Raw genomic sequence first — 72,089 nt, 5'->3', positions numbered from 1 at the left:
ACAGGGGTGGGGGTACGACTGGAACGTACTGGGGTGTACATAGACGGTGGTACGACACATACAGGGGTGGGGGTACGACTGGAACGTACTGGGGTGTAGGTACACGGTGGTACGACACGTACAGGGGTGGGGGTACGACTCGAACGTACTGGGGTGTACATAGATGGTGGTACGACACGTACAGGGGTGGGGGTACGACTGGAACGTACTGGGGTGTAGGTACACGGGGGTATGACACGTACAGGGGTGGGGGTAGGACTCGAACGTACTGGGGTGTACATAGACGGTGGTACGACACGTACAGGGGTGGGGGTATGACTGGAACGTACAGGGGTGTGGGTACACGGGGGTACGACACGTACAGGGGTGGGGGTACCACTGGAACGTACAGGGGTGTAGGTACACGGGGGTACGACACGTACAGGGGTGGGGGTAGGACTGGAACGTACTGGGGTGTAGGTACACGGGGGTACGACACGTACAGGGGTGGGGGTAGGACTGGAACGTACTGGGGTGTAGGTACACGGTGGTATGACACGTACAGGGATGGGGGTAGGACTCGAACGTACAGGGGTGTGGGTACACGGGGGTATGACACGTACAGGGGTGGGGGTAGGACTCGAACGTACAGGGGTGTAGGTACACAGGGGTACGACACGTACAGGGGTGGGGGTACAACTGGAACGTACAGGGGTGTAGGTACACGGGGGTACGACACGTACAGGGGTGGGGGTAGGACTCGAACGTACTGGGGTGTACATAGACGGTGGTACGACACGTACAGGGGTGGGGGTAGGACTCGAACGTACAGGGGTGTACATACACGGGTGGGGGTGTACATACACGGGGGGTACGTGTCGGACGTACGGGGCGGGGGGGAGTGTTGGGTGCGTATGCGGGCACATGTCTCCATGGTTGCTATGGGAGTTCGGTGCGGACGGTGTTTTTTCCATACGGTTGTGAGATCGGACGCACGGGATGGATCGTGATTCCTTGGTTGGACTTCACCTTTCACATTTGTACAGTACATCGTCCGAGGACGTGTCGGACACATTTTCCGACCCGAGGACGTGTGGGAAATCATTCCCGATGAGGTTCGTATGGACTTTTTACCATGCGAATTGTGATTGCCAGTTCGTACGGCACTTGTACGATTCGTACGGTAAAAAGACCGGATACGAGTCGCACGGGGAATTTTTTTACAGGATCGTAATTGGCACCATAGTGTCTCACCTATACAGTCATTCACACATCAACTCACTCGCTCATTCAGGTACTCACATACGCATTCACTCATTCATACAGTCATTCACACAGCATGCCACTCACTCATACAGGTGCTAATATGCCCACTCTTTTACTCTTACAGTGGGTCACACCCTCCTTGTTGACTAAAACATCAACTGATACAGACAGTCACTCAGTCATGCACATATGCAGACATTTAGTCAACGAGCTACTCACCCACCTAATCACTCACTCATGCAAGTACTGAGATACATGTTCACTCTCCTATACAGCCACTTAAACACCAACTTTCTCGCCATACAACCACAGACACAGTCACTCACTTACTCACACACCAAAGAGGCACTCAAACATACTCCCATGTACCCTCCTTCACACTCATATAAACACTCACACATTCATACTGTGACTTAAATAACTACTAATTCACTCATACACCCAGTTTTTCACTCATATACCCACTCACACACTAACTCACTCACTCATACACTCACTCTCATACTAATACAGGCACTCACCTTCCAGTCACTCACTGACACAGTCATTCACATACCCAGTCACTCACTTATACAGACACTCACCCACCCAGCCAGTCATTCATTCAGGCACTAACACATACACAGTTACTTACATATACAGCCACTCACACAGTCAGCCACTCAGACAATACACACTCAACTACACAGCCTTTGGGACAGCCAGTCACCCACCCATATAAACATTCACACATAGTCACTTAGCCATGCAGGCATTACCATACCCAGTCACTTACACACTCACCATCTCGCTCATACACCTGCTCATTCACTCATAAACCCACTCACATTCTCACTCACTAATACAGTCACTGACTCAATAATACAGGCACTCATCCATCCTGTCACTCACTCATACAGCCATTCACTCACCCATATAGACCCTTCAACACCCAGTCAGTCACCCATACAGCCACTAACATACTCAGGCATACACTGATACAATCACTCCTCTTTATATGCACACAGACATACATTTTTTTTTTAACCATGAAAGACAGTTCTGACAAGAACCTTTTTTCCTTTTTTTTCTGGAACTGTGTTTTTTTTATTATTGTTTTCTCATATAAAATGGCAACGAGAGCAAAAAATAATTCTATCTACAAACATAAAAACAGTGGAAAAATTCAAGTAAATTACGAAAACATTATTAAAAGGTGGGTTCATTTGATGTCTCAAAAATCACATCGACAGACTGGCTGTGAGGGTGGTGTTTCAGTCAAGACAATATGTCCCAATGCCCCTTAACTAAGGAGATATTTGTGTCCGCTGCCTCTCCACTTCTGCTGGTACTCTCTCTCCAGGAACAGGTGGTGTAGTCCTGGAGGTTGATGGCCCCTCTCAAGCACTCACTTTCTGTGCCCCTTTAAGATACTTTTTATGGTGGTGCCGACTACTTGTTGTACCACATGAATATTTTTTTCTTGTGCCCCTTGATAGGTTTTCATCACACAAGGTGCACTTGACAAACTTCACCACCATTTTAGATTTGCCAGATGGAATGGTGACACAATCTCAAGATAAGCTTTGCTACTTTGCCCGTGGTTCTTCATTAGGAGAGACTTCTGTTTATGCTGGTACCTTCTCCTCCTTGATGAAGTTCCTCCTCCTCCCCACCTCTTCCTGCTGCCATTTTATTTAGGAAAAAATTACCAACAAATACAGGAACCACAGTTCTGCACTCCAAGTACAGCACAGCTCCATGAATTAACCAAATAGCAACTCGAATCTTCAAGAAGGCAGAAATAGCTGGGCTCTTCCCTTGAAGGTTAATGAAATGTGTCCCATTCAATAATTTCTCTTTGTCTCCAAGTCACATGATCTACGCAAATGCCGATGTCTTCACGAAAACTGTTGCCATTGAAACAACTTGAAATACAATTAAAAAGCGCAATACATTAATATTATTTAAAGAAATACACGTTTAAACACTATTAGTAAACAGCTGTTGTAAAACATTAATTAATCCGTGTATATATGTGTTTTACACTTTTTTCAAAAACAAGCTATCTTCGCGACTTTTACACAAAACTGGAACATGCGTGCCATGATATTTTGAGACCAATTCGCATTTAATTAACAATGAATTCGGGACGAATTCATGATGAACAAAAAATTTAGAAAAAAATACACAGTTATTAACCCACTGAATCAAATGGCACGGTGAGACACCGAGAAGTACATAAATAGTTGGTGCATTATGCAGCTGTAGTGCACTAGGCATTCACACAATGGGAAACCATTTATTAATTTCCCAGCAGAAAGTACTGCAGTAGTGTAGACATCTTTGTAGGGAAAACTGTAGAATCTTATTTAAAAAAATGAGGCTCCTCTATTATGGCCCTGATTCTCTTTTCAGATTTATTAAACCTCAACAGGAAGCACTTACAAATGCAAACATAGCATATGCCCCAGGTGAAGTTCCACTTGAGTAAAGTGGTAATAGTCGTAACTTCTTGGGTTTCGTGAATGCAAAGCAAATAGTATTACTTTACATTGAAAAATTATCTGAAATCCCTAATAGACGTGAATGCACCATTAGTCTATTGGAGTGTAGTCTGAACTTGGATGTCTGTGATGAGTATTCTTTTGACACGTCCTTATAAGAGCAGAGTGAATGGTTCTCCTTTTTAAATACCCTAAGTATGCAAATTCCTAAAATCCATTCTACTGCTCAAACACATACTCACAGACCTATACAGCCACTCACACACCCCAACAGACCCATCGCAGCACTCACACAACCACTTGCAGACATACACAATAACTAACACAAGCACTCATAGACCCACACAGCCATTCACACACCCACTCACATATCTTTAGTGCAACTCACACTCCCAGTCACAGACCCACACAGCCACTCACACACCTACTCACAAACCTCTAGCGCCACTCACAGACCCACACACAGACCCATTCAGCCAGTCTCACACCCACTCACAGACCCATACAGCTACTCACACACCCACTCACCAACCTATACAGCCACTCACATACCATTCTCAAACTTACAGGTTACAATTAGGAAAACAAAAATATAAATTCACTGGGAAAAAAAGGTTACAGGGACATTATAGTTAGGAAATATTATATTTTTAAAAACCTTAGAAATTCACTGATAAAACAAGAAGGTTACAAGGTTGTTATAGTTGGAAATAGAATTAAAAAAACAAATTTACTAACAAAAACAAAGTTTACATGAATGTTATAGTTAGGCTCCTGAGCTAACTATAACTTATGCCCCTGCAATGCACTGCTTATGACCTCACATAATACATCCCTTATAATATGGTCAGTGACATCTCTGATGACATCACTGATGTTGCCCACAGTGCCTGGTCTTTGGCCAGGTCTCGCAACCGACCCTTTGTGGCCAGCTAATTCCACTGTGTACACAGCCTTCATTTACATTACTTCAGTCCAGGCTCAAACCCATTTACTGTTGCTGAAGGTCAGCTTTCAAGTCTCAGCTTTCTTGGACGACATATATGATATCTTAACAAAGCCATTTCAGCTTCTCTCCTCTTTCTATGGAAAACTGGATACATAGTTCTTATCAAAATTCTTCTCAAGCTCAGCAAGTGAAAGAGCCTTCTCCTTAATGAGACAATCCTGTGTGTGGTAAACCCCACATTTTTGGTTTATCCGGTTTTGCTGGCTGTGGAACTCTATGCTCGTTAACCATGCTAACCAGATATAAAGTGCCTGTACATGATGAAATTGGCATAGCCAATTGGTATATTTAACATACCCATAAGTCCCTTGTATGTGGTACAAAGTGTGCTCCCGGCCTGTAAGTTAAATGTCACTAGTGGACTGCAGCACCCATTGAGCCATCCACTACGGTAACAGTGCAACCAGGAGTGGAGGCCTACCATTTGTAGCCTGGATCATGTACTTCTAAAAAGCAAATTCAAAATGTCAAAATAACAGTTGACAGTTCAAAACCTTCCTTTTAACTATTTAAAAGTTGCGCCTAAGTAGGGCTTATTGCCCATAAGGCAGGGTGCATGCTATGTAAAATTAGGACATGTAAACATTAATGGTAAGCATGACCTTAAAGTGACCAAAATAAAATTCCATGATAGCAAGGCAGGCCATTCCCTAGGAACACTAGGCTAAATAATTACAGAAAATTATGATAATTCCGGTTAGAAAACAGCTAGAAATATGTTTTATTTAGAAGTTACCTATATCCTGACTGAAGCCTCTGGAGGTTCAATTGCATGTGGTCCAACTGTTATATGGCAGCTGAATAGCCCCCTTGATGAGGTATGAAAACTGCTTCCAAAGCAGGACAAAGGCCTTAGGTGTGAGGAGGAGGTGTTGTTCCATTCACAGGAGAGCCTTTGGGCTGAGCTCAGTAATTTGAATAAAATGAGAGGAGCTTTCCCAGTAAAAGACAAATGTTAGCTGACAGCTGGATACACCCTTCCTTTGTTTATCCAGTCAGCCAGGCTCAAATCTCAGTGGGAGAGGAGTTGCCCCAGAACCTGGTTCGGGGTGACCACAAAGAAGGGGCTGCTCACTTCCATGGACACATATCTGTGGTGGACACACAAGCTCTTCACAGGGGACTACAGATTCTGCCATTTTTGTTTTAGGTAGAGAGTGGCTCTGTGGTATTGTCTGCTGAAGGGCACACAGGAAATGCTGAAAGAGTGGGTAAGGTTACTGCTGTGAACATTTATCCCATTGGTTAGTGAGGAGCCAGGAGTCACCACGCCCACAGGCTGGTTCCAGGCATAAATGGAGGAGAGGGCTCGACCTGCTGTCTAAGATGTGAAAAGGCCCTAGAAGTCTGTACCTCCCCTCCCTCTTGTGCCCAGGACATAGAAGGGCACTCCAAGTGTCAAAAGGTTGAGCTCCTGTTCAAAAGAAGCTACAAGAGGCCTTTCCTGTAACCTCCCAGCTGACCAGTTCCAGCTGGAACTGTGCTTACGTGAATTTTGAATCCCCCCACCCCCCAAGTGCTGTCCCCAAGTTCCTGAGGCCATTGGCTGTGTCAATGTACATTCCTTCCAACATCTCTTGAAACCTGGGCTTTGGAAGCTTTTTGGCTACAAAACACAAAAGAGGACTGGGACGAGCCTGCCAAGTTTGTCCAATGAAGGTCCATTGCAGCTGGTGTAAAGATCCTGGTTGCTCCCACTCTGAGCTTTTCTGTACCAGGAAATCCTATTCAGTGGACCTCCCAAAGAAAGCATCCGGGCTCATAAAGCTCTGTTCAGCTACAGTCTGCAGACTTGCTCCACTGAAAGAATGTGAGTTGCTAAAAAGTGTTTATGTCTGAATATAGAAATCGTCACTGAGCGAAGGCATCAAAAGTATCCATTCGGCGAGAGAGTTTCTCTTGTTGCAAAATTTGAATTTATCCCACTCAGAGCTTTCGTGCCAAAAGCCAATGACTTCACCAAGACCGCATTCAGCAAGAATGTGATGGGATGGAGCCCCCTTTAGCCAAAGTCCACTGTCTTGCACTAATGAGGATTTTTGACTTCCATACCAGAGAATAAGTTTGAAGGTAAAACATCAGACCAGGCCAAACCTGCTTTCTTTATTTGACCCATGCTCCATCGCTGTCTGCCTCAACTCATGCCTAGATACTAGTCAACGGCAGCTAAATGACTGCAGTTGGTGCTATTTTGAATCTTAAACTGTAAAATGTCATATCTCTTATTCCGTTATTGGATTTCTATCATTTTGTTGTAATTTTTTAAAATGTACTTTATTTTTCCAAATCGTTTTTTTGTGTGTTTTGCTTTGACATTATTACTGTTTTGGTACTGCCTAAATACATTACACATTGCATCTAAATTAAGCCTGCCTGCTCTGTGTCATAGCTACCAGAAGGTTGAGCTCAGGTTAATTTAGTGACTTTTAGTTACTTTAGAGATTTACCTTAAACGTTATTGCTTTAGGTGGGTCGTCACCCCTCCCCCTTAACTAATACCCCAATTTCTTAGAGGTAGAAACCATTACATTGTTTTACTGTTTTCATATATAAGATAATGTATCCCTTGCATATGGTATAAGGATATTTCAAGTCACTGGGGAGTTTCACGACCATACAGATGAACGAGGCTGAAGGCCAAGTTCCTTTATAAGGTGATGGAACTCAGAGGTGACTTGCAAATATCCTTGTAATGTATGACTGGAAGTATTTCAACTCTTATAACACATAGTCACATTATCATATGAAATAGATAGGATATTTTTAACATGAAGTATACAAGTAGAATCTCTAGTGCAAAACCAAACACACCAAAAAGCAGCTAGATATTTGTTGCAAAAAGATATTAGAATCAGTATCATACAAGTCAGGAATGAAATAATACTGGATCTCAGAATGTGTGGAAGCATACAGAGAGATTCTGGCTTTCCTGTATTTACCTAAAGCTTGAAAAAATTAAACATGTTGTCATAAACATCTAATTTGTGCTTATCACTGTTAATCTAAAAAAACAAGACAATAGAAAGAAAAGTCACCTTTCATTTTATAAAGTGCACATCATATATGCTCTGTGACCTGCCTTTTCTCTTGGATGCATACTCTAATGGCAAGCATTGAGGTAAACTGTAATCATTTAATACAGTTGAGCCACTACGTCATTTCTTTCCCAGGTGACTAGAGGTGTCACAAGTCACCTGTAATAATGAAATTAGAGCCAGACCTTTATACAGGGATTGGAGGCTCCCAAGTTATATATTCTGCATAGGAATTTACACAATGATGGGATAGTAGATTTCCTTAAAATTGCACTACTTAGTGTGACTCTTTTTCTGCTGCAAAATTAGGCCACAGGATAAAAAGACTGGCAAGGTCAGACACTGCGGTATTCGAGAAAAAAATAATAATTTCAGATGTGAGTTACTGTTTGCAATAAAGTAGTGTTTTGAGACATTCAGGCTACAGAGGACTAGAGCAACATGTCCAAGCAGCATTTTATTGGAAAATGTAGCCTTAAGCAAAATTGTAGAATTGGCTCTTTTAACAATATTAAATTGTATACTTGGAGTGCAGCCTCTTATAGTCTTCTTCAAATTATTCCCCTCAGTGCTAAATACTATTTTAAGTGTAAAAGCAGTTTGTTTGAATGATTGCTTGTGTCATTGTATCCCTGCTTTTACCCCTATTTTTATTTTAAGACTTTCTCGTCCATCAACATGAAAGCACAATGAGCACTGGCTAGGAGCTATTGGGGAGTACAAGAGTATAATTTTCCGAAGACAGTAGATACAACATCAGCGTTCACATGTCAAATAAGGACACCCCATAATGAGCATTGAAGTACAGCGCTGCCGCAAGCTAAAACTCCAGCTGGACAGAATATTCTTTTGAAGAAGTATACCCCATGGAGCAATGTTTTCAAACCCACCCCTGAGTATGCATGTTTATACATGCCCTGTGGTGTAGAGCTGTCAGTAAACACCGCAACAGTACCTGCAAATTTGCTACAATCCTTTCCGAACTGTAACACAGAAATGCAAAGGAAAGGGGACGTATCAAATTCCTTAGCATTAAGGTTTTCTTATCAAAAAATTTAAATGTTTGCTTTTTGAATGAGGGATCTAGTTTTTTGTTCATCTTCAGTTTGTTCCCAGTTTTTTTTTAACGAGTGGAGTTCTTTATCCAGTCCTGCCATGCTACCGTTTTAGGCCTGCCCTTACCCAAGACCTTTCATTTTACTAGAATAATATGTACAAGGAGCTTTCAGTCAACTCTATATATTAATTAGACTGTTGTTATATATCACTCACATTTTGCTTGAACCCACTGCAGCATACAGTATGGGGCTATAGATCATCGTTCTACAGAGACGGGTTAACTTCAATTTGAGTGACTCCATTTTGCTCTTTCACAATGAGCACATCGGCACACAAGGTAGTTACCTTCCGTGCCCGTTTTTGTTGTTTTTACTTCATAATTACTTTAGTGTTGCCTTTATGTTTAGAGCCTAAGTTGAAAGCAGGACCTTCCTACCAGATGTGAGCACAGGCTACATTCCACATTTTATCAGTTCCTATCTCCTGCTTTTGCTGTAGTTAATTTTTTTTTTAAGTGCCCGTTGTTCATCTGACTGCTCTTAGATCACAGTATAATAGATTATGTCCATTTGAAACGGTTCTGTATTAAGTAATTCTTTGTTTAATATGCACCTCAGTAATTATATACAAATGCCTTGCCCTGGTACTCCCCTCACTGTTTGCTGGCCAAATCACAAATTCAATGGTGCAATCAATGGAAGAGGAAGAAAAAAAGGCTTTATTTTTTGCAGGTACAATGTACCCACGAAATGCATTTGCAGCTAAATTGTGTGCTTTTATATTGGGATATATTAATCGGAGCTGTTCCACAAACTTAATGTAGGTCTCATCGAGGTATAATTTATTTATTCTGTTATGGAACAGTGTTACAGCTTATTATATGGGGAGAGGAGGTCCCCTAAAACCTACTTTGATATTGTGACCACTATATTTGAAAAGCATCAGAAAGATGTCCTGATTGTTCACAACTGGCTTCTGATATTTTACAGGCCTGCAGTACACAAACCAAAAGCTGCAATATTATACATGTGAATTCATAAGTGGACATCTCTTCAGAACATTTTTATATTGGACTCAATTTCACCAATGGTTCTTTAATAAACTTTGCCCAGAAAAAAACCCAGTCTTTATCGTGTTTATTTTGCAACATTTGCACTTTCTTCATCCTTCTTTGTTTGTTTGTTTCTTTACTTTTTCCTTCTTTATTTGTTTCTTTACTTCTTGCGAGAATTTGTGACAAGAAGTTGTGAACGAGGAAGAGGGAGCCCCGGATACGCAGCGCTGCAGGAAAGTCTTTGGGCCCGATTCACAGAACTAACTTAAGACAAAATCCTAAACTTACTATCATTTTGGTATTCACAGAAGGCACTTACTCATTTTGGTCTTCACAGAAGGCACTTACTCTTTTCGGTATTCACAGAAGTTAGGAGTCCTAACTTTAGGACTCCTAAATGCCTTCTGTGAATACCGAAAGTCTTAAAATTAGGATTTTTCTCAGTTTAGTAGTAGTATAGTTAGGACTCCTAACTTTAGGACTCCTAAATGCCTTCTGTGAATACCGAAAATCTTAAAATAAGGATTTTTCTCAATTTAGTAGTAGTAAAGTTAGGACTCCTAAGTTTGGGACTCCTAAATGCCTTCTGTGAATACCGAAAGCCTTAAAATTAGGATTTTTCTCAGTTTAGTAGTAGTATAGTTAGGACTCCTAACTTTAGGACTCCTAAATGCCTTCTGTGAATACCGAAAATCTTAAAATAAGGATTTTTCTCAATTTAGTAGTAGTAAAGTTAGGACTCCTAAGTTTAGGACTCCTAAATGCCTTCTGTGAATACCGAAAGCCTTAAACTTAGGATTTTAACTTTAGGACTCCTAAACTGAGAAAAATCCTAATTTTAAGACTTTCGGTATTCACAGAAGGCATTTAGGAGCCCTAAAGTTAGGACTCCTAACTTCTGTGAATACCGAAGTGAGTAAGTGTCTTCTGTGAATACCAAAATGAGTACGTGCCTTCTGTGAATACGAAAATGATAGTAAGTTTAGGATTTTGTCTTAAGTTAGTTCTGTGAATCGGGCCCCAGATATTTAATTATTTTATCATGCATGACATCATTTTAAAAGGAGGGTGGGCGGGAGGTGGGCGGCGCGTAGTGGGGCTACGCGGAGCGCGCGAGTGTGCGTAGATGTGGGCACACTACGCGCTGCTCCACGTAGCCCCACTACGCCCAGGCTTATTGATTTCTTGTTTCGTTCATATTTGTTTCCCCTGTTTCTTCTCTTTTTGCTGTTTTATACATGCTATCCTTTAACTCTTCTAGTTCTATTTCTTCGAATTCTCTTTCTTGTTTCATATCCCTTCTCCTTAAGGTTTCTCTTTTTATTATTTTCTGATTATTATTCTTTCTACAACAAATACAACCTAATCTTATTATTAACCCCTTCGACGCGCATGACGGAACGGTTCCGTCATGCACGTCGGTTGGGCTGTGCGCATGACGGAACCGTTCCGTCATGGCCCCGCCCGCGCACGGAACCTTCAGCGTGGCGCGGAAATCCGCGCCGCGCTGAAGGGGTTAATACTAAGGTAATCACACATGTTAATGGAAATAATATCTTACCTATAAATGTACTACCTAATTTTACTACAAAGTCTTTAATAGCTGATATTTTCTTACCAATCTTCTCCCAGAGACCTTCAACCTCCAGTGGTACAATTTCGTCATGCAATTCTGTAATATTCTTAATATAAATTTTCAAATATCTACTTTCGTCAGGAATGTAAGTACAACAATGTTGAACTTTCAGCATTCCACAGACTCCACCCTCTTTTGCCAATAAAATATCGAGGGCAAGTCTATTTTGCATTACCGTAGCACGCATGGCAACCATTTCAGTATTTACCAATAAGAATCCTCCAGCGGTGCTTGTTGACAAGCGATCCACTACTGTTGAAAGTTTTTTAATTTTGTTTGCATTCAGAGATATTCCCACTGCAGGTATCCGTGCTCCAAAAATGTCACCCACAATCTCAGTTCAAGGTTCTCTCTTACTACGGGCTAAATAACTACCTAAGCTATGTACACCATCTTCTCCTCTATCCATATGAAAAATCTTTGGAAAAACCAGGCCAACATAACATGTGCCATACCAATGGTCTGGCAAACGATAATATGCCCTGTTCCCACAAATGAAATACAGTCCTGGAAAGACTGGATCTCTTCCACCTTTAAATCCCCATCCTCCCATGATTCGGTATGTATCATGGCACTCACTATTCCCTAAAAAATAATTGTCATACGCCGTCTGATTCCTTCTTATACACAACTTTCCTTTCTGAGGCCAATCTACAGCCATAGTTGGACTCGTTTCCACTCTCAAGTGCTTCTCTGTTTCTACATCCCAAACTGTTTTCTCCACTTTCCCTTCTGAAGCCATTCTTGGCATTTTCAATCTTCTTTCTTCAACCATATCTAAAAATGTATTTTCTTCTTTCTTTAAACTGCAAATCAAGTTATTTCTAAATATATATTCTAATGTTAGTTCTTTAGTCTCTAAGAAAAATTAACCTAATACCTTTGCAGGGTTTACCTTGTTTAGTTTGTTAATTGCTGGTACTTGTGAAAATATAGTATCTACATCTGAAAAATAATACTCTAATTTACCTGTTTGATAAAATAAACTAGCTATTACACTACATGTTATTCCATATGTTACAGGAAGGTGATGATAAGTTACTCCTTCAGATACAGATGCAGGTAATTGCATCCATACGTAGCAATCCCTTACGTCCATTGTTTTTACATATTCATACAACAACTTTGAAAACACATTGTTACAAAAATCTGTTATTGACCTGTCTTTATGTAAATAGTTTTTATCTATTCTAGTTGGAACTACCTTTTGAATTCTCCCTATATTAGTTATGTTATCACTATGTCCTTCTAATATATCTACAGTAACTTTAAATGAAATTAGTAGAGCAAGAATACTCAAAAGAAGCATTAATAATCCTGTACAACAACAATACATTTTGCACCATCTTCTAAGGAAGGTACATCTACTTTTGCTACTTTCTATGTTTGCCATCTTTTCTAAAATGAGCCGTGTCTTTTGACTTAGCCTCTTCTACTTCACAACTAGTTTCTAACCCAAGGCTTCTAAGCACCTACGTGGTTCTACCAGTTTTTGTCTTTTTCAGTATTTTCTTGTCTTTCCATCAGTAATATTCTTGTCTCATTCAGTTTGGCATCTCATCATCTTTCACCTTCCCTTCGTTTTCAACATACAGGTTGTCCTGAACATCCACTTCTTCTCCAATATCGGACAAGATAACTGTCAGGATTTCTGATTGTTCGTCTTCCTCAACCACTTTCCGTACAACCACCTCTGGATATCCTTGGCTATCCGCCTCTTCTTTCACTTCAGGCAAGGCCACATATGTCCATTCCGGTGATTTATACTTCTGGTTAGGTTTTCTTGTTGGTTTGTTTTCTTTGACTACTGTTTGTTCTTCTTCTTTCGATTTCTCCTGACTCGTTACTTCATTCACCTGTTCAGCTCTTGGCGAATTTACACGTGTCAATCGATATCTCAGTCTTTTTATTTTGTTTGGCCACACCTCGTCTTTTGTCGCTCTTTTCAATTTACTCCCTTTATCATTCTTTTCAGTTCTCCAAGCTCTCTTTCTCAGAACTTGGCCTTCTGGTATTTCATCTTTGCTTTCCTCAGACTCTGTTCCAACTTGCTTTTTACCTTCAATGAGTTCTTTTTCCACCTCTTCTTTTGTTTTCCCTACTTCTGTCCCTCCTCGAATCTCCGTCACGCAATCTTCCTGCTGACTACTTGTCCCTGCTTCTAACTGGATGTTGGAGTTCCCTACACCTCCTCGGGGATCTTCCGCAATAATCTTTCCCTCTCTCTCTGTATCTGGCACCTGTCTATCTAAAGGTGTTATTTCGGGTGGACTTTCTCTCAATCTTTCGTCTGGCACTTCCTTCTCATGGATTTCTTTTATTGTCTCTCCACTATCCTTTTCTTTGTTCTTTCCTTGTTCCTTCTTGGGAGAGCGTTCCCTTTGTTCTGTCTCTGAGTCTGAACTGGTATCAGAAATCTGTAACCTTCTCCTCAGGGAATTACTTATGGGGACCAAAGTTAACCTTGGCTCTGTCTCCCCCGTTTCAGGGTTTTCTCTTTCTTTGTCTTTTGGCTCTCCGTCATCTGACTCAGTCCTAGATTCTGACTCATCAAAGTACTCTTTTTCTTTACAGTCAACTGGATTTGGAATTCTCAAAGTATGACTTGCATGGATCCAGTTCTTCAATCCAGGACACTTCACAGCTGTTGTTGTAGTCAAGATGATTTGCCTTGGTTTTCCCCACCTGGGAACCAAACAGTTTCTTCTTATGTGTACTTTTATCCTTACCCAGTCCCCTGGGCTTAGATCATGAGCTGGCTTCTTTTCAAGAGTGGTGGCATCCGCTCCAAGCTGATGAAACACAGATTGAACTGCGTCAGCCAGGCTTTTACAGTATTCCAATACCATGTTATCAGTTATTGTCATCAGCTTGTTGACTGGTATAAATACATGTCTCAATGCGCGTCCCATGAGGATCTCATGCAGACTCAAACCAGTAGTTCTGTCTCGAATTGATCTAATAGTCATGAGTACTAGAGGCAAGACATCGGGCCATTTCATACCTGTGGCTAAACACATTTTCCCTATTCTGTTTTTGAAAGTACCATTCATTTGTTCTAATACACCAGAAGCCTCTGGTCGATAGGCACAATGCAGTTTTTGTCGTACATTCAATGCTTCACAAATCAGTTTTATAATCTCATTATGAAAATGTCCTCCTCTGTCTGATTCAATTGTTACTGGGAACCCAAACCTAGGTATAAATTCCCTCAACAATAATTTTGCCACTGTCATTTCATCATTTCTTCTTGTTGGGAACACCTCTACCCATCTAGAGAATAGGCAAACCATTACCAAAACATACCTCAACCTGTTACAAGGTGGCATCTCAATGAAGTCCACTTGCATTCTAGTAAAGGGTCCTCCCTCTCGACCTATTGTTCCTAGACTCACCACTGTCTTTCTTCCTGGATTGTATTGCTGACAAATTAGACATCTTTGACAAATACTTTCTGCCACAAGCCTGAACTTGGCTTTATACCAAGTTTGTTTAAAAGACCTAATCATGGCGTCTCTCCCTATATGTCCCTGTCCATGATACATCCGTGCCATGGCAGACATCATGCTATCAGGCATAACTGGTCTTCCATCTCGATAGACCCACACATGATCTTTTTCTCTTGGTGCACATCCTGCTTTTACCCACTGTTTTACTTCTTCCTCTCCTGCTTCTTCCTGCAATTGTCTTACCTCTTCCCATGTTCCCACGGTGTTAGTAAACATTGGGAAACAAGAAATCAACTCCTTTTCCTTTGCCCGATTGATTGAATTCTGATTTCGTGCACAATATTGCGCCATAGTATTGGCAAATTTGTTTCCAGTGGCAATATAATCACCACTGCGACTATGAGCAGCACATTTTACCACAGCCAATTGCCTAGGCAGCTGTATTGCATCAAGCAACCTTCCAACCACTTCAGCATTCTTAATGAGAGTTCCACTTGAGGTCAGGAAACCTCTTTGCAGCCAGATTTGGCCAAAATCATGGACCACTCCATAGCCATACTGGCTATCATTTATCACAGTCACTCTCACACTTTTCCCAATCTTACATGCTCTGGTCAGGGCAACAAGTTCAGCTACTTGGGCCGACCTTACTCTTTTCAAATATGATGCTTCCATCACTGCTGCAACTGTACATATTGCATATGCTGCACTCAACACTCCTTCATCTGTCCTCAAACAGGATCCATCAACAAACATGACATAATCACTTTCTGGCAAAGGTTCATCTTTTATGTCAGGTCTTGGTTTTGTACAGAAATCAAGTACATCCAAACAATCATGATCTGCTTCATCTCTTACCTCCACATGCTCTACATCAGGCAAAAATGTTGAAGGATTCACATTCACACATCTCACAAGACTCACATTTGTTGCACCCAAAATGACCTTTTCATACTTAGTTATTCGGCTGTGCGTCATATACTGAGTACGACTCCTTGTTAAAAGAATCGCCACATCATGAGGTACAAACACTTTCACAGGGTATCCCATCACAATTCCTTCACTCTGTTCCAAACTTCGACATGTAGCAGCTACTGCTTTCAAACACCCAGGAAGGGCTACAGCTACTGGGTCCAACATGGATGAAAAAATACGCAATTGGTTTCCTCAGTTTTCCATGCTTCTGTACTAGAACAGAGAGTGCACATCCATTTCTCTCACTGCAATACAACTCGAACTCCTTGTCATAGTCAGGCATACCCAATGCAGGTGCTTCACACAATCCTTCTCTCAATTTCTTGAATGCTGCTAACTCATCTTTGTTCAAATCGATTGGATCTCTCACATCACTTCTTGTCAAACGTACCAAAGGTTTTGCAATCAATGAAAAATTTCCTATCCACTGACGACAATATCCAACCATTCCCAGAAACATTCTCACTTCTCTTTGGGTCATTGGTGGACTCATTCTTTTGATAATCCTGATTCTGTCTATGGTTATTTTCCTGTGTCCTTTCTCAATGCTGTGTCCTAAATATTGGACTTCTTTCTTACAAAATTGTAATTTCGATGGCGACACCTTTAGTCCTCCATCTGCCAAATGATTCAGCAAGGCTACTATGTCTGCCTCACAAGCTTCACGAGTTTTCGATGCCACAAGTAGGTCATCGATATACTGGACTAGTACTGAATTTTCAGGCATTTCTAGACTCTCCAAAGACCTTTTCAATAGTTGATTAAATATTGAGGGGCTTTCTGTATACCCCTGTGGAATTCGGCACCACGCCAAAATACGCTCGCTGAAACGAAATGCAAATATTTGCTGACTGTCATGATGCAATGGGATAGAAAAGAAAGCATGGCACAGATCAATCACTGTGTACCATTCTGCGTCATGAGGGATCTGATATAAAATCACAGATGGATTCGGTACAATGGGACAACATGGTACAACAATTTTGTTTATCTTTCTCAGATCTTGCACTATCCTGAACTTCCCACTAGGCTTTTTCAGTTCCATTATTGGTGAATTAAATGGGCTACTCATTATTTATCTCAAAATTCCTCGTTTTATCATTTTCTCAATCACAGGAGTAACTCCTTCGATTATTTCAGGGGTCAATTTATATTGTGGGACATTTGGGTAACATACTCCTTCTTTTACAGTTATTTTTACTGGATCTACATTCCTAATCAATCCTACGTCTTCTCCTGTAAAGTCCCAAACTTCTGCTTTTACTGATTGTTTTAATTCTTTTGGTAATTCGTCAGGGTTAAATACAGCATAGGTTCCTGTAACCTCTTTCTCTCTGTTTGCCATTGTCATTTTATACAACACATCATCATCTGGTGTTTCAAAGGCTATTCCATCTGGAGTACAAAATATAGTGCAATTCATCTTGCACAATAAATCTCTACCTAACAAGTTCACAGGACTGGTATCGCACACTACGAATCTGTGCATTTCAGAGAATTTCGCTATACTAACTTTCACTGGATCTGTAAGGTAAGTTTTAATCTGTCTGTTGGACACACCAACTACTTGGATCGTTTCATCCGAGAGAGGAAGATTCTTGACATCAGCTGATCTAACAGTTGATCGAGTAGCACCAGTATCAACTAGGAAAGTGATATTTACATTATTAACCTTTCGATCTACAAATGGGCCTGTCTGGTCTACCTCTAGAGCTGCGCCAAGTACGCACTCTTCTTCCTCCCTTCGGCACCGTCAATAACCCTCTTCTGAATCGCTTTCATCGCGTTGCAGCCAATACTGCGAAGCAGCGCTAGCGCGTTGCTGCTTATTTACCTGTTCTTCGTTGTGGAATCCATTCTCCTTACTATACTTCTGGCAATTTTTGGTCTGTATTCTTCAAAATTCCCCTTATTTTTCCCAGGATTAAATTTTTGTTTTGACCCAGCTTGTTCTGCTAATTGTGCTTCCTGTCTCTCTGCTACTTTTACTTGTGCCCACATAGCCTTCTCTTCTAGTTTTCGCTGTTTCGCTTCAATTTCATCACTGAAATATTTAGCATGCCTCAATACTTTGTCTATTTTCTTATTTTGCCAATCTACCGTATGCTGTTTTATCATTTCACTAAATTCTGGACGAAGACCATATACAAATCTGTATACGAAATGACTCAAATCCTTGTCACTCAAATTTTCATCTCCACTGAATTGCTTAAAGGCTAGGATTAACCTCTCATAATAGGCATGTACTGATTATTTGCTTTCCTGATGTGTTCTGTCAAATTTCACCCAATCTGTCTCTTTAGGGGGTACCTTGTTCTTCAAAAATGCCATAACCTGTTCGTATTTCTTCATTACCTCGGGTCTGGAGCTCCTGTCTTTGGATCCCTTGGGTATTCCTGTGTCGGCCAATCTATTACTATTTTGCATTCTGTCCATAGATCTGCAGGTACTATTATGTCAAACAAGCTATTCAGGTCAATCCACAATACTTTGGATAGCTTCACAAATCTGTCCACCTGTCTATACCACTCGACGGGTTTTTCACGCAGTCGAGGGAAGTCATTCGTAAATGACAAAATATCCTGTCAGGTCCATGGGACATGTACATATTCTCCTCCCGGAATCTCTCTCATAGGACATTCTGTCACAACCTTCTCTTTCTCTCTCACTGGATAAGCTGAAAACATTTTGTCTGAAACTTCGTCTCGTTTGCGATACCATCTGCTTTTCCATTTGTCCACATCACCCCATTTTCTCAACAAAATAATTATTTCCTTAATCTGACCTATTCGTCCTGTGGTATTCATGTTTTCAATATTTTTTTCGGTGAAATCTACTCGATAGGGTTTCTGTAGGGCTTTTACCTTTTCAATATCGATACCCATCTCATTTGCCACTTCTTCTAATCTTTCATGAAGACTCTTCGCTCTCCATGTTACGCTTTTGCACAGAAATAACAACTCCTCATCTTGGTAAGTTTTTAACTTCTCTGTCCTACTATTAATCTTCCAGTACCATTCGTAATTTAGCTGCATCTATTGACTGGGATTCCTTGTCTTTCTTTTGCAAGCTTCTCAACCATTCACTCAACTCTTCTGTTGATGGTCCTACTGGCTTCTCTACATTTCCTTGTCCAAAATCTTTTTGAGTTTCTGACATTGTCTCTATCATTGTCATATGTTTTTCTGCACAGTTTTGACCTACAAATGGGTTATTTGAAAAATTTGGTTCAATCATACTCATTGTCTGTCTCCATGGATTCTCACTCTGACTCATTCTTGGTTGTTCAACCAGTTTATTATTTTTATAAGGGACTGTCAAACAATGTTTGCTGTCTTTCTGCTTGTCAAAAATAGGCATTACTGGACCTATTGTTACTGGTACAGTTACCGCTTCTAAATTCTTAGTCAATTCTCTTATTTTCTCGGTTAATTCTAGGGTTGTTTTTGCTAATTCTTGTTTCTTCCCAAATCTTGGAACTCTGGTACTGATTTTATGATTCGTACTGTTTCTTTCAGTTAATATTTCTGGCTCTGGTCGGTATGGTGGTGGATTCTTATAGAACATATCATCAATAATATCATCCTCTGACTCATTCATTCCATACCCTCTCAATTTCACATTATGCCTCTTTTCTACATACTTTTGTCCTTCATTCTCTCCTGCAGTTCTTACGGGAAACAAACCCTCAGTCATACTTGCATCCGCCACCTTCTCATTCGATCATCATGCGTCTCATATCCGTATGATCTGCCAAACAGGTACCTATATCCTCTACCATTTCTCTGTCTTTCTCGGTCGTGCATTTCGTCTTCTCACTCCGTCAAAGCCTCAAATTGAGTTGGTCTAGGTCTCGGTTCTAAATTCATAATTTTCTCTCTCAAATTTCTCAAAACAGCCAAATTAAATGAACCATGTTCTGGAAAAGCCAACACTCCGTCCTTTTCGATATATTTTACCCAGTTAGCTAACCAAATACAGGTGTGATATCCATATTTCGCAACCATAAAGGATACAGGGGTTTTCGGTGGAGGAAGTAACTGTCCTTCCCTAGTTATGATCGGTTTGTCCTTCTTAAACCACTTCTTAATTCTACCAAACCAAGACTTTTTCTCTTTTTCTGGTGGATCGTAATACATTTTCCTTTCTTTCGTGTCTCACTAGTTTCTCCTTACGACTGTACCGCTTCTCTACCCAATCGCAGCGCGACTCACACTAATGCACAAATCCGGAGCGTCTTCGTCATTGTCACAATCCTCAAATCCCAGCGCGACTCACACTAACGCACCAATAGGGAGCATCTACGTCACCCTGTATTTCTCCACTCCTAGCGCGGCGCACACTAACGCACCAATCCGGAGCGTTTTACGCTTCTGACCGTCTGTCCAATCCCAGCGCGGTACTTCTGACGTCAGCAGTCGCTGCAGCAGCTCCTGCTCCTGTCTACCCCTCCTTTACAAAACTGCTCAGTAAGTTTTTGTTTCAATTTCTACAATTCTGTTAGTAACAACATAAAAACGCCACCATTGTCTGCTTCGCTAACCAAGGAATAGCAATAGACCTTTCTCACGAGAATTCCGTCTTTCACAAGAACAGCGCTTACCTCTGCCCTGCTACGGAATCGTTACTTCTGTTGATATCCACGCACTTTCTCAGATGAAAAAGTAGTACAATCACACAGAATCCTGTCTTTCCCGAGAACAGCGAACAGTCTGTCCTACTACAGAATTATGACAAATGTTAACAAAGCAGCGCTTACCTCTTCTTTGTCCTTCTAACAAGCTCAGAGAGTACCTAGTACCTTTCCAGTGATAAGCGTTATCGGAATGCCAGTAGGATTCCTGGTACCTAAGACCAGAATTTCACAGGTAACCTTCGCTATCATACACGCTTCTCTCACACAGAAAATGTCTCTAATGGCAACACATGACGATGTCACCGAATCGAACCCAGACAATGCGTCGTGCAACTTCAATCGTCACACGTTTCTCCTGTGTACCTACAGGATAACAGCAATTCCGTTTTTCCCGAGAACAGCGCTTACCTCTGCTCTACTACGGACTGTTACAAACTTCCGACTTCCTACATCTCAGAAGCTGTGCAAACAACATAAAACTCAACACGACTCAACATAGAGTGTTAGTACATAAACCAATATCAATAACCAATAAGCTATTTACAAGAAATAATCACTAAACCAAAACAATAAAAACCATAACTCTGCGACCAGAAAAACTGTTGCAGCGTGGAACATCAAATTCCCCCTTCGTCACAGACCAAATACCTCAGCATCAAATTCACTCATATACATTCATTGGTGGGGCCCATAACACCAATACTTACACTCCGTTGATCTGTTTTCCTAGGGAAATAAGCTTCCAAACGCTGACATGAAAGGAATACCTTTACCTTACCCTAAATACATTGACTTCAACTCTAAGATATCCCTCTCATAAGGAGATGGATCATTTAGTTATTATCTATGATTTTAGTGACTAAACTCATCTATCTACTCTTTAAATCCTAAACTAAATTCTCTTCTTCAAATAATCGACACAACACATTTGTCAATTAATCAAGTATTCTTTATCTAAGAAATATTGCAAGAAACGTTAGAAATCATCATCAGAATTTCAGAGCATCATATTTACCTATTCTGGCTAAAAGTCGTCCTCTAAGTCAGTCAGGTCAGGGAAGAATTTTATTCAGCAAAGTTCGGCCGTAATTCAGTCTCTCAAAGATTCAGGATAACAGCTGTCCAGCAGTATCACCGTCCTCTCAGTCAGCATAACGTCAGGAAAATCGAGTTCGTCAAGAAGAGCGTGAACATAGTTCAATTTCCTATCTACTTTTATAATGAAAATAATGTCAAAAAGTATCAAGATAGGGGTTTAGAAAGTCCTGATTGGTCGACTTGGGGTTAGGAGGTGAAGTTCTCAGGGTGTCCAAAAGATGAACTCATCATACTTGCTTGTTCCAGTTTTAAATTGTCTATTGTGTGATTGTTGGCGAAGTTCCCGGGATAACCTTGGTGGGTACATCTTCTCCCGGGGTCAGGTCCAGGCCACTGCTGCTAGAGGTGATGCATGCGCACTTCACCCAGAACCTCGTGTTGTCAGGGCAGTCACGTTTAACGTCTCGTTCAGCCATCTTGTTTAGGCCGAAATGGTCAACTTAAGCAAAAGAAACACAAAAACGTATTAAAACATAGAAATGGCTAATAAAATGTTATCCCCTTGCTAATACCCATATGTGTGTGTATTTATCTAGCAGAAGCAACACTCAGAGCGATTTATACTCACTGAATAAAGCACAAATCACAAATACATCACCAAAGCAACATTTAGCATGCAATATTCTAATGTCCTACTATTAATATGCATACTCAAGTTAGTTTACAATTAGTATAGCCATGCAAAGTGCAATTCCCACGTGTAATTCTTTGTTAGCATGATTGGTAAATGTTTCACTGCAAACCAATTAATATGAATACTATTAGTTAATTATTCAGATTAATATAAACATGCAGAATGGGGGGGTATACAAAATTTTGTACTACCCGCTTCAGCATAGGCAGCTGCTTTTTATCCATTTGGTGACAGCTTCTATGCCTTCTTGGAAGTTGTGTTTGGCTTCGTTGGATAGGGAAAGGGTGAGTTGAGTGTCGTCTGCGTATGAAACAATGTTGAGTCCATAGGTTCTGACGATGGGGGCAAGAGGAGCCATGTAGACATTGAAGAGCGTTGGGCTGAGGGAGGAAACCTGGGGGACTCCGAAGGGGGTTGGTGTAGGGTCCGGGAGGAAAGGGGGGAGTCTGACCTGCTGCCTTCTGCCAGAGAGGAAAGAGTAGATCCAGTCGAGGGCCTTGTCCCTGATACCTGCGTCATGGAGTCTGCGGGCCCGATTCACAGAACTAACTTAAGACAAAATCCTAAACTTACTACCATTTTGGTATTCACAGAAGGCACTTACTCATTTTGGTATTCACAGAAGGCACTTACTCATTTCGGTATTCACAGAAGTTAGGAGTCCTAACTTTAGGACTCCTAAATGCCTTCTGTGAATACCGAAAGTCTTAAAATTAGGATTTTTCTCAGTTTAGTAGTAGTATAGTTAGGACTCCTAACTCTACTAAACTGAGAAAAATCCTAATTTTAAGGCTTTCGGTATTCACAGAAGGCATTTAGGAGTCCTAAAGTTAGGAGTCCTAAATTTAGGACTACTAAATTGAGAAAAATCCTAATTTTAAGACTTTCGGTATTCACAGAAGGCATTTAGGAGTCCTAAAGTTAGGAGTCCTAACTATACTACTACTAAACTGAGAACAATGCTAATTTTAAGACTTTCGGTATTCACAGAAGGCATTTAGGAGTCCTAAAGTTAGGACTCCTAACTTCTGTGAATACCGAAATGAGTAAGTGCCTTCTGTGAATACCAAAATGAGTAAGTGCCTTCTGTGAATACCAAAATGGTAGTAAGTTTAGGATTTTGTCTTAAGTTAGTTCTGTGAATCGGGCCCTGCGTATTAGGCCGCTGAGAGGTCAAGGAGGATGAGGGCTACTGTTTCTCCTTTGTCCAGTAGGGAGCGGATGTCGTCTGTTGCGGCGAGGAGGGCTATGTTTTTTTCTGAAGCCGGATTGTGACGGGTCAAGGATGCTGTGCTCTTCGATGAAGGTGGCGAGCTGGCTGTTGAAGGCTTTCTCGATTACTTTCTCTGGGAACGGGAGCAGGGAGATGTGTCTGTAGTTTTTGAGGTCGGTGGGGTCCACCAAGGGCTTTTTCAGGAGGGGGTTGATCTCGGCGTGTTTCCAGTTGTCGGGGAGGGAGGCGTTCACCAGGGAGTGCTTGATGGTGTGGCAAAGCATGGGTGCGATGGTGTCAGCAGCTCTGTTGAAGATGTGGTGGGGGCAAGGGTTCGTGGGGACCCTGGAGTGGATTGACTTCATCGTCTTTAGTGTGTCTTTGGTGGTGAGGGCTGTCCAGCTGTCAATCGTTGGCTTCAGGGTGTCAGGGGGTGGCTGTTGGGGGTTCCGTGTGTTGGTTGTCTTCGTCGAAGTTGTCATAGATGTTCTTAATTTTGTGGTGGAAGAAGGTGCTGAGTTTGTTGCAGAGGTCTTGTGAGGGGGGAATATCAGTCGACTCGCTAGTGGCTTGTGCGAACTCCTTGATGATGTTGAAGATTTCTTTGCTGTTGTCTGTGTGTGGAGATTCTGTCTTCAATTGCAGTTTTCCTCGTGTTTCTGATGAGCTGCTGGTGGGCGGTGGTGGGGGCTTTGAAGTTGTTGTGGGCTTCAGGGGATTAGGAGTTCCTCCAGGTCCTCCCGAGGCGGCGACAGGTGTGCCTGGATTCTCAGAGTTCGGGGGTAAACCGTCTGGCCTTCTTGGCGTGTGCATTGCTGTCTTTCTTGAGGTGGCTATGGTGTTGACGCTGTCAGTGATCCATCTGTGTAGAGTTGGGGCAGTGGTTTTGGGGGCATCCTCTTCCACAGTGGTCGGGGTGGAGTTGCTAAGTGAGGAGGTGAGCTGGTCGTCAATTGATTTTGGTCCAGTTTCTTCGTGTGAGCAGTTGCTGGTGTCTGTGGACAGTCGATGTTCTGAAGGTGAAGTGGATGCAACAATGGTATGTCCACGGGAGTTCGGTGGTGTGCCTGAAAGTGATGGAGTTTCCTGTTGTGAGGAGGGGGTCGAGGGTGTGTCATGCTGAGTGTGTGGGTTCGGTGAAGTCCTATGTTGTGGAGGTTGTCCAGGAGGGATGTAGTGTTGTTGTTGGTGGATGCAATGGTATGCGGGAAGATGATGTCCGTGATGGAGTTGCTGGATGGTCCGCGGGGTCCAGGGGGTCAGTAGATGAGGGTTCCCCAGAGGGTGGTGGTAGGGCTGACCAGTATCTTAAAGTGCAGGTGTTCGTTCAGTCGGGGAGTGTGCTAGGAGGAGGGTGGATTTGTGGACGATTGCGATTCCTCCTCCCAGGTGGGTGGGGCAGTCCTTCCTGGAGATCATGTATCCTTGGGGAATGGCGATGCGATGTCTGGTCCTGAGGCGGTGTTGGTCCAGGTTTCTGTGAAGAAAGCTACGTCTGGGGTGGTGCTGTCAAGGAGGTCCCAGATTTCGGTGGCGTGTTTGTGGAGTGATCTGACATTGAGGAGGATGCATTGTAGGGTCTTCGGTTCGGGTGTTTTCCTGTAGGTGGGTTGTGTTGGGTCTGTGTTCCTGGTTGTGCTGTAGGTGTGCGGCAGCGGTGAAAGCTGAAGGGTCCATGGGTGTCGGCTGGTGATGCAAGCTTGCAGTTGTTGTTGCGGCCTGGGTTGAATGCATGCAGTGCCGCTGGATCATAGGTTTGACGGTGCAGAGGTCCAGGGTTCCTGGCGCTGGTCGCGGTCGGGTCGCAGAAGGGCACAGACGAGCTTGCCTTTGGCAAGGCCGCTGCACACATCTGCCTTTAAGTAGAGGTCGGGAGGGCTGGACAGCTGGGAGGCGGGAGCGGGGAGGGGAACTGGATTGGGCCGGTCGCGCTGGTCATGCTGGATGGGCCGCGGGGGCAGCAGTAGCGTGGAAAACAGGCGGAAAAGGGAACAGAAAAGAATAAAGGTGGAATAAAGAAGAAAAGTTGAGGAAAGAGATAGAAGGAGAGTGAAAGGGAAAGGATGAAATGAGGGAAAAATTAACAAGTGAAACGGAGAGGAAAAGAGGAGCGAGAGAAAGGAGACAGAGGTCCAATGGACCACAAGGGATGAGGCGCAGGTATAACCTGCGGGTAGAGGAGGGCCTCTAACACCAACACTCGAGAGTGCAGGGGCTCCGGGGAGGCCTCACTTAATGGTGGAGCTGCGAGGATGGGAGAGCAATTTCATTGACAATGAGTCATAGTCACTTATAGGGGTTTTCAGCCACGCTTCATCCATTTGTCTGTGGTTGTGTCGGTTCCAACTTCCTCCAGCCGGCTCTAATATGCATCAAGTGGACATGTGTCAGCCCACTTCAGCCATTGACTGACTTCAGTATGAGTTATGGAATACCTCCCTTTCACAATGAGCACATCCACACACAAAGTAGTTCTCTTCAGTGGCAGAGAGTAATATGACAATGTGTGCTTTTCTTAGACCAAAAACATTTCTGCCTTCAGTCAATGTTTTTTTTTGGGTTGTAAACACCTAGCACTTCTTGAATAATAAAGTTTTGAGAAAATCATGACAAAACAAGAATTGCCGAAAGGCTTGCGAACAATGCTGGACCTATTGACTTTGCCAATGCTCGTTTTTACTTCGGTTGTGTTTCATCATTCTATTTCCATATGCACTTGTTTTGAATTATAATCTTTTTACATAATTTAGACCCTAAACAACACTTTTCCTTTGGCAGTTAGAGAGGGAAAATAAAATTTTGAATTATTAGTTACATTTACAACACTTTTAGTCCCTAAAAACTATTGATTGGCAAACAACACAATATTTTTGATTTCACTTAGAGATGCCACAGTAACTGGCTTGCCTAAATAATCCCGAAAATTCTCAATTCTGACACTACCATTTTATGATGAAAGCTTTTTAACAGGGCATGAGTAAATTCACAACTGAATTAACAATAGAAACAGAATTAAAATTGATTTGAATATAGAGTGCGTGTAGTATGTTTTTAGGAATTGAAGTTTATGAATTGTGATATTAGTAGGACAACATAGCAAAAGGAAGAGTACCTTCCTGCACAAGAACAATTCTGAAAGGCATTTTCCTCTTTCTAAGTGTGCTGCAGCACACATGTAAAGGGGAATAAACTAGTAGAAATAACGTAATTTCTCCTCGTTATGCCTCACCTTGGGAGGCGTAAGGTTTTGGCACTTCCCCAGGATTACATGGTTTTGCAAATCTGGGGAAGCATCAAAACCCATGAGTGTTGCGTGGAAGCACCCATGAAATGCCTCTCGAGTGCAGAGTGAGGCATCGCAGCAATGTGTGCTTCCTTTCTTTACTTCACATCTATGAGGCTATTCAAAGCCATGCAAATTAGCTTTGCATGACCTCATAGATATGATTTTGTAGTTTGAACTACCGGAGCATCAAAAAAAATTGTTGCTCTGGTGGTTCCAGGAGCTAAGAAATATGCCCCCATGATACTTAGCCTACTGCTCGGGACTGATGTGTCTGTTTTTCGATGACTAGGAATAACCTACATTCCAAATCGCATCACAATTTTGTGGTCTAGCAGTTCACTCGGTGGGACATTCTGAAACATAAACAATCAATGCAGAAAGCAAAACCTGGCATGAAGACGTCTGTCGGTGTCAGGGGGGTCCCCAGGAGTCATCCCAGGCGTAAGGGGTGGGTCCTAGGATGCGTACTTTGGCTTTGTTTGAGTTGAACGTTAGGCAGCTGTCTTTCATCCATACAACGACGGCCGTCATTCCACTGTGGAAGTTGGTTCTGGCAGTCGTGGGTTCATTGGTGAGAGAGAGGATCAACTGGGTGTCGTTGGTTTAGGAGATGATGTTGAGTCTGTGGCTTCTGACGATGGCAGCGAGGGGGGCCATGTAGACGTTGAAGACGGTGAGACTCAGACAGGAACCCTAGGGAACTTAATAGCTAATCTCCGTAGGTTCTGAGAGGAACGGTGGTAGTCTGACTCGCTTGGTTCAGCCGGTGAGGAAGGAGCAAAGGAGTTCTGGTCCTTGTCACGGATGCTGGTGTCGTGGAGTCTTGTGATTAGGGTGTGGTGGGAGATGATGTCGAAGGTGTCCAAGAGGTCTAGTAGGATGAGGGCTGCGGTCTCGCATCGATTGAGGAGGGAGCTGATGTTTTCTGTGGCGGTGTGAATTTCATTCTCTGTTCAGTGGTTGCTTCAGAAGCTGGATTGGGAGGTATCCAGGACGTGGTTCGCTTTGATGAACTCGGAGAACTGGGTATTGATAGCCTTCTCCATGACTTTGGCTGGGAAGGGGAGGAGAGAGATCGGCCTGATGTTCTTGAGGCCAACGGGTCTGAGAATGGCTTCTTCAGCAGGGGGTTGATCTTGGTGTGTTTCCAGTCGACGGGGAAGGTGGTGGGTTCGATGGAGCAGTTGATGGTTCGGAGAAGCTAGAGGGCTGTGGTGGCGGCTGCTCTGTGGAATATGTGGTACGGGCATGGGTCCATCGGCACTCCTGAATGGATGCTCTTCATGGTGTTGAGCATGTCCTCTGAGGTGAGCGCGGTCTAACAGAGGACGGTCTGTTTGGGGATGGCTTGGTTGTGTGCGATGGCGGCAGGCATGGTGGTCTGGTATAGGGTGTCAAAGCTTGTAGATCTTCCTGATCTCGTGGTGGAAGAAGGTGCAGATTTTGTGGCAGAGGTCTTAGGAGGGGGGCACGTCTGTGGTCTCGCTGTGGGGTCCGGCGAACTTCGTGATGATGGCGAAGAGTTCTTTGCTGCTGTGTGCATTGGTGTCAATTCTGTCTTGGAGGGCCGTTTTCTTTGTGGTTTTCAGGAGGAGTTGGCGAGCAGTTGCGCTTTACAAGCCCCTGAATGATTGATTGATTGATTGAAGTAGATTTCAGGGAAGTTAGCCAGGAGACTAGAGATGACGGACCATGGAGGATCCCAGTGAATGAGGTAGTCTGGGAAATGCACTGCAGATGAATGGAGTCCATCCTGGAAATGCTTTGGAAGTTTTGGGAGGGTTGTTATTTGCAGGGGTCAGGAGGGGACTCCTCAAATATTGTTGAGGAAAGGGGAATCAGATTAGGAAACAAACTGGACGGTGACCAAAAGGCACCAGCTCATCCTTCTTCCCCATTGCCCTAATTTTTGTTTTGTACTTCTAGTGCAGAATTAGCAGTAATTTAAAAATCATAATGTATTCTTGGGTCCTGTTAGGCTTAGCAACTTTGTACTCTCGTATATCATTGTTTAATCATGTCTTTAAGTATTGTACTCTGGTATATCTCTGGGTGGTTGCTTCGTGTTGCAGTGTCACATATATATGAGGCAGAGTCATCTTTTGGTTCTTATCTTACTTCTAGACATTTTTACTTTCATTTTTACACTGTTAATAAGAATGCCATTTTATATAACAAACACATGAACCTTAGTAAAGGGTAAACAATGGTGTTGGGAAAAAGACTTACCCAATTCCACTAGTATGGTCAAGACAGCAGCATAGCATGAAATTAGAAGAAGGCTTTTCATTTGGATGCTCTTTGGAAGATGTCTTCCTGGGAGACCTCAACTTCCAGCTAGACGACCCCACCAACACCAACTCAATCGACCTCCTTGAACAAATGGACAACATCAGACTCAAACATCTGGTCACTGATGCCACGCACAAAATAGGACACACGCTGGACCCTATCTTCTTGTCCAGCAACAGAGTTAGATACAGCCACACCACGGAAATCCCCTGGTCCAACTACTCTATTGTACACTTCACCATTGCCGGACAACCCTGTACCACTCCCAACCACCACAGGGCCACTTTCTGCAGCTGGACTCTGGTCACCCAGTAACAATGGACTGGTACCCCCAATATCACCCAGCCCAATGTCCCCACCAACCTGAACCAGGCAGTAGAGAATTTCAACGTCTGGATCACTAGCACCGCCAAACCTAGCCACGCCCTACCAAACCTGCCAAAATGCAAAAATCCACCAAACGAGCCAGTTGATACACCGCAGAACTGAGCGCATCCAAACGCAGATGCAAACAACAGAAAATAATATGACACACCAGGAGAAACAACAATGACTGATCTTCAAGTGCCCTAAACAACTACTACCGCCAGCTCAAAGCTGCAAAAAAGACCCCCTGACATACCTCATTGAGGCCAGCGCAAACCAACCTAAGGAACTGTTTGTCATTGTCAGAGAGTTCATCTGCCTGTCAGCCACTGAAAACTCGATCTCCATCTCACAAGAACTCTGAGACGCCCTTGCTGACCACTTCCACAACAAGATAGCCATCATATACAGTAACTTCAATTCCCAACCCACTGACCTTCTCAGCATGCCGTCTCCTATGAGCACTGCCACCAACTACCAGCTCACCACATGGGAAAAACTCAGCACACTGAACACAACTACTCTAATGAACTCCATCCACTTAGGAGCACCCACCAAAATATGCCCCCACTGAATTTAACCTTGGAAAAGACAAGATCAACCATCAGCTCACCACCATCCTCAATGCCTCCATCACCACAGCCACCTTTCCTGATGCCTGGAAACACACAGAGGGCAGACCCTTCCTTAAGAACCCCTTGGCACATACTGGCGAGCTCCAGAATTTCTGCCCCATCTCACTGCTCCCATTTTCTGCCAAGGTCCTGGAGAAGGCCAACAGCATCCAACTCATAGAACTCCTGAAGAGAAACAACCTGCCCTGCTAAGCCCCTCTCAATCAGGATTATGAGCCAATCACAGCACAGAGACAGCCCTGATCACAGCAACAGATGACATCTGCACCCTACTCAAAAGAGGAAAATAAGCTCCTCCGATCCTACCTGACCTCTCCGCATCCTTCAACACCGTCTCCCAACACACACTCATTGATTGAATGCGCCAGATCCAAATCAGAGATGGCACGCTTAGATGGATGGCATCTTTTCTCACAGGGTGCACCCGGAGAATCCAGCTCTCCCCCTTCACCTCTCAACCGAAGAACACCCCCTGCGGCATCCCCCAAGGCTCACCTCTTCGTCCAACCCTCTTCAACATCTTCATGACTCCACCTGCCGAAATCGTCAGAGCCTACAACATCAACATCATCTCCTACATCAATGACACCCAACTTGTCCTCTCACTCTCTGCCAGACCCACCACGCCAAAGACCAATTTTCACAACTGTATGCAAAACGTCTTGGCTTGAATGAAGAGCAACTGCCTGAAACTAAACACAGACAAAACATAAGTCCTGATATTCGGTAGACACACATCCCTCAAGAATGACTCCTGGTGGTCATCGGAACTTGTTCCCACCCCCATTCTGAAACTCCACTCCCGCAACCTCAGCATCATCCTGGACAGAGAACTCTCCATCAAACTTCAGGTGAACGCTGTCTCCTCAGCCTGTTTATACACACTCCATGGTCACCAACCAACACCAGGCTATCATCACCAGCCTCCTGGACTATGGCAACTCACTCCATGCAGGCACCACCACCGAACTCTTGAGAAGATTTCACATGATTCAGAACGGAACAGCCAGCATGGTCCTCAACCTGCCCAAGAGAACCCACATCACTTAAATCCTGAGAAACCTCCACTGGCTCTCCATCCAGGGATCAGGGCCGGATTGGATACCACAACCGGCCCTAGCAAAGTGCTTGGCCGCCGGGGGGTGCCGCCGAGCTCTTTGCCAGGGCCGGTTTGCGGCTGATTTTGTTACAGAGTCGATTTTGCAGCTATGTTGCAAAAATGGCCCTGTAACAAAAACGGCCCCCAGGGGCCCAAGACCGGCCCCCACCCATGCGGCGCACCGGGGGATTGCCCGGTACCTGCTACGGCCAGTCATAGATGCCAATGCAAACTACTGACCCACACCTACAAAGCCCTCCATGACCAAGGGCCTGCCTACATGAACCACTGCCTGAATTTCCACCTATGATCCAGAAACCTTGCTCACCTCACCCTTACACAGATACCGCGCCATGCATGAGGACGCTCCTTCTCCCGCCTTACAGCCAAGTCTGGGAGCACCCTTCCCCTGCACCTCAATACGTCACCGTCGCTGACAGAGTTCAGGATGAGACTCAAAACCTGGCTCTTCGACTAAGACCCACAGCACCATGCCTGGATAACCTCCTGGGTAATAAGCCATGCTCTAGAAATACTGTCTGATTGATATTGGATGCATCTTCCCACATTCACAGTGCCCATTTTAGCTGTCATTGCACTGTAATACCAGTCTCATCAACTGAGATTTCAACAACTCCACCAAACCTGCTAACTATGCATATTTGAAATAGTTCTACTACAATGTTGTATAAAACAACGCAACACTGGTTTGGCTTCACAAACATTGCGTTTAAATGTGCTACCATAATGTTGTGGAACTAAGTGGCTCACTTGGGCAGTTTGACTTTTTGTGTCCTGTTGCCTATTGACAATAATTGGGCAAGTTGAAGCCTGCAGTTTTTTCATCATAAGTGAGTGTACCTAGAAGGGCTGTTGACATTCTTTTCCCATTCCTTATGCAACATACAATTATTGTCATTTTGAGAAATAACAAGCAATTCTAAAAATGTTGGCTCGTTTCCTGTTCAGTTTATGCTTACCTCATTGGCCGTTGTTAAGGCTCCATCATGCAGAATTTTGACCTGCCACCACCATTCCTATATTTACCTGAAGAATCTCCTATAAGGTAAGAGTAATGTTTAGGGCATTTAATGCTATTTACAAGCAATAGATGCAGACAGACAACATTGAACACTCAGGCTTGGAAGGCAAAGAGATGTTTTTTAACATCTGCCCATTTTTCCATCAGAGGATTAAGACGAACAACTAGATGAGTACTAGAAAGCAGTTAAGAAACTTGAGAAGCATTTTTGCAAGCCACCTAAATTAGTAGTCAGGAGGCACAATTTTGTACCTAGGGCACAACAAGACTCAGAATCAGTAGATATGCCGAGCCTCTTTAAGAGTTCTGGCAACCAAATACACATTTGAAAACTTTACAGGACAGCTTATAAGTGATCAGAGATTGGGGGTTTTAATATGAGCCTAGATGAGAAGCTGCTTACCTGAAGATCCCATGTTAGACCAAGCTGTGGAAATTGCGAACAATACTTAGGGCTAAAGGGAACCTGCAAAGAAGTTGAACAAATTATCTCAAAAGAGTGTGTGTTGTTAAAAGCAGTAGGAGTTGTGGTAAAGAGCCATAGGGTAAGAGGAACACTAAAGTGACACTAACATTTATGTGTGGGTCCAAATTTCGCATTGCTCATTCAATGTCCTACAATAGGAAAAGTTTGCAAGATGTTTGATGACATAGGGCATTTTTCAAGGGTCTGCAAGGTCAATGGAAAAAATGAAAAGGTTAACACTGTTGCAGGTTACTAGTCTATTTTATGTTATTTTTATTGCTTTTTCAAACATAAAGCAAACAAAATAAACAATAGAGGCAGAGCAATACAACTAAACCATGGCCTCATTCCACACATCTTTGGAATGATCATCAGATCGATCCCTGAAGTCCAAAGTAGTCCCATCGAATACCCCGATCTTGTGGTGTCTATTGGGACAGCCTTGCACTGAGTACACAGGATCCTCCATCTTAGCCCACCATTCCATAGCCCTGTGCCAGACATTAACACCTGGGGCAAAAGCTGAGGTCCAATTCTGGGCAGTGTCTTGCCTAGCAACCAGAGTGCTCAGGCCCACGAGACACCTGTCAGATTTACTCCCACCAAAATCCTCAAACAGGCCCAGGAATTCAATACAAGGTGAGAAATCCATCGGTCTCCCCAACACACTGGACAAAATTTCCATTATTCAGGACAACTAGCAATCCAAGGCAGGGCACAGTCAGACTATGTGATAAAAGTCAGTTCCCTCTCAGCCAAACTCCGCATCACAGTGGATGGTAACACTCACTTCTGTGACTCCCCTCAAATGGCTTGGGATTGGATCGAGACCTATCGCACGGAAAAGCTGGGCCTAGCACCAACACTTCAGCGGCTAGCGAGGGACCAGAGATCTGGAAAGCACTCCCAAAGACGGTCGGAAAGGACAGGAGCGACGAAACCAAACTCATCTCAGACCGAACTGGAAAGAGCTGCGGCACTGCATGCTGTGGTAGAGATCGCCCGGGGAGTGGCCTCCCCGTCGGAACAGGGTTCCAGATGTACGAAGGGGACTGGTGATTCGGAATCAGAATCATCTGATAAGGGTAGCCTGGAGCTCCCAGTGGTGACCCACACACACAGTGGATGACATAATATAGTTGGGAGTGACCACTCTGAATTGTTATGTGACTGGGCCGGTGTTGAAGTCCATGTAGTGGTACACAAAGGACTTGATCTATTACAGGTTATGAAAGAATTAATACAGTAGCATAACAGCGACCCCCCTGAAGGCCTTCACTGCACATGGTTTGGGCCTTCACTGCTTTGTAGTCTTGATACAGGGAAGTTTGGGCAGATGGACGTTGCCAGTATGCTCTGGGGCTGGGGAGTTGTTTTAAGTTTGGGTTCATCACAGTTGTTCAGTCCTTATCCCAATGCAAGTGAGGGTGCCACACCGATGTTGTTTGCTGTCTCAAAGGGGGGGTGAGGGTGGTTGGGAGAAAGCGGTTTGTGCAGTCTAAAGGGTAAGTGATGGCACAACAAGAAGTGAAACTGCTTACATGGAACATCAGGGGCATGGGTTCCATGGCTAAACGTTATAAGATTTATAATTCTCTGAAGCAACAGGAAGTGAAATTTGCATTATTGCAGGAAACCCACTTGACCAAGGGGGAGGTTGAGAGACTGAAAAGGCAATGAAGGGGTCAGTTTTTCGCAACTGGATTCTCGGCGTTTGCCCGAGGAGTGTTGGTGTGGATTCGACCGGGAGTTCCCTTTGAAAAAACTCGCACCTCAATTGACTTAGAGGGACAGTATGTGCTAGTGGCGGGGTGACTATTAGGTCAGGAGATAACAATCTGTTGTTGCTACGCCCCCAATCATGACCAACTGACATACTTGACCTCCTTTTCTGCACACATAGCGAACATAACAACGGGGCAGATGGTGCTCGGGGGTGATTTTAACTGTGTGGCGGATGTTCAACTGGATCGCTCTCACCCAACTTTGGTGAGAGCACAAGCACATAGGACGGCTGTGGGGCTGCGAGAATGGATGGCATATTGGGACTTACATGATATCTGGTGCATACAGCATAGTGGGGTTAGGGAATACTCATACTATTCGCATCTACACCACCTCCACACGAGAATAGATGCAATCTGCTGCTCCCAGTCCTTTGGCTCTCTTACCCAATCTACTGAATATTTGGGCCACACATACTCAGATCACAGTCCCCTGATGCTGACATATTGCCCTCGGAGGCATCGGTCCCCGATACCCACATGGCGGCTCAGCCCTGTGACACTAGGGATTGAGCCGTTTGCAGCGTCCTTACACGCTATAGTGGACGCATACTTCAATAAAAATGCGGATATCGCCGCTACAGCAATTGTGGAATGGGAGGCTTTTAAAGTGATGGTAAGGGGACATTGTATGGGGCAAATTATTGGGATAAAAAGAGAGCTTCATAGAGAGCTCACAGGGCTTAAGGGTGAGCTGCAGATCCTTGATACTATGCAAGGGCTGGGGACCCGAACACGTGAGCATTTACTGAAGAGGGGAAAGCGGGGCGACTACTGGTGTGGATCGTTAGGTCCCAATCACAGGGATCTTTGATCACCCAGATCAGGACTCCGGAGGATAAGATCGAGCATGACCCGGACAAGATAAATAGCGCCTTCCAGACATACTATAAACAATTATATACAGCCCCACGTGGAGCATCGCAGGATGAGATTGCCGCCTTCGTGGCCCCCCTGGCCCTGAAGGTGGTTGAGGAGGAAGCCGTGGAGGATTTGGTTGGGCTGGTTACACTCCAGGAAGTCAGGCGCACAATGGCGCTGTTAGCGGGAGGTAAAACTCTGGGCCCTGATGGCCTTCCAACTGAGTTCTTTGAGAAATACAGGCACACATTGACCCCCGCCTGGTTACTTTGTATAATGAAGCTTTTAGATTGAGACACTTGTCGCCCTCCCCGCGCTCTGCAATGGTGATACCACTCCCTAAGACCGAAAGCTTGGAGGCAGGAGTGAGGGATTATAGACCTCTGTCTATGCTCAGTATTGATTGTAAGTTACTGAGTAAAAGAGTGATCCCTCACATAAAGAACTTGATTCACCCTGACCAAAATGGATTTGTTCCCTTTCGGAACACATCCTATAACTTGTGCCACCTGTACTCGGTATTATACCATTCTGAGGCCCAGATTCTACCGCGAGCAGCCCTGCTTTCGGTGGATCTGGAGAAAGCATTCAACACAGTCAGCTGGGATTACCTTATGGGGGTTATGCAGAAAATGGGACTGGGACCGGATTGGCTAAAATGGGTCCAACTATTATACACCTCCCCGACGGCAAGGGTCAAAACTGGCGGTACCATCTCCCTAGAATACGCAATATCCCATGGGATTCGACAGGGTCGCCCATTGTCCCCACTACTGTTTGCACTAGCGGTTGAACTGCTGGCGGAGTGCTTCTGCAGAGAGGGGGGGGGGGACTTGGGATACCACTGAATGGAAGAGCATATATAATATCCCTACACGCAGATGATCTGTTGATCTATCTGTGTGATTCCTGCTCAGGAGCGAACACCGCCTTTCAATTCCTGGAGAGTTTTGGCCAACAATCTGGCCTGCTGGTTAATCGTTACAAAACACACCTGTTCCCAGTAGCTGCCCACACCCTAGACCTGGGGACCTTCCTGATTGATATAACTGGTCTTTGACTTCCTTTAAGTACCTGGGCATTCAAATCTTTCACTCCGTGGAGGATATGAGAGACGCTAACCTGGGGATGGCAGTTCACTTCCTACACTCTAGTTTGGCCTTTTGGAGCTCGCTGAGATTGCCGCTGATAGCTACAATCTCACTAACCAAGATGGTCATGCTGCCTCGGTTGTGTTGCGGACATTGCAGTGCCCTAGGAGTGAGGGTGGACTGGGGGTTCCAGATTTCGAATTTTACCAGCTGGCTGCGCGTCTTCAGTGGTTGGCGCAATGGTTGGAGGGGGTGAATCTGGAGAGAACATACCTGGCGGAGCCTGGACAACACCCGCGATTATTATTACTAGCTAAACTGCTGAACTCAGTTACAAAAGTCCCCTACACATCAACCCTGCAATCTACGGCTTTGCAATGCTGGAGAAGATGTATAGCTCGATTACCGGTAGGCCCGAGATACATTCCGGTATTGCCACTGATAGGGTTGCCTTATGGGGAACCTCAGGCGATCTTAGGGGCAGAACAGCTGATGGCCTGGACCGGGGTGGGGATAAACACAACCGGGGACTGTTTTCAGGACCAGTGGCAACTCCCCTTCGCGGACCTAGTGGAGAGTTATGGACTCCCTGCGGGACAGTTTCTTATGTATGAAACGCTGGTGAGGACGTTCAACTGACTGTGGGGTGCGGGGAGAGAAGAACCAGCTACACACTGGGTTCTCCACTCATTGATAACGTTAGGTACAGCTGGTCACCAAATAAAATGGTTCTATACGTCGCTCCTAGAAACATCAATGGCTCCGCTGCTCATCCTCCGGTGGAAATGGGAGAGGTCACTTAGTAAAACACTTACAGATGCGGAATGGCACCGCGTTTTGAAATCGCCTAAGAAGTTATCCATCAATATAAGCCTAAAATACTTGCAGTTTAACTATGTCCATATGACATACATGACTCCACACCATATACAGGCTGCATTCAGAGGGGAACCCAGAGAGTGCTCAACATGTAAACAGTTAGATGCAGACTTTCCTCACATGACATGGAGCTGTACGGCTATACAGGGATAATGGGACGCGGTGATGACTAAAGATAATGATACTTTGGGAGATATGTTAGCCCACTCACATGAAGTCTGTCACCTGGGGTTTTACCCTAGACCGCCTAAACGCAAGGTGGGTCACCAGTTTGTCGATCTGTCCTTGGCCCTGGCCAAGAGGCGTATCGCGATAGCATGGAAATCAGCAATGGGGCCACAGTTTGGGGTTTGGAACCAGGTGGTGATTAACTGGGTGGCAACAGAGGGCAGAGCCCTGCATAAAGAAGAGCTGAAGGGCATACGCAGGCGCCCTCTTGCGCAGGTTTGGAGAGAAGTATTATTCAACTGGGAACATCCGAGCTGCTCCAATTGTGGAGAAGAGGGGGATGGAGCTACATCGATTGGCTCAGCGGGATAGGCTCATGTATACAATACCTCCCCCACCGGGGGCCCTCCCACACATGTCCCCCCCTTGCATCACCACCACTGATGCTTACCAAGACTTTGAAATATACGTAACACCATTGAGTGACAGGTGACACCCCCCTCCCACCACTGGGATTTCTACCGAGACGATATCTTCCAACGCTGGAGGAAGAAAGGATAGCAACACCCACATACACAGGCTGACACTGTTCTAATTGTTTAAGTTTAATTGTCTATTAGGTAATGACACATAGACTGTGCTAGTAAGCGAAATCAACTACAGATACTACTTAGTAACTAATCACACAAAAGGCCCCAGGAGTGAGAAACTTAGACTATAAGGCACATAAGGACAGGATAACAATGGAGATGTTATCCAAATGCAAGATACACTGGTACATGTGGTTAACTGCCCGTAGAAAGGGATTGCTTTGGGAATATTGTGTGTGTATATTGTATACTTAAGTCGTTGCCATCTATATGACCATTGCCCAGGTGAGCAAGAAATAATGAACATGTGTCCGATACGTTATACATTTTGAGCCAAGCTATGTAAATGCAAGAATATATGATAATAAATGCCAATAACCAAATTCCCCCATAAAAAAGTCAGCTCCCTCTGTCATGCAGCAATGACAAGCGGATGACTGAGACCGACCCACCTTCCAAAGCCACAACTGGGTAAAGTCTGTAGTGTGTAGCAAGTTCTCCTGGATCAAACAAAGCCTGTGGAATATAGTCAATTCCCTCAGGGTCATGAGCACCTCCCTCCATTCCCTGTCTTCTTGACTACTCACCCAGGATTCTCAGCATGCACATAAGGGGAAGATCAACTTGGGGGAGTTAATAACCAGTGGTTGATATATATCGGAGACCCCTCCCTAGCCCATGGGCCCATGAGTAATATGGCCTCCATAGTACTAAATTTGGGAGCCTCCCCAAGGGAAGCATGATGAGACAGCAGGGCATGTTTGAGCTGTATGAATTTGAAAAACTAGAGCTAGACGTCAGCCTGTAAATCCCGAAAGGACTGCATGTGCGTCCTTGCCACACGTCACCAAAATGGGGAATACCGATGAGGTCCTACCTCCCATACCCCGCCAAATAAGCCACCTGGAAGAGTCATGTGCTCCTGCAAAGGGGGGTCTGGAGAATAACCCTTACCTCCCATCAGGTCAACCTCGCGTCCAACTGCCACGTTCCAAACACCACTCTCATGAGGTCAGGGAGAGAGTGAGGGACCCGTAAGCCACACAGATGGTCTACAGATATCTCCCATGACATAAACAACAGCTCCACGTGGTATGTTGGATCCTCCCAGTGTCCGTATAGCCAATCCTTCAGGACCACAAGTTGCGATGCCTAGTAGTAGAGCTGCAAGTCCATAGCTGCCAATCCACCGTTGAAAGTTGACCACACACAATGCATGGTACCTGGTGAGTCCACAAGAGGAAACGCAGAGGGGACTAGGAAATGTTTTGCAGAACATACAAAAACTGTGGCCAAACTATCATTTAAACCAGGGCAATTCTCCCCATAATATTGAGTGGCAGTGATGACCACCTCTTCAGAACTTTCTTCATGTAAGTGACAAGGGCTATCATGTTCAGGAATCAAGTGAGATTAGGAAAGATTGAAAAATTAATTCTGAGGTGAAGATAGCTTAAACTACAGAGTGGTATGTTGTCCTGCCAGGCCCCTAATTGTGTCACCCATTAGGGGGCATCAGTAGAGACTTAGAGTGATTAACCAGCAGGCCAGAGGCCTGACCATAGCGGTCCAGCATGTGTAGTAATCTGTGGCCCACCACCACGGGTCATTCTGAAAGAGGATAACATCATCAGCATGTAGGGAGATGTGGTCCTCCTCCCGGCTCTCCACCCACTGGAAACCCTGGACCTGTGAGTCACAGCAAACCACCATTGCTAGGGACTCAATTGTGAGGGCAAAAAGAAGAGGGGATATGGGACACCTCTGTCTGGTTCCCAGCTGATTCTGAAACACCAGTGAGAGGATCCCATTCAACAGTATCCAAGCTGTGAGTCCAGTGTACAACATCTGCATGTAAGAAATAAAATGAGGACCACAACCTAGATAACCAAGGGCCAGATGTATGACCATTTGCTTTTGCTTCTCGCAAATTGGCAAAAGCAAATGTACAACAGTGTCACAGACACTGTTAGCGATTCCTAATAGGGTCTCAAAATGTGAGGCTCATGAATATTAATGAGCCACTCACAATTTGTGAACCTATTGGGAAGGGCTGGCCCTCTCAAGGATGGGACTGCTTTTAAATAAAGCAGGTTTTTTGTTTTTTAATGCAGCCCGTTTTCCTTAAAGGAAACGAAATGCATTTTTTTTTTTTTTATGAACAGTTTTCGATTCATTTTTTAAGGTCAGGCAGTGGTCCCTGGGACCACTGCCTTCCCTTAAAAAAATATTTTCCCATGCATTCCCAAAGGGGAAGGTTGGTAAATTGCGACACATACATAGGGCTCAGACGTAGGAAGGGACACCCTTGAAACGCCCCTTCCTAATAGCGAGTTACAAATCCTAGTTAGCGAGTCGCAAATAAATTGCAACTCGCTAATTAGGTTTTGTAAATGGCCCTTAGGCATTTTTGCATGCGCAAACGGTTCAAAAATCCATTTGCGCATGCGTGTTCCACAGAAACTTCCAGTCAAGGGAGTCATAAGGAGAGAAGCATTAAACCCAGTAGAAGGTGACGATAAGCCACAGCTTCCTGCACCTTTCGAATCCAATGTTGCGTTCTGCGGGGTGGCATAAACCCACATTGATTGGGGTGGACTAACTTGGATAACCTTAAGAAGCCGGTTGGCTGTCAGCTTGGCATATATCTTAAGCTAGGAATTTTTAAGTGAAATTTGTGGATATGATGCAAAGTTCACAGGGGATCACCTGCCTCATGAAGGACCACTATGATTGTTTCTTTATATAGCGGCAGAAAATGGGGTAGCCTTGTTTTCAACAACTTACAGTAGTACTCCACCAGGAAGCCATCCGGACCTGTTGTTTTCCTGGGTTCATGACTGATAGTGCTACATCAATTTCTTCAAGGGCAGTGGGTTCATCAAAGTTCCTCGCATCAGCCACTGTGCAGGCACACAGCGGCAGATCCGCTATCAGCAGGAAAGAGCATTCGCGATGAGGTCTCGGGCTTTGCTCAAATAGAGTGCAGTAATAGTTTGCAAATCTGTCGCCAATATCCCGGACCTCTGTAACCGGTCCCCGGTCGGGGTCCAGGAATCTAGGGACCACTCTATCCACAAGACTGCGTTTATCCAGCCAGTATAAAATCTTGCTCGACTTATCCCCCCAATTGCAGAGCCTACTTTGGGATGCCACCCAGAACCTGCTGACCTCATTGAGACACAGCTTTCTCAGCAACAGCCTATCCAATGCCACTTGACGCAGTTCAGTTTCGTCTGTGGTGGAACGCACTTCTGCCAAGGCTATACGAGCTTCAAGCCCCATGATCTGCAGTAGTTTCTTCCAGTTCTGGGCACTGAAATGTCTGCATGCAATCCCTCACATCCAAACCTTGCCTGCCACCCAGAGTATTCCTGGGGAGTTCAACGAGCCCACATTCAGTGCCAAAAAGGCATCCAGTTCCTGAAGGCGAAACTCAACAGCACCCATGAGAAGCCATGCATTAAGTAGCCAGACAAGGCACTCTCCCTTTGCTCCTCTGCCCAGTTGAATAGTCACAGGGGCCACAAGAGTTACAACCCTGGTAAGGCTTGCTAATACCTCCCTCACTGCATCCAGCATGAGACCTTGCTACTGGGGAGGGACATAGACACTCATCAGGTTATAAGTCTGCTCACCGATCACCCCTTCCACCTTGACATATCGACTCTGTGGATCCGCCATACTATGCAAGACCACCTTGAGAAAGCATTTGTACATCAAGATGGCCACTCCGCAGGAGGCCGAAGTGAAACCTGCATGGTAGACCTTCTCATACCCATATCAGGCAAGGAAGGGGCATTGAGTGCCCAAGAAATGCATCTCTTGCAATAGGAGCATGTCAGGAGTATGATATTTGGTGAAACCGAGTACTGTGCTTCTGACCATTAACGTTCCATGTCATTATTTTAAGAGCCATTGGGCTATGAGCAGAATATGTGAGCCATGGCAACTGCTCCGTGCGCACTTGTGGGAGAGAGGACTATTGGGATTGCAGCCTGCTTGGAATACAAAAACATAAGGCCAAATGGGCCACACCACCCCAACCAGCCACCCCAAATCCCCCTTCCCAAACGTCCACCCCAGAAACATCTGTCGCCCCATCAGTGTAAACAACAAACTGCATGAAACCAACTTTTGGAGAAAACCTAACCGCATCACCACAAGGGAATGTACTTGTTGAAAAGGATATTGTGCTGCTGGTGTGGCATGGTGAGCAAATAAATGATGGATTTAGGCCCAGATCTCTGTACTGGGGTGAATGTATGACACTGTTCTGCATTCTGTCCATCAACAGTTCTTTTTGCATTTGTCACCCCGAGTGGGACGGGTATGCTCAGACGTGAGTCCCGTGCTCTCCATGCCACTGGAATCAAGCTATCCTGGCTGAAGAGGTGTGAAACCCCGAAACCGGTCCTAGGATGTTTGTTTCCAGTCCATGGAGGATTTGGTCTGGCAGTTCGGGCTGGACTGTTCCCATAGGGCACAGGGTCAAGACTGATTTGTATATGACTGGGTCCAAACTGGAATGGTATGGTGAGCAAAAAAACGATGGATTTAGGCCCAGATCTCTGTACTGGGGTGAATGTATGACATTGTTCTGCATTCTGTCCATCAACAGTTCGTTATGCATTTGTCACCCTGAGTGGGACGGGTATGCTCAGAAGTGAGTCCCGTGCTCCCCATGCCACTGGAATCAAGTTATCCTGGCTGAAGAGGGGTGAAACCCCAAAACCGGTCCTAGGATGCTTGTTTCCAGTCCAAGGAGGACCTGGCCTGGCAGTTCGGGCTTGACTGTTCCCATAGGGCACAGGGTCAAGACTGATTTGCATATGGCTGGGTCCAAACTGGAATTGCATGGTGAGCAAAAAAACGATGGATTTAGGCCCAGATCTCTGTACTGGGGTGAATGTACGACATTGCTCTGCATTCTGTCCATCAACAGGTTTTTCTGCTGGTGTTGCACATAATTCAAGTCCAGTAGGCAAATATAATGGCACTGCAGACTCATGTTCAGCTGCACTCGTCTGCTGGAGGCAAGGCCATATCCACATGTTCCCCCTCCGGAGAGGGGCCCTCAGCGACGGGGGCCCCACTGTCATCATTACATGGAGGACTTTGGACGTCTGTGGTGGAAGAGAGAAGGGACCCACTGGCTGGCACCCACCCTAACTAGATCCCCTCCTATGGTCACAGCTTCGCCGACAAGGGCTGCCACCTATGGTCACAACAAGAGGTTGTCCCCCCATGAAGGGCGTGAGTTGCCAAGTAGGAGCTGCTGTTTCACAGCCCACTCCCATGCTACCTCAAGAGTTTCGAAGAAGAAAGATTTAGAAGTGTGACCAACCCACAGTCCGGCCAGGTAGAGAAGCATGGAATGCAAGTTCATCGTTCACAACTTCTTTTTAAGAGCCTCAAAGGATTTGCATTGTTGCTGTACCAGTCTGATATAGTCTGGAAAGATGATGATCTTGAAATATTGAAATCTTGTGGGAGCCTTCTCTTTGACAATGTGAAGGATGACGTCCCTATCCCTGTAGATAAGGATTATAGCAATCATCTGTTGAGGAGGAGCCCTGAGAGAAGGGGCAACCACCGACGATCTATGGGCATGTTTCACAATAAAACAAGCGGACGCTTGCCCCTCTAGATCCCATGACAAAATTCACTTCTCCTAGAAGTTTTTGAGGGAAGGCCCCTTGGCCCTTTTAGGAAGTCCATGAAGCATAGGTCATTCCATCGGGCCACCTACATCGTCAACACGGTTCTCCAGAGTGCGGGATGTCATGGTCAGGCAAACTGCCATCTTCTGGAGGGTAGACACACTGTTCTCAAGGTCCCATATTCGCCCCTCCATCCCTACCACGCTATTAGCAATGCTGTGGAGGACCTAGTGCAGGAGCACGACATCCACTCCGACCTCCACAATCTTGGTCTCCAGGGCTGTCCGTGAGGCCTGGATAGCAAGAAGGATGTCTCTGGCACTGGGTTGGCTAGTGTGAGCAGAGGTCACTGATTCAGATATATCCTACTTCGAATTCAGGTCCTGGGGGGCCATGTGTTTATCAATTTTGGTCTGTGCATGAGCAGAGGCTGGCCATCCTAGCCCCATGCTGGTCCCTAGTCCGCTGACCATGACAGGTAGGAAAAGGGGGGTGTCACCCACCAGTCAATGCCCCCATGGAGGTAGGTCCAGCATTCGAAGAAGTCACACCAGGATACCAGGCTTCATGCAGTACTGTGGCAGACTGAGGGGGGGAGCACACCAACCCACTTGCATGCCGGCCCTTCCATGGCCCCAGCAGTACAAGCAGTCAGCCCCCCACCTCCACCGTCCAATGTCCATAGCACAGGTAGGTAAGCTGAGAAACAGTCCCTGAAATGCCAGACACAGGAGGTCAGGTCCTTTATGCCCCACCCAGAAGTCTAGGTCACCACTGAATGGCAGGAGGTCACAATATGGGTGCTATGGCTACAGTGGAGCAGTACTTTTCCAGAAGAGGAAGCAGTAGTCTGCTGTGGGGGAGCAAGAGTGGCATGACAGGCCCATAAACCCGACTACACCCACCCTGACCTTCTCCAGATGTAGCAAGTTCACCGATGCAAAACTGTGGCCTCTGCAGGAGGAAGGTTCCCACAGCTGTCAGAGGTGAAGCAACAGCAAAGTGGGCCCTCCAAGCTACACTCACACCACAGCTGCTTGGGCTAAGTGCTCCGGCACAAGAATTGCCCAATCACCAAAGGCCACCAGTGGGCTTCCAAAGCTGTTTCACAGCTCGGCGGGACTCCCCTGACTGCCACAAATCTCCAGTGTTGAGTGCCTCTAACCCCTGCAGCACCAGGGATCATGCCACCAACATCAGAGGGCTTGTGATGGCCGCCGTTTCAGTCATCACTCACCGGCCAGTCTGAGCCTCTCCACGCCGCCCACGTGGTGTAATGGGAAAGTGGGAGACACCATTGAGACCTGGGGTTAACAGAGACCAATGTCCACCCTTCAGGAAAAAAGGTACCAGCAGCCAGGATGGCTGTGGAGTTTCGACCGGCTAGCCGTGAGCTCATTGAGGGGTGACCATAATCTTGGCTGCCTTGGCCATGCCCCCACGGGTTAATAGTCTTAAAAACCTAGTGTTGTACTTCAAAGTCATGAATGGGATGTGCCTATGCTGAAAACGTAATTGGGGATTTTCTTGTGGGAGTGGTGGCACGACTTTTAACTTCAGCTACACCTATGAGGAGCCAGGTTCAGCAGTTGACATCAGGGGGGATTGCAAAGCAACACAGAGCTGTGACTGGAGCTGGTGAGTTAGCTTGTGCATTGTACATCTCCATTCCATACCTCAGTGCTATGGTGTGAGCTGTCAAGTGTAGGTGTACCCAAACCAGATCACATGTTCATCATCGGTTGATGTAAAGTACAGTAGAATCAACCCTTGTGTTGCACCACATCATATACTGGCTCAATTACTTATCCTTTTGCCACCTCTATCTTTCACGTGATAAGGACAATGAGGAGAATGGACCTTCCACCAGTGCTGAGCTACGGGCACTCCGGGGGAGAATCCACAACTCTTGCAAGCAGCAATTTCTGCTGCAAGTACTGTGGAAGAGGACGAGGAGGAGGAAGTACTAGAGGAGGCTGCTGAAGTGGAGGATTGTTGTGGTACCCGTGCGGCGGACTTCCACCCCACCGCCCTCCCTTTCCTCCTTCCTGGGTAAGTATGTTCGAGACAACGAGATAAGGTATTCTTTCCTCCTTTTATTGCTATATCTGCATATGTTAGCTCCACATATGCAGAAGAAAACAGAATGGTTTGTGAGGGCCACAGTAAGAGGACTTGTAGCTTGCGGGTTCTTCTACTTGGGCTTCTTCGGGGTCCCAGGTTTCTTCAGTCAGGCACTCGTGAACCCAAAGAAAGAAAAAAAAACAAGCTTAGACTATCTATTTGCCCTTTTATAGAATAGGGGTGGGGTAGTGCAGACCGTCACCAGAGCCCTGTTGCCTGTGGAGAGGTGCCTAGTGTATAGAGGAGGTTTTGTGCTCACTCGTGGGTGCCCTTCATGCGTCCCCACAATCCCTTAAGAAACGAGGAATACCCGTCCGGCACTTGCCTGCTTCCACTACCCTCCAGGGCCGTGGTGTTGGGAGACCCAGTCTCCTCGCCGTTAAGGAGAGCAGTGGTCCCGGGGGCAGTGCTCCTCGAGTGGTCGTTGTCCTTCTTCTCTTCTTCCTCCGCGATGCTCGTGCTCCACTCTTCTCCCTCTGTGATGCTCGCGCTCCACTCTTCTCCCTCTGGAATCTTCGCGCTCCACTCTTCTCCCTCTGGAATCCTCGCTCTCCACTCTTCCGCCTCTGGAATTCTCGCGCTCCACTCTTCTGCCTCTGGAATCCTCGCGCTCCACTCTTCCACCTCTGGAATCCTCGCGCTCCACTCTTCTGCCTCTGGAATCCTCGCACTACACTCTTCTCCCTCCGCGATGCTCGATTCCGCCATATCACACCCTGCTTTCACCTCCCACCGGAACTTTGTAGCGGGCCCGACTGCCTGCCTCCCCGGGACAGCTAGACCGCTGACTTCACTTCCTGGAGTGTTGGGGCGGCCATATTGGATTGGTCGCTGCCGTCGCCGTGACCGTCATATGGTCGGAAACCATCACAAGGATGATGGAGACTATCTGGGCCTTCTCACAGAGGATGACGAGTCAGATACCCGGACCTGAACATTTGTCACACTGGGCAAGATGTGCAAGGCCACCCCCTCCTCTACGCAGCAGAGTGCCTCAATACCAAAAACCCATGACTGCCAGTCCCCAGCATAGCACTAACAAGCCACAGCTCTCACACACCCCAACACAGAGCTCACTCCCTCACAGCCCTCACACCCAAGACAGACCTAATGGTTACCCTAGACACTCCTCCCTATACAGTGCATCCCAGGCATTTTCTCTACCATCTGAGGGAGCTACAAGCCCTGGTGTGTGGCAGGTATTCCTTGGACACCAATTTCCTGTCCACAGACTACCACCTGCCACCTTCCCCCATGCTGGTGAACTTGAAGGTCTTAGTCATGCACGCCACATGCAGAGGGAGGTAGCAGATGGCCATGGTGTCCAGTGGGAGGAGGACTTCTTCCGACAGCAGGCTGATGTGAGGTAGGACATTCGTGCCATAAGGGCTACCTTGTCAGACATGTCCAAGGCACTGTAGGACATGCGGCAAATACCTCAATGTAGTGGACAGACTGACCCATGTCTTGGACAAGATGGATAGATCTTGGCAAGACATGTCCAAGGAGACCAATGACATTATATCCATCCATAGGGAAGAGAGTACACAATACCATGTCTTGGCCATGAAGATGATGGAGGGCATGCTGAAACTTTTCCAAAGTTTCCCTTCAAGGTCTACGCAGGGAGGGGAGCCAAAATATCTACCTGCAGCACATCGCACCCACACACCTGTACCACAAGCTAGCAGCATGAGTACACATCTACCACTAACCCCTGTCCAGGAATTCCCCCCACCGGCACATCCATCACCCCTGTGCAGGCACTCCCACCAACTGTACAACATCAACAGCCCCTGCCCAGGAACTTCCCCCTGTACAGGCAGATGCACTGCACCAACCTGAACCTCGGCCCCAACCCAAACGCATTTATTTACAGCAAACCTCACCACCAACCTTGCGAAGTCGCAAGCACAATCCCTCCTGATCACAGGAAGAAATATCATCATGGACATGTATAAATAAAAGATGAATGTCTTCACAACTCAAGAGTAAGTTGCGTATTATGTACTGATGTCCAAATGTTTACCCTTGTGGAGGCCTAGAAATGTGAAGATGAATGTGTGTGAGTGACACATGTAAAAGTGTAACCCCATCAGTGCAACAAGATATCATGTGAAATAACTGATCCCAAGGTATATGTCCATACTTTGAACACAACATTTACAATGAAGTTAACAAGATAGAGAAAGTTTGATGCAAAAAATAAGTTTATGTAAAGAAATCCTTTTGATAAAAATGAAATATTCAGTCTGTTTGGAAGGGAGGAAGAAAAGCAGATAATGTTCTTCAAACAGAAAGGACTAGGGGACTTGGAGGGCAACATAAATATAACATGTCAGGAAGCATCAGAGGAACCAGTTTATATACAAGGGCAAAGAAAAATAATGTCCAAAACAAAGTCAAAGTCCAAGTTAACAATCCTTCTGGTCATCCTCTATCTCCACAATCACCAGTTCCTCTGAATCAGAAGCAGGCTCCTGGCTGGCCGGTGCAGGACCATGCACCACACGGGGTTGGGAAACATAAGGATTATGGGGGAAACCACTCCTCCTCTTCAGTAGTGGAGAGAGGTCATGGCTACCGGTGTGCCAACGATGTCCTGCTCTTACCCGGTTCCTGGTCCTCCTGGCCAGCTGAGCCCACTGAAATGGAAGACAAATTATAATGTAGTGGTTGTACACGTCAGAACTGCACACATAACTACATGAAGCACGGGCAGACTTGTTTCTCCTCTGATCACACTATACAAATATTAGTGACCTTGGGCCTAACGTATGTGTATGTTCACTGTGATGTCCCCATTTGACTTGCACATAGATATCTAACTTGAAATTTGATTGTTTACACTTCTGTACTGACTAACCCTCACCTTCTGTATTCTTGTAATCTGTGTTTCCTGTCATTGCCACAAAGGCATCTTCCAATGCCAGTCTACAAAAGGACATCAGAGACAGTCCTGATGGTATTGGATTACTCCTGTGATATGGAGTCTCTGCACTGTTACACTTTCTAACAAATCTCACCTGCTGTGTAGCAGCATTGTATGTGACAACACTAATGCAGATTTGGGTGTACATATCTAAAAAGGTTCTGGGATATTGGCTTTGCTAAGTGGAGAGTCTAACAATTTGATATTCCCTCACAACAGCAGACAGTCTAGTGCCACATTTTGCCTTCGCAGACTGCTCATGTATTGCTGTGCCCTGGTGAACAATTGTGGCTAGTTTTAACAGCTACCTTGACTGGACAAATGACATACAAGCCACTGTTGGGAAGACGTGTGTATGTGAACCCACCTAGAGAAGTAGGTATCACTTAAGAGTGAGGCAAGGATCTCAAATTCTGTCTTAATTCAATTGCACCTGATGATCTATCTTAATCAGAAGTCAATCTCAACAAAGGCAATGCAAATCACAGCATCCAACAGCCATAGGCTTTTTATCCACACACTGGACAGTGTCTGTACCATTCCTCACCCAAAGCACACATCAGTTATAAAGCCCTTGGTTAACTGCTAATGGTGCTGGCAGTGCAACTTTATATCAAAATGCACATGTGTGTCTCTATTTCCCCGGTGGCATACAAAAACTACTACTCCCAGAATGCACTCTGCTTGGTGCATTCATGTACTACAGCTACCCTTATAATGACTGATGCATTTGTGCAGTGTGAATAAATAGAGGCATGGGACACATAATGGTATAGCTCTGTCATCCCTAACATCATACTTTCAGCCACATATTTCAGTTAATATGCTTATCAGATCTCTGCTGCTCATACTCCTCCACCTGAGCATGGAGGGTGAGCCAGGCTGCCTTAAGGAGCCTCCTGTATAGTGTCGATAGGTGGGGCTGATGCACATGGTGCTGGAAGGACAGGCCTTGATCCGGCCCACAATTTTAGGTCCTCCCAGCGCTTACAGCATGCCTACCCCACCAGGTATAGACGCCCACTGCACTGCAGCGCTCCCCAATGGTGGACCAGAGTCTGACTCATGCTGCATTTGCTCAACTGGTCCTCAGGCACGCCATAGAGCTGATCGAATTTTCCAAGCACCCCCTCTGCTAGGATATCTAATTCCCTTTCAGTGAAAGGGAGTGCATTCTCCTCATGTACCTCTGTCATGTTGGAGGTACTTAGGTTGTACTGAGCAGCAGGATGGCAGAGGATCTGATCTGTGACAGAGGATGACTCAGAATGAACAGAAAATGGCTGCCAGCAACTTCCTGTGATGCGGAGCGTGAGCACCGTATGCAGAGCCAAGGCATCTCTCATGTCGTCTACTCTCTGCATGCGGACAGTACGCACTGGGGTTGGAATTTCCGGAAATGGACCGGAACCCATTCTTTCTTACAGGAAGTGGTAGGCAGGAAATACATCACAGGAAGCTGCCCTTTGTCTCCTGTCCAGTGTATGGGGCATTCGTATGTGGAGGTGGGCTCTGATATTGACTCAGCTCAATACCTGATGCGTGTGCATTCATGCTTGTAAGGTGGAATGAGGCTGGTCCTGTACATATGACTGAAGATGTGAATCCAAACGCTAGTTTAGTGAAGTTGTCGAATGGCAATAATGGAATTGTGACAGAGTGTTCCAAGGCTCCCCGTTTTGGAACAAGCTTTTTTAGAGTGCTAATAAGATTCTGGAGGTATTGGTTTCCACCTTTCATTGCTCTGGTATTGTGCACCTGCTCAAGAAAGGAACTCCCATGGCATCTCACCCTATCTCACCCTATCTCAAGATCCTTGCTTGTCACCATTTTATTGCTACTGGGTCATTCCAAAGTTTCACCAGTGACCTTGTGGGCATCTCTCAGGCTAGCCAGTCGTGGAGACAGCATCAGGAACTTTCCTTCTCGATTCAAAGGATGTGTTATGTATTGAAATGTATCTTTTCTCAAATGTTGTTTCTGTATTGGCTTTTGCTTGGTTATCAGGTTTAGGTTTTCTCTGTTCTGCCATTGCAATTTTACATTTGTTTTTCCAATTTTACAGTTGTGAGGGAAGGAAGGTGTGTTGAATCACTCTTGCCATGATTTCTCTCATGTTCTGTGTTACATGAGCAAGGTTCAGGAGTATGTGAGTGGTGTGAGGTAACACAATCCAATTGAGGAAGGCAGAGGCTTGGCTGTTCATAAGTTCTTTCTCCTCCTAAACCACTGTCCTTTTATAATTTTTGCTTCTTTAGTAAAACTGCACATTCTCTAAACTTGCTGCATCTAATCTTCTTCTCCCACACTAAATGCAACAGGAGAACTTCCTCATCATCTAGTCCAGGAGTTTGATGCACTGGCTGGTAAGTCATTTTGGAAACATGTTAATTAAAATCATTATAAATAATTAATGTGACAATATAAATATATTGTGTGTTTGAACTGATCATTTCCCCCACAGAACGCCCCGTCCATTGTTGGGAGTTTGTGAAGTTAATGAGACACATTCTTTGCAGCTTCTCATACAGCCTTTTATGCATTTTTACCAGCTTCACTCTATTGCACAGCGAAGTATTGAAAGTGAGTTAAAAGATGACAGGGCCTAATGCCGCCATTGCATCAATTTTTGTGATGCTGCAGCAGCGTAAATAATGCGCCATATTTACAAGGTGACGCATCCAGGCAGATGTATCACTCTGTAAACCCCTGCACTACATTTTACCTGCGTCAGGTACAATGTATGCCGGGTGAGCGTTCCCCGGTAAAAAAGGCTCGTGGAAGTGGCGCAGTTAAATCAATCAGATTTCACTGCACTACTTCTATGGGCTCACTGCCTCCATTCCTTACACCTGCTTCACAGCAGGCATAAGGACTGACGCAAGCCCTTTTACATGAGACTCGCCCATGTGTGATGACACATTACTGAAGTTGTGTCTGTTTTCCAACAAACTCCAGCAATGCGTCATTACTGCGCCACCAGATATGTCAGGATTCCTGGCGTATCTGGTCAATCCTTGTGACATGTGCTGTACTGCAAATACGGGGCATCCAATGTTCTCAAGGAGGGCGCAATGTAAAGTGTCCCATCGCTGTTTTCAACCAGTGATGCAACACTTTTCAAAAATGTGGCCCGCTACTGTTTACTTTGCCACTTGTAAACACAGGAATGCGGCTCATCCAGCATTATCATTTTCCGGTGCGCATACTGTCATACTGATAGGGAGGTTTCCAGGAACCCGCTCATCAGTTCTAAAACCAGAGACAGAATATGCTTTTTCACGAATTACACTGCACATAGTGATAACATTTTTAAAGCCTTTAGGAAACATTGGCATCTACTCTTAGACATTCCCAGACTACGTCCCATCATCAATGCAAAACCCTCCTTGGTGTACAGGAGGGGACGCACACTTAGAAGCTCTTTATGTCCGAGCTATGTGACCACACAGAAGACACCCAACACCTGGCTACCAACACCGCGAGCTGGTTTTTACACATGTACTACTTGCAATGTATGTGTATTTGGACGTAACAAATGTAAAGTATTTAGCTACAATACTGATAAGGTACATGAGATCAGGCATTTCATCAACTGCAATACTAAATACGTAATATACACACTTGAGTGCCCGTGTGGAAAGATCTATGTAGGGAGCACGGCACGATGTCTGAAGACTCGCATTCAAGAACACCGACGAGCTCTTATCAACAATGATGCAAGGTACCCCATGACTGAGCATTACAATAGAGTACATTTGGGTGATAAGTCCTTCTTCTTCTTTGGTATAGACCATGTCCCTGTTAATAAACGAGGAGGGAATCGAGACCTCACACTGAGACAAACAGAATCCAAATGGATATGTAGATTACGGTCTGTTGCCATGGGGCATAACTCTGACCATGAATTCCATTACTTCCTTACATGAGCCCTTATGTTTGGGTGAGGTATGTGCGAGGGTTGTGTTGTAATGATAACATGGATCTTCTTGTGGGCCGTTTTTCATCTGTCTTTTGTTCCTGGGTAGCAATATGACACCTGGATTTTATCTTCAAAAGACTATGGTCTATTGCTAGCCTACGTTTTCTTCCAGCAGACTAGAGCTTTCTTTCTATGAATCATAGAACGTTCCCTTTGTTACTTTTATCCATAGAGCCAATCTCACAAGTCCGGGAGCTCCATGTTTTGATGGCTTCTCACCTTTAATACCATCATTCTTAGGTATTGACCAGTCTCTTATCTGTGTATTCTGGATAGTCTGGATTACATTCCTGTTTGGCAGGGCTTTAAGTGGGCCGGGTCTGTCCGGGTCTGAGCACCGGCAGTTTTTTTTTGAGGCCCTCGAAACGGGTCTCTATCGGGCTCTATTTTCGTGGCTACTAAAGGTAGTCCGTTCTTTATTTTTTTTTTTTTTTTTTTTTCGGACCCGTTTTGAACCTATCAGCTCAGTGGTCACAGCCTGACGTCCACGGCACGACGGCATGACGTCATGCCAGGTGAGCTTTGTTGGAGGAAGGGAAATCCTTTAAGAGAGCCATTTTCTCTCGGGATTTCCCTTCTCTTTTTCCGGCGGGAGAGCAACGTCGTGGTGGTGCCAGCGCGGGACAAATCCAGGACCAGGACTCAGAGCATGAGAAGTTCTTCAATCCGTTTTGTATCTAAGAGGTAAGATTAATGGTGATTGAACCGAATGAGGGTGGCGGCCTCATTTGAAAGCGTTAGTGCAGTATAGTGGGCTTTTGGCGCAGCGAGTGGTTTGCATTCCAGTTTTTCAGAGTCAGAAGCTTAGCTCAGTAATGTGCTACTTTATTGCCCTGCTCTGTGTAGGCCGCAGTCCTTCTCTACCTTTACCAACACTCTCTCGATACCACATTTTGGTCACCATGTTTGGGGTATAAAATTCTGTCTTTGCCAATGCAGACATAGTGCCTTCGCTAATGTTGTTTAGCATTGGAAAAAGTGATTCAAGCAAACGCATACCGAAAAAAACGCACCTGCTGATTAAATCGTGAGAACACTTACTTATGCCCCCACAAATCGCTCTGGGCTCCACACACAGTGCAAAGGGCATGGTGACCGACAGACATGTGGCTCCTACTAAATTAGGCAGGTGCCTTGCTTATGTGAGGCAGTAGGAGGCCCGGGTTGGATGATTTCAAAAATAATAATAATAATAATAATGTAGACAGTGGGCGCGGGGCTAGAACCTCAAGCTTGGTGCCCCTGCATATTAAATTAAGGCAAGTGCCATGGTAGAACATAAAGCACAAAAGTTGCTAAAAATATCAAAAGTAAAAGCATCGCTTTACGAGAGCACTTTTAAAGCTTAGGATAGTAACGTTTCAAATACCTTCAACAGTCACTCTCGATTTGATTTGACATTCAACAAATAACGAACTGTCTGGTGGCTTACGGCACAGCTCAAAAGATATGGCTATTAATGAATGATTGTAAACACCAAATGTCATTCAGAGGCCGCAGTCCTTCTCTACCTTTACCAACACTCTCTCGATACCACATTTTGGTCACCATGTTTGGGGTATAAAATTCTGTCTTTGCCAATGCAGACATAGTGCCTTCGCTAATGTTGTTTAGCATTGGAAAAAGTGATTCAAGCAAACGCACTACCTTTCTGGCCAAGAGGCCACTAAAACATGTAATTTCAAAATGGTCTCAGCACATTTCTGGAAACCAGAAACCCGTTCGAGCACTTACTGCAAATATTGAAGCAACGTGTCCGAAATCTGGTACACCTTACCGCTCATACCTGGGCCATGGGAACATCACTAGAACGCGATCTACAAGGCACAGAGCAGCCCTGCCGATTTTTCCAGGCCCACGCGTGATTAGCTGTTCCAGTCCAGGATTTTTTTCTTTGAAATTTGGGACTTGTAGTCTTACTTATTACTACAAGTCCCAGAATTCAAGGGGAAAAACTGACGAACAGCTCATCGTGCATGAACCTGGGAAAATTAGCAGCTGTGATAGACTTCAGGACACTGCAATATCTGCTTACACGACACGAAGCCCTGTTAGTGTCATTGTGGTTTCCTGTTTACGACCTCTGAGACGTGAACAGCGAACATCCAATCCCCAACCAACCCACACAGTATCCACGTGGATTAATTAACCATGTCAGCGCCCATCAACATGCACCTTAGAGTTCATGGAAGATTAAGGTTTAAATACAGTACCCTGATACCCCCTGCAGCACAAACATGCTACCTTTAGCGTTTTAAGGAACAGGCTTTCACGAGACACCCGGGCAGGGTTGTTAGGCGGATTCACACACTTTACTGTTAATGAGTCCATACCATGAATTTCATTCAAGACCTGGTTTAAAAGAATTAGCATTACGACATAAGGCCCAGACTGGACATTGTGCTGCATGGCCCTTGCTCATGAAATGGCATCAGGGGAAGTTGTTACAGGATTAATTTGCTTTATTGCTGGTTGATTTGGCCAAACTTGTTGAAGAAAATATTGTGGTGAATTTCCTATGTTTTGCTTTTGTGATACAACTAGTCAGATATTGCATGCCTAATTAACCTAGTAATCTTTGCTTCTTTGTAGGGTGGATCATTTAAATTTGGTATTTACGCCCCACGAAGTGCAGGGGCGTCACATTATGAACGTACCCTGACATGACTGGAATTTTAACAGCCCAAACAAATTGTAAATAGTGATTCACTTTCGTAAGAAACTAAATCGAAGGCAGCTTCATTCCAAGCCTCACCACTGGACATGATGGCATGCTCTTTTCCACCATAACATGTTTATTCGTGAATTATGGTAGGAAGTAGAAATGCTTTGCGTCAGTACCGTTGAATTTCTCACATGCCAGGAAAGAACATTCAGAAACTGTTAGACCATTATATATATTTTTATCATATAGTTCTTTGTTTTACAATATAAGTAAGCCGCATGAGTCAGGACATTTTAGCCGTCTATGTTTTTTTTCTTCTTGACCTTTTCTACATTTCCCTAATCTGGCATTGTCTGTTTTACATTGGCTAAAATATGTTTCATATGGTGATGTATAGAAACATTTGCATTTGCAAGGTACTGTGACATGTTTGGTGCCGTTAGTTTACATCAAAAGTACATTTTCTTTTTAAAAAAAACCTTTATATTGTCAGAACGAAAGTTCAAAACAAGCATTTGCAATGCATTAGGTCTCGCATTTACTAGAGTTTGAGCCATTGGCATTGTAGATTACAATGCCTTTTATTAATGTGTTGGTTTTTGAAACAAATATATAAAAAGCATTGTCATTTACAATTCCAATAGCGAGGTAGGAAGAGAGCAGTGCCTACGGGTACTCTTTATTCCATGCAGTGACGCAGTATGATGGCAGTGCCTCTGGATATTATTTATTCCATGCAGTGTTGCAGTAGTCTATTCTTGCTTTGTGGGTTTGTTCTGTGGGTTTAGTATTGTATGGGTTCTGGGGTAGCGTGCTACTCGCCGAAAAAGCAATTCAACACCTCGGGGGGTAGCAAGTGCTATATAAATGCATACCTTTTCCCTATTCTATCCCTCCACTACCCTTCTCAATCCAAATGACTAACACATCCACCGCTCAAATTACTTTCATATATCACTATACTAATTTGCCACTAATCCTTTATGGATTTCCTAGTAGCATGCTACTCGCCGAACAAGCGATGCAACCCCTCATCAGGGGTAGTAAGTGTTACATAAATCAAAATACTATACATCGGGCCTTAGCAGGGAGTATGTGTGTGAGAGAACTGTGCAGGCAGTGTGCACTGGTATCCCATGTGTGAGGCAGTGAACAGGTCCAGTGTATGCAAATCACGAAGGAGTAAGTAGACAGGAGTAGAGTACATACAGATGTACCAGTGCCATCTTAAAGACTTTTGGAGACCCAGGGAAGACGTATTTTGGGATCTCCAGATCAGGAAAACCTTACAACTTCACTGTACAATGAGAGATCCTTTCAGGAGCAGCACAAAATGAAGAGTAACACCTGCCTGCCAAATAGCACTCCAATTAAACATTGTTGATCACTGGAGTAAACTATTCAATTTTTGTTGCAGATAAGAGGCTCAATATTCTATTTTCGTGACGCAAGGCCTTATCACCTGGAAACCAAAATTGGCAGAGGAAACCAGCAGAGCAAAATTCTTTTCTTTTTCAGATATACCAGTCCAGCCTTCAAGAAGGAAGTTGTACATTTTACCATGGCTACTAGTAGCTTATCTGCTTCTGCTCTGAAGCGCAAGTCTATGCAGTCTTCAATGATTGACTTCCTACCGGCACTGAAGCGCCAGCGAGTTACAGGGGAGTCTTGTCCAGTACAACCAACTATTGATGAGGCTAGTCAAACTCAGCAAGAGTCTGACAGGGACAGTCCACCTTTACAAAGACTCCAATGTGTGCCAGAGAAAAAAACTGTCGAACTCCCTGACTGCTGGAACACTAAACAGTGGTATTACTTTCAGGAGGAATATAAATGGTTGTACCTTAAGTCAGGCAATATTGGATGCTCTTCCTGTAAACGGGCTAAATCAACAGGTCTTTCAGTGCACAATAACACCCAAGGCATGCGCGTAACTAAAGTGTGGGCAGATGGCGAGGTTGGTCCCTCCGGTGACGGAAAAGCTTTTAGGCAGAAACAGCTCAGGAAGAAGATTATGGAGCATAAGGCGAGCGCTGGTCACTTGGCAGCTGAGGACATTCTTACAGCTCAGCAGAAAGATACATTTGTGGTGACAGTACACGAATGTAATGCAAAACATATGGAGAGCACATGCAGGATATTTGACACTGCCTACTACTTGGCAAAAAAAGATCGCCCTTTCACTGACCACCCTGATCTAATTCTCCTTCAGGCAAAGAGTGGCAGTGCAATGGGCCGTGTTTTGCACAGCAATGTGACTGCAACAGAAATAATAAAACACATTGCATTGGAAATGCAACAAAGATTGGTCTGTTATATCAGACAACACAAACCAAAGATCACAGTATTAATTGATGAGAGCACTTCTATTAGCAATGCTTCTACCTTGATCATCTACCTCCGTGGCATTTTTGGAAATGAAAGTACCCCAGAGACCATCTATTTCGGCCTTCTGGAGCTGGCAGAAACTAATGCTATTGGCGTAAAGACAGCTCTCCTAAGCTACTTTGAAAAAGTTGGACTCACAAAAAATCTGCTTCATGATATCTTGATTGCGGTATGTACTGATGGAGCAGCAGTAATGTTTGGTAAAAAAGGAGGAGTAGTAGCATTGTTGAAATCAGAATTTCCAAATCTTGTACTGACATGGCATTGTTTGGCTCACAGACTAGAACTTGCTGTGGCAGATACAGTTGATGAGGTTGCAGGGGTCAATCACTTTAAGATTTTCATGGACTCATTGTATGCCACATACAGCATGTCACCAAAAAACCAGAGAGAGCTAAATCGGGCCGCCAGCGAGGTATGTGTACAACTTCAGAAGATAGGGAAAATGCTGGATACTAGATGGGTAGCATCCAGTTACAGATCTGTGAAAGCTGTTTGGAACTGCTTCCCTGCCTTGTGCAAACATTTTGAGAATGCTTCTAAAGACCCATCCAGACCCATAAGAGACCGGAGTAAGTATGAAGGTCTCTTGAAGAAGCTTACATCCTATTCTTTTATCAGAGATTTGGGGGTAATGTGTGATGCACTTCAAGAGCTCAAAGACTTATCACTCTCCTTACAGAGGAGGGATATTACAATTGTTAATGCCCACAGACTTTTGGTTAGTCAAGTACGCATATTTCTAGCAATGAAGGACTCACCAGGGGAGTTTGCTTCTGCGGCTCAGAAAGCGGTGGACGAGGGCAAATTCAAGGATGTTCCTCTTTCCCATGGTAGAAGTAACTCTGTTGCCCTTAATCAAAATCAGTTTTACCAAAGTCTTTCTGTAAATATCAATAAACGATGTGCCCCTGATTCTGAGAAAGAACTTATAGCCAGCTTCAGTGTGCTAGATGCAGGCAACTTGCCTTCTGGTGATGAATGCATTCTTTATGGGGAAACAGATATCCAGAAACTGTGTTCAGAATTTCAGCTGCCAGCAAGAGATACTATACAAGCTTTTAGACTTTTCAAAGATTTTGGTGGAAAGAAAACCCCTGAAGCATTAAAAAAGTTAGTAGTTTGCATGGAAACCCTGCCAGCAAGTAATGCGGATTGCGAGAGAGGTTTCAGTGCAATGAACTTAATTGCTTGTCCAACAAGGGCCTCTCTTCTTGTCGAGACCATTTCTTCATGCTTATGGGTGAAACTCAATGGTCCTCCATTTGAAACATTTGACCCAAAGCTGTATGTAAAGAGTTGGCTTGCAAAAGGTAGAAGGTCTGCTGAAGAAAATTGTTGTGAGAAACCCCAGCAAAACAAACACACTGAATATCTTCGAGGGTTTTGGGGAATCCTGCAATAGATTTCTAAGTAATATAAATATTCTTTACATGTTTTTTAAAGTGTTTGGTATTTTTATGGGTTATACTTAATAAATATACCTTTTTGCCTATTTTATTATCCTTTGCTGGATGCGACTTCATGATTTTCTTAAGCACACAGTGCTAGTTATTTTGATTTAGACCACGCAACTACTGGGATAGGCCACGCCCCTTCAAGACATTAACCACGCCCCTTTTGGAGCACCCCCAGTTTTTTTTTCCCACTTAAAGCACTGCTGTTTGGGCTTATTTATTTAATACCAACGTTATACCAAGCAAGACGCCCCGGTCATGTTCTCAGAGTCTGAGGTATTGCACATGACATACGCTGCACCTGTGCAGTGGATATATCTATTTTCCTTTTTTTTTCTTTTTTACTGGGTGGCTGCTCGGGTTCCGTGTGTGAGTTGAGAGGAGAGATTCTCCTTTTTGCCGTGCGTTGCCTCTTGAAGATGTGTTAGCCCTTGATGCCCTAGAGCTGTTTACACCTTCTTAGGGATGTCTGGTTGCTATCCGCGCACGGACAAATATGCGTCTTGTCACTTTGTATATGTCGCATTTTTGTGCATTGTATGCGGCTTTTTGGAACGTTTCTGAGTTTTATTCGTTGACCCTATGAATTTGTCTGGATGGGAGTATGTCCCCCCCTTTTTAATTCTGGGTGGACATTCATATTGCCCGGGTTACGCTTGATCCATGGATTATTTTGGCTATGTAGACAACGCAGGTGCTGGGACAATAAAGTTTTATGCCCTGTTATTTTTTTTCTTTTGTTTTCCATACATGCAAGTCCCTTTTCTCTACCTCCGGTAGACGTACAGGTTGCCTGGGATACAAAGGATGCTAGGACCTTATTGGCCACCCTGATAATGCCCGCCCACAATTCCCGACGTCTCGTTGTTTGGACACGTACGTTTCCCTTTTAACTTTGGCGGTTCTTCGCTTTAAGCATACGGAACACGTTGAGGGGAGAGCACGGACCACGACTGACTTTCAGGTATGAGGTGTAACTTTTGGTATAGTTGTCAGGCTGCATGTACGTATTTGGTGGCTTACCTAGAGAAACCGTTGCGACTCAGTGTTGGGTAGGACACAGGGAGCTCCGATTTGTCTCCTTTTCGCGCAACGGAAACGCTTTTTACCACGCATGTGAAAGCATGGTGGGTGTTTTACCTATTTTTGTGAAACAACATTGAACGCTGATTTCAGACAATTTGCCCTGATGTGAATTTTTGCGTAACATAGTCGATGGCATTGGCATTTTCAATTACGTGTTGTCACTTGGAATTTCGGTTTGGTACTCCCCTGCAGTACGTGTTAGCAGCATGTTATTTGGACTGGTATTGTATGAATGCTGTAGGCGCTTGGGATTGAAACATGTTAATTCGGATTAATTGCATTTCGTACTTAAACCTCACGCCTTTGTGGCCACATACCCACGCTTCGTCATTAACCAGATGAGATCTGTTATTTCCTTTTAATTATGTGGACATATCTTTTGTATTGATCCGTTATTACATGTTGCCGTTTCTATTGTTTGTCTGGCAGAATTGTGTACAGTGCCCTTATCAAGGTGGCACAGAGATCTCCATTGAGATTATTTATTTGGGAACTACGACGCTCCTCTCAAGACGGATATTACTCGCACAGACTACGGTCATACGCTTTTGGAAAATACTTTCAACCTCACACATAGTACGTGTCTCCACTGGGGAACGTTTGCTTATCTATTTATTTATTATTTCTCTTCTGCCCGTTTTCTTGTCTTACACCAAAAAAGATTTTCTGGTCAATAATAATTGGTCAAAACTTTTTGTCTGAAAAGGTTGTTTTAGACCTGTCTTCACTCAATAACAAACTAAATACAAAAGGGCCTGCTGAACATATAACATTAGGCCAATATGGGCATATTTATGCGTCTGTTACTGATGAAATACTGTAATATATTTATGTGGAATTCTCACTCCTCATTGTTATGATTATGACTTAAATGTTTACTGTTCGGTTGTCCACTTGTTTTTGACTTTGACTTTTACTTTTATTTTTGTATGTGATTTTGCAAACAAAATTTGCGTCATTGGTTATACTTCTGTATGGTCATATTTTTGTATTAAGTGTTTGTATTAGATTCCCATCTGTCCTGTGCTTACTCTCTAAGCATGTGGTGTTTTTAAAAAAATGTGTGTCTTTGACTGTTTTAATGTTCTTTTTGCTGTTCGTATATTTATGTTGTGTCTTTCTATACTTTTCCAGCCCTGACGAAGTTCAATTTGAACGAAACGAGTTGGCTGAGACTTTGGTTGGACAATTAAAATAATGATTTTTACAAGTACATAAGACTGACAACTTGGTATTATGTATTAATAAGTAAAATTGGTGGTGCACCGCTCCGAACTTTCTCTCTAAAAATCAAAGTATTGTGTAAACATAAATATCTTGCATGTAGGTAATACCTTTCTCAAGCTCCCAACCATGACTAACAAACAATATCCCATAAAATCATCTACTATTGCTTAATCCATATGACCAATACTTGTCTGTCAACATTTTCACTAACATACCAATTCATACATTACCCTAATACTGCCAGTTTAAACATTTCCAGTTCCAGACCTTGCCAACATGGAAGAAGGGGATATATCCAAAACATTCAGTTTGAATAGGCAAATTAGCATTGCCTCATGTCATCAGCTGGAGCCAGATATTCTGGCTCATATAAGGAATTCCACATCAATAACATCAATAGGCAAAAACATGACAGTAATACATTTTGTAGACATAGGATCATTCCAATTCACTGTTCCACTATCTAGTGGAATGTCACAACCAATTTTCATTGGTGTGCCACAAGACATATGTCCTACAATGATGAGACATATCAACAGCTACATACACTTTACACGTAATTAGGATTTTGCCCATATCAAGGGAGATGAGCATGATTTGGCTCCACCACCCCATGTAATTTGAGCTAATGATGACACATATTGCCTTAATGACAACACAAGACAGAGTCCAATGTAATCTTCAAATCTTCCATTCAATCACAGTGCAAGTTGCTTTGGTACAAGATGTGTACATCCAAAGTCAGTGTCTGTCTTTCCCAGGATCAATCCATGTTCCTTTGGTACTTTGAAACAGCACCATATACCTGCAAATATTATAAGAAGATGACACGCCTGGGAGGACCTAGAAATCTTCATCCCAGAGAAAACTGACCATCCCTAGAGTTTGAAAAGTCAGATGGGGCAGATGCTCCTTCTCAGTGCTCTGGAACACTCTACCCTCCTCGATCTCCCATGTGGAATCCCTCTCCGTGTTAAAAAAACGACTGAAGACCTGGCTTTTCACAGTTTAGTCTGCAGCCGTTCGTTTTCCTCTCCTTTTCCCATCCGCTCAGCGCCTTGGTACCCTCGGGTTTTATGCACTTTATAAATCCCTATCCTATCCGATCTTATGGTGAAGAAACAGTGAACAGATCAAAACAAAAAGATTACCATAATAGACACATTACAAAGTCAACTTTTGGAGGACACAGATTAACAAAATAATGACAGATAAACAAGGAAAGCGAACACAATAGTCAACGTGTCAAAACTTTGATCAACAAACACCTTTAGCCAGAATTTCCCTCAACTTGCCCTTCCTAACAAATTACCACCACATACTTCTCTCATCATCACATCAATTATTGGTGTGAAGGTGAAAGTGATAACATGCAAAGATATAGTTACACTCATGAGAAGAAGTTGTCTATGACAAGTAAGTCAACTCCTTCTTCACCACTATCATCTTCCTTTGACATTTCAGGATCCTCACCTGGTGACTTTTCATGGTCTCCATCCTCTGTGATGTAACAGATGTTCCGTCGCAGGGCGAAGTTGTGGAGTATGCAGCACACCATGGTGCTTTGGCACACCTCATCGGGTGAGTAGACGAGGGCTCCTCCAGCTTTGTGCAGACAACAAAATCTTGCCTCTAGGAGCTTGAAAGCCCACTCCACTTGCCACCGTATTCTTTGATGGATCTCACTGAAGGGGACATCTGGTGGCGTTGTTAGATACCTTAGTGGTGCCAACAACCATGGTCAGTCAGGATAAGATGAGACTCCTAGATGGAAGACAAAAAAAGTGCCAAAAAATGTAACGTAATTACAGATTATTTAACTAGAAATTTCCCACACAATATTATGAATGATTATGTTGACCGACAAGCCAGGCTCTCTTAGGTCTTAGTTGTGATATTTGCAGGGGCATGGAGCTGTCCTGTATTACAAAGGAATCATGGGCAGAGTTGGGGAAATGTGCACAGACACTAGTGTTGTACAAATAACTTGCGCAATGATTGAATTGAAGTCTTATTGATTCCAGCAGACCTGTTCTCTGGCATGTGGTGGTATTAAGGCAATATATGTGTCATCAATTGCTCTAACCACATGTGGTGGGTGACCAAAACTGTAAATGTCCCCCTTCACATTGGCTAAATCCTGCTGCCATGGAAACTGGATGAAGCTGTTGATGTGGTTCATCATTGAAGATATAACTTCTTGTAGCACACCACTGAAAGTTGGTTGTGACATTCCACCTGACACGACCACAGGGTCTTGGAAGGATCCTGTGGCCACAATATGAAGTACTGACTTGAGTTTGGCAATTGGTGTAATAGATGTGGGATTTCTGTTGTGAGGCTAATGATCTAGCTCCAGCTGACGACAAAAATCCAGTATAGTTTGCCTATTCAATCTGAACTTCTTGATTATATCCCTTTCTTCCATAGTGGCAAGGTCTGAAAAAGGGCATTGTACATGAGGCTGTCTCCTCACTCTCCCAGGGTTTATACGTCTGTAGTGGTAAAACATTTGAACATTTTCCACAGCAACTTATTTGATTTAAAAAATAAAAAATTATAAACAGATTTTATTGTGACAAGCGTCAAATATAATGCAGGGCTCTGTAACCCAGAAGCCTTCTGCTTTAGTAAAGATACAGGATAGTTGTATTGACATTTAGAATAGACATTTTGAGAAAAAACCCATTAACCATGAACTGTAAAATACCCCCGTTGCACTATTACAGCTCTACATCTTAAATACCATGTTAACACCCACCTCCCCAAATGAAAAATATCAGTGAGTCATCAGTCTATCACTCCACAATCCTGAACGATCATCACAGGATCAAGGTATCTACAGAGGGAAGTGGTTCAAGGTAGAGACCTCGGTAATCCGCCCAGCGCCTCTAGATATTGGAATCTCCAATCCCATACAGAAATCTAGGCCATTCTTCCATGCTGACAAAGAAGGTGGGGTCTCCGCTTTCCATTTCCGCGCAATGTCTCTTTTAGCCAGCGTGAGTCCCAATACCAATAGATGTAGTTTATAAATATTATCCCCAACACTCGACATTATATGTAACAGTACCAATTTAGGCGAAGAAGGGAGCTCCCATCCCAGCACCTCAGCAAGGCAGGCTTATATCCCTCGCCAGAATTTCATGAGTGTTGTGCAATGCCAAATCATGTGGATGAGGGTTTCCTCCTCGTGGCCACATCGTAAGCATATTGTGGATGTCACCAGGCCCGCCCTCCACAGTCTAACCCTGGTATAGTAGACACGATGTAGGTATTCAAATTGAATTAGACGAAGTCGCATCGCGATCGCTGCCTCCCGCGGGGAGGCCAGGGCCTCCGTCCAATCTTCTCCATCCGGTGGGCCGAGATCCCCTTCCCACGCCTCTCTAAGTTTGTCTAAGGTGGTGGTGGCTATTTGTCAGCAAGGACTGATACATTTTGGAGATTTTATGGTCTTTTAAGTCTCCCATGAACACTTTGGCTTCAGTGGGACTGAATTTGGGAAGGGCCTCCATTCCTGCAATACTGGGGGAGATGGCATGTCTAAATTGGAGGTATTTATAAAATTGGGTCTTTGGCATTCAATATTCCTTCTGGAGATCCTGAACGGACTTCAGAATTGTCCCACACATCACATCTCCCAGGACGGAGACCCCCTATATTGTCCCAGCCTCGAAATCCCGATAAAGCGGCTAGTTGTGGCAGTCATCCATTTAACCACAGTGGGGTTTCTCCCGTCAATCTGCCCCACCATCCCAACTTACGAAGAGCCTGTTACCAAACCTGGAATACCACTCCTGTGGCCGACGGTAGAGAATGACGTAGGGGAGCCGAATACAAGATAGTATGCAGAGTGGAGTCTCCCATGCGTCTTCTTTCCACTGCGTATGCGGGATCCGACCTATCCCCATACCATCCATTCGTTCAATACCAACAGGTGGGAGGCCATATAGTATGATTTAACGTCCGGCGTAGCCAACCCCCCACAATATGTCGATTGAAAGCAGGTCCGCAATGCCACTTTCAAAATTCAAGTGTATATCCGTTAGGGCCTGGGGCTTTTTCAGAGTTCAAATCTCCTAGAGCCGTGCTCAGTTCTTCCTCAGTGAGCGGAAGATCCAGCTCTGCGCGAGCTGCATCAGAGAGGGCCTGAGTTGTAAGTGCGCTATAAAGCGATGAACCATATCTTTTGGCAGGGATTCCTTAGGAGTATGTACTTCCACAAGATAATTTTCAAAGCTCTCCGCGATGAAAGAGGGGTCCCCAATAATCTTTCCATTGGGACCCGGTATACCAGGAAGAACCTGGGGGCACAAGGCCCTCTGGCACAATCGATGGAGTAGCTTGCTAGATTTGTCCCCCCACTGGTAAATACGACTTCGGGAAGCCAGCCACGCCAAGCGGGCCTCGTCCATCAACAGATCGGCGTGGGTCTGTCGTGTCACAAGAAACTGGCGGCACACCCGACTTCCCCCTTCCTCCCTGCTATCCCGCTCAAGTTCCATAATGTGAGCATCCAACTTCAGGACCGACTCCTTCCTGATTCGACGTGCCGCTGAGCAATATGAGATATTTATTTCACGTAAAGTCGGTTTCATTACCTCCCAGAGGGGTTCAGCCGCTGATACCGACCCTACATTAAGATCTAAGTATAGCTCAATCGCCTACCCAATAGGTTCTCTATACTTGTTGTCTTGCAGATTCCATGGGGAGAGATATCATCTAAAGGACTGTTTTGCAGGGCCCAGTTGTACCATAAGAACAACCGGAGAGTGATCTGATAGACCTCTCAGGAGTATCTCTGCGGCCCACACCCTACCTGCTGCCCCTGATGGCATGAATAAGTAATCAAGTCGTGAAAATGATTCGTGTACCACCGACAAATATATGTACCCCTGTTCTTCCCCATGCAACCTTCACCAGGGGTCCACCCAGCCCAGTCCTGACACCAGGGAGTATAGTTTGGTGTTTTGGCGAGCAAAGGATTATCCCCCCGGTCACCATCTATCCCTGGCCATGTCCATTACATCATTCCAGTCTCCCCCTATGACTGCCAACCCATCAGGTATATCCGCCCATAAAGTCGTGGGGCGCTCAACCAGTACCCACGACAACAGCGTGGGGCATAGATACTGCCCAGCACCCCCTGCTCCTCATATATGGTGCCCCTAATGATCATTACATGATGCAGAGCGGTGTCTGGGTCTCGATATCCTAGTCACCTTAGATTTAGCCCTGAGTGGCTTGCAAAGTATCTTACTGGACGAAGAATCTGATACCCTCTTGGGCAGTGTATGCAGTCGGACCTGTACTGTTTTATCCGTCCAGGCAAAGACATCTTCTGGTGACTCGAAGAACAATGTTCGAGACTGGTATACCACTCTTAGTCTGTCGGGATACATGAGAGCATACGGAAGCTTCAACTCTCGGAGGCGGGCCTTGGCCACCTGGAACGACTGCCGTTTCTGCTGGACCAGTCTTGTATAGCATGGGAATATGAGGATGCGAGTGTTCTCAAATTGTAGGGGTTCTTTAAGTCGAGCCTGTTTTAAAATAACGTCCCGATCATGATAATTTAAGATCTTTGCAATGACAGGTAGTGGCCTGGCTCCCGGGGGTGGCTTCTGCACAAGGGCCCTATTACCCCCTCACATCCTTCAAGGAATCTCACAAACCGTAGGTTGCTTCTCCTGGCCCTACCCTCTGCATCCTCAACCCGTGAAGAAGACCTCTGGTGATAGTCTCCAAGGATGCCACTTTTTGCTTTAAGGTAGTAACAGAGTCTTCAACCTCCGAGACTCTGGTCTCCGCCTCAGTGATTTGCTCCATTGCATTCCGCAGATCCTGTCTCAGGAGCAGAACTCAGGAGCCCACCTCTCCAATTTTAGCTTCTAAGGTGGTTCTGTACTGCGTGCTCGTCGCCATAAGTGCTGAATTGTCCAGGACACCCCTTTGCTCACCCCCCTGTTCAGTGGTTAAGGCCCCTGGTCCGGTGTATCGATCCAGAGTGCTCTGTTTAGTTGAGCCTCCCATCGGCTTATCTTTTGTCATTATGATGGCGAGGCACCTGACCCGTTATATATCCTCAAAGTCCAGTGCGTGCAGGCCTTCTCTCACGAGGTCTCACCCCTTGAAGGCTTGGGCTAGTTTGAAGTCTACCGAGGAGGCAGAACATGGGCAGAGATCTCCTGCCTGCAAGCCGCACCGAGCACTAACCTGGCTGCTTCCAAAGACAGTCGTGTCTCCCTCCCTAACGGGTGTCCCCCCTTCCTCCAGTCAGCCGAAGTAGTACCCCCAACATCCCGCACAGGGATCCACTCAGGCGTCCTCCACACCACTTCTCCACAGCCTGCTTCTGTTCAGGATGGCGCACACGAATATCTGGGGTCCTCCACTAGCTGCCTGGCCACGTACAGTGCACAACATTCACCTGTTGTGGTCCAGTGTCCTGCTCCACTTGTATATGCCACCAACCTTTCTTAGGCACCAGGAGGCAAGGACCATGTAGGGCAGGGCCCTGGCGAGGGTACCCCAACACACACAATGACCGCCCCAGTCGTCTGCCACACGAACTCCAATGGCCGGCAAGGCCCAAATGATCTGCTACCGGTCTCCTCACGGCCAAACTACATCCCACTGCAGGCTATGGGTAACAAAGAGCCTGCCGGCGTAGCAATATTCAGGCTACACATTGCGCAGTATCGAGGACTCCACCAGAGATAACTCGAACCCCAGACAGAGTTGTTTCTCCCTCTAGTCTTTAACCCTTTTGCTGAGGCGGGAATTCCGCTGCAGCGCTGAGGGGTGCGGGGGGGCAGCGCGGTGGCGCTGTGCTCATGACGGAGCCGCTCCGTCATGAGCCACGGTTGAGCTGTGCTCATGACGGAACGGTTCCGTCATGACTCTGCCCATTTGCGTTGTCCCCCCGCACAGGCGGGGAAACAGCGCCGCGTAGGCGGAGCGGCCGCCAACGGCCGTGACATGACGGAACCGTTCCGTCATGAGCACACGGCAACCGTGGCTCATGACGGAGCGGCTCCGTCATGAGCGGGGAAGGGGTTAATCAGGCTGTCTAGTCTATTCGCGCAGCCGATCCGGCCACCGAGAACAAGTCAGGGGATGTGGGGGGAAGGGATGCAAGGCACTCACCCGGCTGCCTCCGATTTCGCAGAAGCATGCAGACACAGCGGCCGCCGCAGCCCCGATTCCAAGATCTTCAGGGGCCGGGTCGAGGTTCCACTAGTTGCTCCCGACTCGGAGCACTGCCGCACGCCTCTCCTTTCATGCACAGCTCCGGCCGCCGTCCAGCTGTCCCTACCACAGTTGCATTCATCAGGCCTCCCGGGCCACGCACCACAGCCGTCACCTCAAGATTTCGCAATCTCGGCCAGTTTATAGATCGCTGCTGTCTCCACAGGATCCTCAGCTACTGCAGGGGATCTGAAGCGGGAATTTTGCAGTCGAAGCAGGAGAAATAAAGGATATTGTAGATGGGCTCAAATATTTCCTTTTGTCCTTTATTCTAAATAAATAACATTCATGGCCTAAACATTTTTTGTTTTTAATTCTGTAGATAAGACATTTCAAATGTTTTATTTACATATTGTTCCCCCCCCCCCATAATTCTGTCAACAGAGGTGTAAACAGCACCAATCTAATATCGTTTTACCACACAGTAACGCACTACAGATACATTTTTATTTTTAAAAGAAAGTGTCCATCGAAATTTGAATATGTAAACAAATTAGCCCCCATTTTGAGTGGTGGCGACGTACTTAAAAGACGCATTTTTGTACTAAAATGGCAGGTGCCTGACCTCGCCGATACGACGTTTGAAATCAGACACCTGTGGCGTAAGTTGAACGCGTAGTGGGCGGTAAACTCCATGACCGACACAGCCATAGGCTGAGACAGGTGAAAAAAACGTACGATGGCCAATAGCTGTGTCCATCTCCGATGACAATCACACACATCACATACATGTACGTAGTGGCTGTAAAAGAGCTCACTTGCCTCTTAAAACTGCTGCCATAAAGACCTCCTCCACTTTTGCCGCTGTTACTTACCTCGGGGAGCAAAAACGTCTGCTTGAAGAAGAGAGAGTGCATCTTCCGTTTTGCTAAAGGAGCTGGACTTGCTGGCACAGGAGTCCTTTCCCTGTATGACCAGTTCTATGGCTTACCAGAGGAACAGGTACATGTATGAAATGTATTATGGAATCTGTCTAACTTGAATGTTTCCACTGACACAGGCTGCAATGTCCCTTTGAGTTTTTGGGTGAAGTGTACTTAGTGAAGTGGAATATCATATAATTGTGTTCCTTACAGAGGACAATGATGTTGAGGATTTCTTAGCACTTTACAATGTGAAAAAACATCGACATTAGTATGTGTTGTGTGTTCAAAGCCCTAGATTCTAATTGGTGTGTATGTAGCAAAATTTCTATGCCTATATATTTGAATTACATGTGCTATGTTGAAAACCCACATAATGGGAACTAGACAACACATTATATGCACTCTACAACTGTACGTAACAATGTTATCTGTATAAATCAAATAAAAATTATGTTAGCAATGGTAATGATCCCACACATCACTCAGCCTACATCAGGGATCTCCGAACAGTTGTATGGGACATACCAGTAGCTCACAGACCTCCTCAGAGTGCCACACAGCCTTGAGGTCATGTATTAGATGGGCTCAAGGTTATTTTCTCATGTAAAAGTTAAGAGAAGGCTGTGTTCATGTGACATCATTATTATCAGGCTGCAGATAACAAAGGCTGACAATGAGCAGTGTGCAGTCAGAATCATGGACAAGCCTGAGGCTGAGTTGGAAGGATTAACAACTGAAGCACTGAGGTATATCTGTTATAAACATATTTCATTGCCAGGTCAAATTTGGAGGTGTGCAAAGAAATATGCCAATGAATGATTTTAAATGGGCAACAGGTAAAACAAAGTGTTACCTAACTTCTTAAGCTAACACCTCATTTCATTTTACTCCGATTTCTGAGCGTGTCATGTCCAACCTACAGGCCCCCTTACTCACAGAGGCCAGTATTCATGTTTGGCCTTCAGTAATTCACAATATTTTGCACTGATCAGAAATAGATCATATCATAGAATATGTAGGAGCCCCCTAGGCTAGATGATGTCACAGGCCTGGATTGGTGAGTTTAGGCAATGACATTGGATGAGGGTAGTCAACAGGTCACTACAAAAGTATGTATTAAGATATTAATTTTGGTCAGCATGTGAAAATACACATGTAGTATGCTAATAGTGAGTGACAGATGTAGAAAATGTTTGATACATCAATACAGACAAACAAAAAGAAAAGTCACAAAACCATGTATTTTCTTTCATTTCTTTCATTTCTTGTATCCATTCAGGTCAACACACATCAGAAGTGGGACATTTGGAATGCCATTGCCAGGAAGGTGCAGACCCCGAGCGTCTATCTACAATTAGTGCAGCGTCCGTTGCCCCAAGAAGTGGGAGGACCTACAGCGTTGGACCAGATTTCAGCAGACGTCCAGCTTCGGCAGTTTTCCAAAACGTGAGACGCGCATGCACTGCACCTTGACACGCCCTAATGGCTTGCATTCTTTCAGTGGTTTATCCAGTGCTTGACGGGGAGTTGAGGGCCTAACAGCAGCAGCAAGGATGTACGTTCTTATCAGATTTTCACGTTACTTGACTACTTTTGTGTTATAGTCAGGATTTTCCCCATCAACATTGAGTGTGACCGATGTCCAACACACAAGAAGAGTTCTTTAAGGTGTAAGTTTAGCACAATTTGTATGATGATGTGCTTTGTCTATCAATGTGTTGGAAATTGTCCCACCTGATTTCTGTTCACAAACAACAAAAAAACTGTTGTGAGCAGACACATGGCTGCCTAACCTCCACATATACAACAGGTTCTTTGATGACATGAGGGACAGTTGTGCCAAACAGGCCAATCGTCTATATTGTGGCAGGTGTGATGCTCCGTCACTGTTGTGGATGATGTAATGGTAGCCCGATCACATCTGACATAGCAAACTAGGCACTTATGATACAGTGGATGCACCAAACGTCACACTGGTAAGTTAGAATTCTACACAAACAACAGTGAACACCCACTCACCCCGCAAACACGCCTTCGAACTCTGGGACCTGCTCGACACATCTTCCCCTGACGTCGCCTTCCTGAAAGAGACCTGGATAAATGAATCCTCGGCACCTGACATCGCCATAGCCATCCCAGACGGCTACAAGATCACCGGCAGAAACCACACCAACAGCGTAGGAGGTGGAATCGCCATCACCCACAAGTCCACCCTCAAGGTCTTGACCAACTCCGACGACACCCTCAGCACCTCCGAACACCTGCACTTCCAGATCCACACCGATCCCAACACCACCCTCAGAGGAACTCTGATCTACAGACCCCCCTGAACCCGGCCTCAGTTCAGTGACACCATC

The 72,089-nt window shown here is 44.9% G+C and overlaps 1 protein-coding gene and 1 long non-coding RNA gene across 2 annotated transcripts; one reads left to right on the top strand and one right to left on the bottom strand.

Moving 5' to 3' along the window:
* Positions 1 to 48,067: 48,067 nt before the first annotated feature.
* On the bottom strand, positions 48,068 to 54,640 carry LOC146817416 (uncharacterized). Its single transcript, XR_014962548.1, has 2 exons — positions 54,524 to 54,640; positions 48,068 to 48,520 (listed from the first exon to the last, which is right to left on the bottom strand). It is a non-coding gene; the product is annotated as an uncharacterized LOC146817416 (long non-coding RNA).
* Positions 54,641 to 57,015: 2,375 nt separating this feature from the next.
* LOC146817415 (E3 SUMO-protein ligase KIAA1586-like) lies at positions 57,016 to 59,296 on the top strand. The gene has a single exon (XM_085609639.1). The coding sequence runs from the start codon at positions 57,016 to 57,018 to the stop codon at positions 59,245 to 59,247; it is 2,232 nt and encodes a 743-aa protein (XP_085465765.1). The 3' UTR covers positions 59,248 to 59,296.
* Positions 59,297 to 72,089: the final 12,793 nt, after the last annotated feature.

The sequence above is a fragment of the Triturus cristatus genome, chromosome 6, assembly GCF_964204655.1.
Source record: "Triturus cristatus chromosome 6, aTriCri1.1, whole genome shotgun sequence".
Classification (NCBI taxonomy): domain Eukaryota; kingdom Metazoa; phylum Chordata; class Amphibia; order Caudata; family Salamandridae; genus Triturus; species Triturus cristatus.
The sequence above is the reverse complement of the archived record's forward strand: the minus strand, read 5'-3'. Positions and strand labels throughout refer to the sequence as shown.

Bases quoted from the DNA above. Each gene is read 5' to 3' on its own strand.
- LOC146817415 (XM_085609639.1), top strand. From the start codon at position 57,016: ATGGCTACTAGTAGCTTATCTGCTTCTGCTCTGAAGCGCAAGTCTATG.